Source organism: Dama dama, chromosome 23, assembly GCF_033118175.1.
Source record: "Dama dama isolate Ldn47 chromosome 23, ASM3311817v1, whole genome shotgun sequence".
Lineage (NCBI taxonomy): Eukaryota > Metazoa > Chordata > Mammalia > Artiodactyla > Cervidae > Dama > Dama dama.
Genome location: NC_083703.1, coordinates 38537704 through 38609079, shown reverse-complemented (window position 1 = coordinate 38609079; position 71376 = coordinate 38537704). Strand labels below are relative to the sequence as shown.

Here is a 71376-nt window from a genome sequence, read left to right as displayed (position 1 = left end):
TTGTTTGGGAGGTGATCCCAGGACAGAGCCGGTAGAGGTGTGGGGAGGGAGACAGAGAGGGGAGAGAGGTGACAAAGGGGGGTGCTGTTGGTCAGCTGACCGCGGTGGGCAACTGAGGCCCAGCTGTGCTGGGGCCTCTGGGACAGGTCCACGGAGTTAACCCCACCCACCCCTCTGGCCCAAGGGGCGAGGTCTTTGCACTATTTTACACTGTGCAACAACATTTCTACACTTCTGACGATCACACCCGAGTGTGGTTGAAGCAAGCGTAGCCTGCGACTTCGCTTAGCACAGCAGGGCTTGGCTGCAGCTCCCAGAGGGGTCAGAGCCCGCGGACTCCGACTGCTGCTCCACGTCCTGAGGGAGGGACAGAGCACATCTGAGGTCGTAATTAGAAGCAAAGATTCCCCAGGGCCCTGAGGAGAAGTTTGGGGAAGCAGAGCTGGGTCCATCCTGCCATCCAGCATGTCTGGGTGCCGCTGAGAACCTGGGGCATCTGGGAGAATCTGGGGCGTCCAGGGACCGCCTTGGCCCTTGAGCTGTCTGGCGGCTCAGCATCCTTACTGCTTGAAGCCGCCCTTTCTCCTTCCATACTGTGAATATCACCTAGCCATTCTAAATTCAGATTCTTTAAAGTATTCTTGTTAAAAAAGAAAATAAAAGCACCACCTTTTTTTAAATAATTAAATTTATTTATTTTTAATTGAAGAATAATTGCTTCACAGTATTTTGTTGGTTTCTGCTGAGCATCAACATGAACCAGACATAGGCATATATATGTCCCTTCCCTCTTGAACCACTCTCCCACCTCCCTCCCCATCACCCCTCTAGGCTGTTACAGAGCCCCAGTTTGAGTTCCCTGAGTCACAGCAAGTTCCCATTGGCTATCTATTTTGCATATGGTAATGTACTCTCTCTCCATATATCCCACCCTTTCCTTCCTCCCCACTCCCTATGTCCACAAGTCTGTTCTCTATGTCTGTGTCTTTACTGCTGTCCCGCAAAGAGGTTCATCAGTACTATCTTTCTAGATTCCATGTATATGTATTAATATATGATATTTGTTTTTCTCTTTCTGACTTACTTCACTCTGTATAGTAGCCTCCAGGTTCATCCACCTCATTAGAACTGACTCAAATGCATCCCTTTTTATGACTGAGTAATATTCCATGTGCATATGTACCACAGCTTTTTTATCCATTCATCTGTTGATGGGCATCTAGGTTGCTTCCAAATCCTAGCTATTGTAAATAGTGCAGCAATGAACATTGGGGGTACATTTGTCTTTTTCAATTTTGGTTTCCTCAGGGTACATACCTAGGAGTGGGATTGCTGGGTCCTTTGGTGGTTTTATTCCTAGTCTTTAAAGGAATCTCCATGCTGTCTTCCATAGTGACTATATAAAAGCACCATCTCTTTATTGGTTGTTTTTTTTAAGGGCAGTCAACCAGTGAGCAAAAGCTTCTTTTGGCTTTGGGACGTGAGGCTTGCAGGGGCCACCAGACCTCACCTATCCAGGGGTCTGCTTGCTCATCCCTTAAATATGCCAGACCCAAGATGGCACCTTAGTAGATTCTTGTTTTCAAATAGAGAAGGAGTTATTGCAGAAATGAGGGGCCAAGAGGCCACCCGAATCCATCGCTGTCTAGGCAGTCCTCTGGGGTCCCGCTGAGCCTCCAGGATAGCTCTGTATGATGGAACCTTCTGGGACAGTGGCAGGGTGGTGTCTGCCCCATCCACAACGGCAGCCACATGTGGCTACTGAGCATCTGACATGTGGTCAGTGCAACTGAGGAACTGAATTTTTAAATTTCACTTAAATTGAATTAATTTACATTTAAATGGGCCCCATGTGGTTACTAAATTGGACTGGGAAGATCTTGAGCAAAGAGAATCCTAAGCTAGTTTCCCCAGCTGGGACTCAGTTTGGGGTCTGGGGAGAGTCAAACGTGCGTACTCAGGTGCAGGACTGGAACCCAGAAAGAAAGCGTCTGCTTCCCAGCTCATATCTTCTGGAAGAGCCCATCCAAATCAAAGAAGTTAATATGTTCTGCCCTTTGCCTGGGATACTGAACTTGACCTCTGCCATCAGAGCAAATGGGAAAAACTGGCATCTCAGAGACCACGTGGGTCAGGTGTGCTTGTGCTTGCTGTCTCCCTTGGTCTCCGTGTCACCTGGCTGGGGAGCTGGGGTCATACTATGTACTCTCACTGTCCTGGAGGGGAAAGCTGAGACTCCGGGAGCCGCGCTGCTCAGCCTGAGATTCACAGTGAACATGTGGCCACATCAGGGTTTGAATGCTCGTGATCCCTGCACACTTGGGGTTTTCCCTGGAAGGAGGTGTTTTGCTCTGAACTGTCTCCCACACTCTTTCTCGGAGCTCATGACTGACACTCACCGGGAAGGGTCCAGCGGATGCCCCAGTGCAGAAAGAACTCCGCTCCCTCGGGCCTAGCGGTGGTAAGACTCCCGACCGCTGGCAGCATCTCGGCCCTGACCCACCCCCGCCCCCCACCCATGAGCCTCCTGTTAAAAATAACAAAGAATAACAAGAAACAGAACTCCGCAGTCATGGGGACAGCACGTGTTTTCCATTTTCTTCATTCTCTTCCCCGATTCTCTAGATGTGGATTAAATTATAACAAAGAACTTCCTCTTCTCAATGCTCTGGAATAACCTAGATGGTAAAAGGATCTCAGAAAGAGTGGATATGTGTATTTGTATAACTGACTCACTTCTCTCTACACCTGAAACTAACACAACTCTGTAGATCAGCTATACTCCAATAAAAATGAAAAAAAAAAAAAAAGATTGACTGTAAGGCTGGGAGACACCAGGAAGGGTTGTCTGAAGGAATTTATCTCCAGAGAATTTTTGTAAAACCATTCCTTATTTAAAAAAAAACCCAGTCCCACATGCTGAAGCTGAAGTTCCAATACTTTGGCCACTTGATGTGAAGAGCTGACTCATTTGAAAAGACCCTGATGCTGGGAAAGATTGAAGGCAGGAGGAGAAGAGGACGGCAGAGGATGAGATGGTTGGATCGCATCACCGACTCAATGGACATGAGTTTGAGCAAACTCCAGGAGATAGTGAAGGACATGGAAGCCTGGCATGCTGCAGTCCATGGGGTCATAAAGAGTCGGACTCAGCTGAGCAACTGAACAACAACACCAAGTCCCCCAAACTTTTGATTATAAAATTCACACATGTTCCTTACAGAAAATTTGGAAAACAGGCAAATACAATGAAATGATATGTATGGTCACTCTCCTCCAAAAATCTTCACTAACTGTTTGTCATATTTCTTTCCAGCTCTTTCTCTCCTTGCATGATTTGTTTTGTTTGTTGTAGCTGTGACTGCAGATTTTAGGGGAGAATTAGAGATTGTGGTTGGGTAAAGATTAGGAGGATTTGGATCCCATGTGAAGTCAAAGGAATACCATAAATCACTGCTTTTCAAAACTCTGGGACGGAGGCCCAGTTGTTAAACATTCTGACCCATCACCCACCTTCAACCATATGTGGTCCTCCATCTCAGGACAGAAGCAGCTCAAGTCACAAGGGGCTTACCAGCTCATTCACCATCACCCCATCAGCCAAGTGGAACCTCCACACCCATGTCTGGATGCTGTAGCAAAACTCTCAACATCTGCTCTTGATTCCTCACAGTAGCTCTGGTCTAGAGCCGGGATCTGCGAACTAGACCCTCGGGCCAAGTCCTGTACCCGCTGCATTTGAACTCAGGGTGATTTTGACTTTTTAAGTGGTTGGGAAATTTTTTTTTTTTAATTTCATGACATCTAAAAATTCTGTGATTTCAGGGGCCATAAATAAAGTTTCACAGAAACATAGCTTGTGCCCTCCATTTCTCCATGGCTACTTTCGTGCGACCACCCTGCAGAACTGAGTGGTTAAATCAGAGACCCACTGGCCTGCAGGACCTAAAATATTCACAACTTGGCTTTTTACAGAAGAAGTTTGGTGATCCTTGCTCTAGATCACTGATTCCTGAGTTTGCTCCCTCTCAGATTATCCAGGGATTTTTTTTTTTTTTTAAGTCCACAGCTTGCCAGGCCGCCCCCTACTCTTTGGACTTGGGATCCCTGGGGAGGGGCGGGGCCTTGAGACTCTGCTTTTCAAATATGCCCGAAACCCACCCCTGCCCCCAGAGGGTTCTGATGACTCAGGGACCTGGACATCAGGCCAAGTGTGCCCGGGAGACGTGCTTGTCGAGCCCCCAGGCTGAGTAGCCAGGCTGTCCCGGAGCTTGACTCAGAGTCTCTTTAACGTAAAAACCTCTCCTGTCCTGAACTGTCTGCTACGTGGGCTCTGCAACCGCACTCCTGGCGGGTCCAGCCCTTCCCAGGACACAGCTCAATTCATGGGTCCTGGTGGGGCCCGGGCCCAGAGCCCCTCCTGCCACAGTGCAGCCTCTGCTCTGAGACCCTTGGATGCCCCTATGTCCCCTTGGGCTCTCGTGGCCTCGGGAGGCTAGAATTCTTGGCCTGCCTTGGGGGCAGCAGGAGAGGAATGCCAGGGCTCAGGGTTCTGTGTGCTGGGCACCCTCTCTGGACCCCCACCCCCATCCCCTCCCTCCCTCCCTCTCTGGTTTATGTTTCTGGCACCAGAACTGGAGGTCTGAGCCAACTGCACACATGGCTGGAGTCAGTTCTATGGGGCAGCTGAGAGGCAAGAGCCGGGAGGGAGATGACCGTGAAACAGGCTTGTTTCCTGCTGGTCTCTCTCCATGAGGGTCCTCATCAACATCTTTATACAGTTGTTCCTTGATGTGGGAGCATCCCTCGTGGCTTAGTGGTATAGAATCTGCCTACAATACAGGAGATGCCGGTTCGATCCCTGGGTCAGGAATATCCCCTGGAGAAGGGACTTGCAACCCACTCCAGTATTCTGGCCTGGGACGGAGAAGCCTGGCAGGCCACAGTCTAGTCTGTAGGGTTGCAAAGAGTCCAGCATGTCTTAGCAACTAAACCACCACCATCACCACCCTGCTTGATATCTAAGGAAGATTGGTTATAGGACCTCCGCGGATATCTAAATCCATGGATGCTCGAGTGCGTTATATAAGATGGTACAGGACAGCCAGCCTCCACACCGTGGGTTCCAGATCTGCAAACTCGGATTCCGCTGTTGGGTGAACCACAGCTGCAGAACCCGGGGATGCGGAGACCCAACTGTATCTGCAGCTCCTTTCTGGTTCCCTGATAGCTCAGTTGGTAAAGAATCTGCCTGCAATGTGGGAGACCCCAGTTCAATTCCTGGGTTGGGAAGATCCCCTGGAGAAGGGATAGGCTACCCACTCCAGTATTCTTGGGTTTCCTTTGTGGCTCAGCTGGTAAAGAATCTGCCTGCGTTGCGAAAGACCTGGGTTTGATCTCTGGTTTGGGAAGATCCCTTGGAGAAGGGAAAGGCTACCCACTCTAGTATTCTGGCCTGGAGAATTCCATGGGCTGTATAGTTCATGGGATCGCAAAGAGTTGGACACGACTGAGCAACTTTCACTTTCACTTTTCTGGTTATAATCTCAGCTCTGCCCGCTCACCCTCTCCTTTTCACCTCTCCCCTTCTCTATATGTCTTTCCCCCTTTCCCCTAACTGCATTTTCTCACTCTCTGGTTCTTCTTCTCCTGCTTTAGTTTTTTGGCCAGATCCACTGCTTCCAGGCAGAGCTGAGCCACCACCTCGGAGGGCTGGCCCCTCCTCCAGGACCAGATCACGTGGAGCATTCCTTTGGGGGCAGTGGCTTAGGTCTTTGGGCTGGACCTGTTCACAGAGTATATCATGGGGAAATGTATTCAGGCCCTGCCCTCAGAAAACTCACAGTTTTGGGAAAGCAGGACAGACACAGGCAATTTTAACAGTGCCTTAAAAGGTGATCTTGGGTTCCCAAGAGGCTCAGTGGTAAAGAATCTATTTGCCATTGAAGGAAATGTGGGTTCACTCTCTGGGTTGGGAAGATCCACTGGAGAAAGGAATGGCAACCCACTCCAGTATTCTTGCCTGGAAAATCCCATGAACAGAGGAGGCTGGCAGGTTACAGTCCATGGGTTTGCAAAGAGTTGGACAAGACTTGGTGACTAAACAGCAGCAGCAGTAACAGAAGTCTAAAAAATAGTGACCTAAATCCCCAAGCACTTGTTCTTTTACTAAATAAGAAGTTTAGAAGTAGACAACCCAGGGCAGAACCCCAAGCTTGTTGTATATTTATGCTCCCTTGTCTGTAGTAAGTAACTTCTGCCTTCAGAGTATCCTCATGATCTAATATGGCTGCTGGAGCTCCAGCCATTGTATGAACTGCAGGATGGAAGAAGGAGAAAAGGCACAAAAGGCATTTCTCTCAGTTGAGACAGATGCCTTTGAAGGAGGCTTCCTGGAAGCCCCACCAACACCCAGGCTTAAGTCTAATGTAGTTATGTGTTCACACCTAGCTACAACAGAGACAGGGGAATGTGTTTTGTAGGGTACATTCCTTCCTAAATACAATCATGATTTTGTTGTTGACCCAGAAAGGGAGAACAGATATTGAATGGCAACCAGCACTTTCTATCACACCCTCAAGATGTTTTTTATGTTTGTTTTTTCCAAAACAGAGAAGCAGTGTAGCATAGCAGAAAAAAGCCCTGGCTTGGACTCAAGGCCAATCCCTCTACCAATCCCAGCTGTGCCATCTGGGCAAAGTCACATGCCCTCTCTGAGCCTTTGGCTCCCTCCTCTGCATAAGGGACTGCTGATGGTATTTTCCTTCCAGAAGGATCAGGAAGGACCCAGTGGAAATCTATGAATTATGAGCTGTGCTATCCTGTGCTTAGTCACTCAGTCCTGTCCGACTCTTTGCCATGGACTGAAGCCCACCAGGCTCCCCTGTCCATGGGATTCTTCAGGCAAGAATACTGAGGTGTTGCCTTGCACTCCTCCAGGGCATCTTCCCAGCCCAGGGATCAAACCCAGGTCTCCCACATTGTGGGAAGACTCTTTATTGTCTGAGCCACCAGGGAAGCCCAAGAATACTGGAGTGGGTAGCCTATCCCTTCTCCAGGGGATCTTCCCAACCCAGGAATCAAACTGGAGTCTCCTGCATTACAGGCATATTCTTTACCAGCTGAACTACCAGGGAAGCCTCTATGAATTATAGCACACTATATAAAAATTAATAATATTTCATAGTAAAATTAAAAACAGGCTGAATACTTCTTTGGACCAGAAGGGAACAACTGGTGGTTAACTTCTCCCTGGACAGAAGTGGTGCCCCTCTGTTCTCTTTGCTGCCCCCGTCCCAGCAGGCTGTGGGCGAGACTCAAAGTGTGGATAGGGTTGGGGCCCTGCAGGTACAGACAGTGTCCTCATGCCCTGGGCACAGTGGGTATCTTAGGAGTGGATGACATGGTTCCCGGTGGTTTCAGCTGATCATTGCTGTATGGTGGATGATAACCCCAAACCTATTGGCTTCAAATGGCAATTCATTCCTTCTCCAGTATTTGTAGATGGACTAGGCTCAGCAGGGCACGTTCACTTTCATGTTGTCCTTCTGGGGGTTTCAGTCAATGTCAATAGGGACTGCAGGCATCTGAAGGTTTGACTGGGCTGGTCCCCCCCAGAGAGGAGGGGGGGATGTTTGTTGCTGTTCAGTCACTCAGTTGTGTCCGACTCTTTGTGACTCCATGGACTGCAGCACGCCAGGTTTCCCCTGTCCTTCACCAACTCCTGGAGCTTGCTCAAACTCATGTCCATCGAGTCAGTGATGCCATCTAACCATCTCATCCTCTGTCGTCCCCTTCTCCTCCTGTCTTCCATCTTTCCCAGCATTAGGGTCTTTTCCAATAAGTCATCTCTTTGCATCAGGTGGTCAAAGTATTGGAGCTTCAGCTTAAGCATCAGTCTTTCCAATGAATATTCAGGGTTGATTTCCTTTAGGATGGACTGGTTGGATCTCCTTGCAGTCCAAGGGACTCTCAAGAGTCTTCTCCAACACCACAGTTCAAAAGCATCAATTCTTCAGTGCTCAGCCTTCTTTACAGTCCAACTCTCACATCCATACATGACTACTGGAGAAACCATAGCTTTGACTAGATGGACCTTTGTCGGCAAAGAAATGTTTCTGCTTTTTAATACTCTGTCTAGGTGCTCTACATGATTGGCAGCTAATCATTAGCTATCTCCTTGACCCACCCACCCCTACTCATCTGCCACATGGTTTCTCCATGTGGCTCAGGCATCTCACAGCATGGCACCTGGTTCTGAGTGGGAACCGTCCAAGAGCAAATGTTTCAGGAGGAAGAAAGCAGAGACTGCCACTTCCCTGGAGGCTAGACCAGAAGTGGCATGCATCGCTCTGGCCAGGTCCAGGTGCTGGAGGAACACATTGCCTCTCCCCGCAGGGCAGTCACGTGTATCTCAGGAAGGGTGGGGACTGGGGGTAGCGTCTCAGAGACCAGCCACCATGGCAACCTGGGCTGTTGTCAAGGTGAAATTGCACAGGTGGTAAAGTGCTATGCCCCGAGTGCACCCCCAGAGACTCCTGGGGCAGGGAGTTCGCGGTGTGGGTATGGTGATATTGAAAATTCCCGAGATGATTTTAATGTGCATTTGAGTTTGAGAACCCTTGGCTTAATCCAACCCTGGAGAAAACCCAAAAGACCCAGAGAGGAAAAGACCCCAAGGCTTGATCCTGGAGGTCTGGCAGTTTCCTAATTAGACTTTAGGAGGCTCTGCTCCCTGCACTGGTTTGGTTCCCGCAAGACATTCTAAGCAAGTAGCACACAGTTAGCTCATATGGCAGGGGAGAGAGGAGCAGCACGGAAGCCAGGGTGAGAAGAGTTGTTATTAAGTGGGGAGGGACGTGAAGTGGGCCTAGAGCTTATAAAACTACCTGCAAGTCTCTTTGATCCAGACTTTTGATCTGAAATCAGTCATTTGGCCAAATTTTTCCCATTGCCTTCACCAGGAATTAACTTGTGTCAGAAAGCAGTGCAACTTCTAAAGAAATTGTCCGAAATCCTGTTTTAAGAGCATTTTTGGTCCATCAGCCTACCAACACCTAATATACCTTTCCTCTAAATGGGCGGTACCTAAATGATGGTTTCCAACACCTTCATTGCAGGATGGAGGGGCAGGGAGATGGTTCATGAATATTCTAAGTTTTGCCCACTGGTCACACACATTAGAACATACTGTTTATTCCTGAGGCTCATGAGCTGTTAAATGTCTTTTGAGGGAGAAAGAGGTTTTATTTTTCTGCATAGTTTATTTTGGTTCCTGTCCAGGTTTTGAAGGGATCTTTCCTTTAAGACCCTGGGCATATTTCAAGAGCAGAGTGGAGTTTTAAAAATGCCCTGCACACAGAGAGGCTGTATGCCTATCGGTAACATTGGTGAAGTGAGGGCTGGGAGGCAAGGAGGCAGTCGGATGAGGAGCTGACTGTGAGCCCAGTCACCAGGGAGATGGCTGTCTAACAGAGGCCACATAATCAACTTCTCCCCTCAAAATGCATAAAACCATGCAGCGAAGACAGCCATGGAAATGTGAATGTGGACAATACATAACTGGAATTCTTTTGAATTCTTTTGCAATTGGACATCTTATCCAATGACCTGTGGGATGTTGGAACCCCCATTACTCTACTGCTGAAGCCACGCCAAAGTAGGATGGGGGATTGTCCTTTCTCTCTCTCTCTGGCCAGTTCTGCTGCTACATAGACCTCCCTGACACCCACCCACCCATCCTCTCTACACCTTCCACCCTGCTCTGTGAATCACCTAACACTTCACATCAAAGGGGCTGGAATTCCGCAAGTGGCATTTGCCAAGCTGTCTTGCCAGCAGGCTTCTGCTGAGGTTCCTCCAATGGGAGGCACCAGAGAGATACTGAAAACAGCAGAAGAGGAAACTCATCCTGTTCTTTCTGCTGCAGATGGAGCCTCCAGCAGAAGCAGCAATAAGTGGAAAATTCCATGGACAGATGAGTTCCATGGGGTTGCAGAGTCAGACATGACTGAGTGACTGAGCACCTGAGCCCATACACACACACACACACGAAAGGGCTAAGGTGGAAGGAGACTGGAGGAACTTGAATACTGTCGGCTGCGATGTCCCTCCCATGCTTATGTGTGGTTATGATGTCTGGAGCTACAGCAGCCATCTTGTGACCATAAGGTGATAATGAACTCTCTGAGGTTGGTGATGCAGGAATGCTGGGAAAATTTATGATCTTCCTTGATGTCAGTTGGCTGCTATACCAAAACTATCATATCCACAGGTGTCTTTTTTATTAAATAATTGTGTCTGTATTTCTTAAGCCACTATTACTTGTGTGTTCTGTTATTTGCAATAAAAAAAATTCCACTTGAGACAACACCATGAAATGCATGTATTTCATTTCATTTCAGAGAGGTTTAACAGCAGAGCTGGCTGGTGGGAGTCACCAAAAACCACACCCTTGCATCCAAATCCTTGTCTCAGGGTTTGTTTTGAGAGGACACAAAATAAACCACACTCCAAATAAGACCATTAAATGTTTGTTAATAAACAGATGAATGGGTGACTGAATTGACATGTGAATGGGTATAACCTCAGTCTCTGCATGTTAAGTAATTGATGACATTCCTACAGTTTTTGGCTAATGGATATCTATTTTGGGTTTTCTTAGATTCTCTCTTTTTTGACCTCTGACTGCACATTAGAAAGTCACTTGACACTAGTTATTGACTTCTCAGATCTTCTGTCTGCAGTTCTGCAATTGTTTAAACATCACTAATAAAGTATTGGCCAATTTATTTACTAGATAGTTTTAAATAATAATCTATTATTAATAAAGATTCTATTGTTTATTAATCTATAATAGATTATATAATCTATTATCTATAAATAATCTATTATTTATTAAATAATCTATTTATTAGATTTATTAGTTTTTAATAAACAATATATTTATTAACTAGATAGTTAATAAATTCCAACTTAGCTCTGTGCAATGCTGGAAATTAAAGGATGCTATTTTCCTCCAGTGCCCATTAGTAGAAAGCTGGGGCAAGGGGCTATAGGCGTCATGAAGAACATCTTGGCCTTTTGTCAGGAAAAGAAATCCTTCCCAGTGAGTCTGTGGGTAGTGTGTAAATCCACATCACCTGCCTTCACTATTCAAGGTCGTTTTAAAACCTACACATCCTCCAAACAGCACGCAGCCTAAGCAACACCCAAGTTGTTTTTCTTAGAAACTTGGGGTCAGCTGTGTCTAATTCTAGTTGAACCGGTTAGGACTGGAGAGGATCACTGCCCTCCAACCGTGCATGCACGAGTGTCCAGTTCAGTGAACCTTTGGCATTGGAGGGCCGAAAACTCCGCCCTAGGAACGTACAGAGGCCTGTCACCTAGTTAATGCCTGCTAAGAAGGAGGAAATGACAACCCACTCTAGTGTTCTTGTCAGGAGAATCCCATGGACAGAGGAGCCTGGCTGGCTACAGTCAAGGGGGTTGCAACAAGTTGGACATGACTGAAGAAACTGAGCATGCATTCCCAATAGACTCTATGACCCGGGAAGCCTAAAATGTTTCCCATCAGGTCCTTTGCAAAAATATTTCACCCCTTCTGATTTAAAACCTCCTTCCTTTCAGTCTTCTAGATCATGAGTGAAATTCCTTTTTGTCCCTGAGGGTCCCGTGTGACTGAGTGATGCTCCGAGTGTCTGTGGCTTTGACATCCCCGAGTCAGAAGGAGAGAAGCAGTGGGAAGATGCAGGAGGCGGGGGGTGGATGGACGTGGGTGGGCAACTGGGATTAGTGAAAGAAGATAAAAGGGTATCCAGACAAGTCTGTGTTTAGGTGCTCAGTCATGTCCAACTCTTTGCAACTCCATGGACTGTAGCCCACCAGGTCCTCTGTCCATGGGGATTCTCCAGGCAAAAATAATGGAGTGGGTTGCTATGCCCTTCTCCAGGAGATCTTCCCAACCCAGGGATTGAACCCAGGTTTCCCGCATTGCAGGCAGATTCTTTACCATCTGATCCACCAGGGAAGCCCAAAAGCCTCCCCTTTGTGCTATCACTGAAGGGCCACCCTTGTCAGGCTGCCAGGCATCCAGGCAGAGCCACCTTCTATGGCTCTGGGCTCTGGGAACCCTGGGGTGGCTGGCCGCCCACTGGCTTCCATAAGTCGTCTGGCACCAGAAGTGTAGCTTGGGCCTGTGTGTTGTTTTCTGGAGGAAGCAGCCACCTTTCCTGGTCTGTGGACACCGTGTTGCCTGCCTGGCCATTGGCAGCAGTGTTAATGGCACTCCTGATGGCTGCTCAGGAGCAGGGACCTTGGTGGAGTTCCTACAGCTCCACCAGGACAGGCTGGTCCATAGGACAGGCTACCAGGGCCATTTTCAGTCCTTGGAGTCCAAGTCCACGGCCACGGCAATAAGTCTTATGTGATCTGTGGGGATGAAACAGTTTCTTCTCTTTTCCCCCTCCCTGACCATTGGGGTCACTTTCCCAGCATCTGTGTGCTTTGCAGACACCCGCGGCTTCAGGCACCTGCCCTCGGTGCTACAGCCACCCCCGACCCCTTAGAGCCTGGAGCGCCTGGGGGTCTGGGGCTCTGTCTCCCTGCAGGGCAGCCAGTGACTGACCAACGCCCAGCTCCCCCTGCCTCCGGGTGGAATTCCTGCCCCAGCTCCCTGCGGGTCTGCTGAGGCTGGGCCTTGGTCAGGTTCCTGTGCAAACAGGAGGGGCCAGCACCTAGTCTTCAGTGGAGCCCGCAGGGGTTTTAGACTGTGGCTGCTCACATCTCTGGATGGTCAGGAGGTGGAGTTCAGGGTAGTCCTTTGGTCTGAGTCTGAGTAAACAGGATTCTGGAGCAGGCAGAGTGCAGGCCCGGGGACAAGTGTCTTCTGGCCCCTTTTCAGAGGCAAGAATTAACTCACTGTATCAATAACACCTAATATGCCCAGTGCAGAGTCATCACCCAAACTTTGCATCTATCAGTGCTGCCCAGATCAGGGAGGGCACCAGCAGCAGGGCGTGAGAGGGTGGGATCAGCTCCATCGCCATTTCTCAGCCCTGGGCTTCCCACCCTCCTCACCTCTCATCCGGCTGCCCCCGGTTCTTTCGGGTGGAAAGAAGTCCAGAGAGGAGAGCTGAGGGCCAGGGAAGGGCCGCACCCCGACAGGACCTGAGACGGCTCTGGTCCCGGCCTCTCTCACCCTCGTCCGGTGCCCGACAGGTGTGCAAGCATCCTGGCCCTGCCATCGCCACCCCTGGGGGTCTGGCTGGTTCCAGCGCAGCCCCCACACCCCACCTGCTCCTCAGGCCACAGGCCATGGCCTCCTGCCTTCAGATTCCTAGGGTGAGGTGAGGTGGCCACCTCCCCACTGGTTCCCAGGAAGGTGGGCCTCCCACCCTCCAGCCACTTTCCTCAGCAGACTCTCTGCCCCTCTGGCCTCTCAGATTCAGCCCTGCCTAACCCTGAGGCAGTCAGGAGACAGGATCATCACCTGGTTTCTGTGTGTCTGAGCCAAGCGTCTTGATGTATAGGCCTCTTACCACCTATTTGGTTGGCTTTGGCCTCTGTCAGAATGAGATGGAAAGAATCCCTTTCTTAAGATCCTCTTACATTGTCCTGTCTCAGTGACTATCGGTTCTCTGGGGCTGCTGTGACAAATGACCACAAACCAGTACTTCAAACATTGGAAGTTTAAAAACAGAGTTGCCATTTGACCCAGAAATCCCATTCCTGGGCACATATCCAGAGAAAACTCATTTGAAAAGATATATGCATCCAATGTTCATAGCAGCCCTCTTCGCAATAGCCAAGACATGGAAGCAACATAAGTGTCTACTGACAGATGAATGGATAAAGAAGATGTGGTATATATAGATAGTGGAATATTACTCAGCCATAAAAAAAGAATGAAACAATGCCATTTGCAGCAAGCAATATGGGTGGATTCAGAGATGATCATACTAAGTGAAGTAAATCAGACAGAAAAAGACAAGTATCATATGATACCACTTATACATGGAATCTAAAAGTGACACAAATGAACTTATTTACAAAACAGACCCACAGACATAGGGTCTGTGAGAACAGACTTGTGATTGCCCGGGGGAGGGGGAGTGCAGAAGGGATTGAGTGGGAGTGTGGGGTCAGCAGATGCAAACTAGTGTATAGAAGATGGATAAACAGCAATGTCCTACTGTATAGCACAGCAAACTATATTCAGTATCCTGTAATAAACCATAATGGAAAAGAATATGCCAAAGAATGTATATATATGTATGACAGACTCTTTTTACTGTATAGCAGAAATGAACACAATTATAAATCCACTATACCTCCATAAAATAAAAAAAATTTTTTTAATCAGAAATTTATCATCCCATAGATCCTCAGACTAGAAGTCCAAAACCGAGGTGTTGCTGGGCCCCACTCCTTCTGTAGGCTCTAGGTGAGGATCCTGCCTGCTTTGTCCTGCTTTGGGCAGCTCCGGGGGCCCCTTGGCTGGTGGCTACATGATCCCATCCTTGTCCTGTTTCCTCTTCTGTCTGATCACCCTCTGCCTCACTCTTATGGGCTCACCTGCTATTGGATTTAGGGCCCACCAGTTAATCCCAGATGATCTCATCTTAGGATCCTTAAGTTAATTTCTTCTGCAAAGATTTTATTTTTTTCGCCAAATAATGTCACATTCACAGGTTCCTGGAGTTAGTCATGTTGATGGAGCCACCATTCAACATAGAATTTCTTATTTATTTTATTTTATCCCCTCTCATCTCTTCCTATATTCCTCCCCCACCAGAGGCCATGGGAGACCACAAACTCTTGAGCACTCCTCCCTTGGAGGGGTGGAGTCCCTGAATCTGGGTGAGCTCACGTCCACTTCCACCAGCGGGGCGTGAGGGGAGGGTTGCTCTGTGACTTCCGGCGGCCTCCTCCTGGCTGGCAGGACTTCTGAGCCTCCGTGTCCCCCTGTCTGAGACCACCATGCTGGAGAGGCACCCTGTGGACGCTCTGGTTGGCGGCCCCAGCTGAACCCCATCAAAGTGCCAAACGTGTCAGCCAGCACCACGAGCGCAGACCAGCCCAGCTCCCCGCAGATGCCGTCCAGTGACCTCTCTGGGTCCCAAGTGGAGGTGCTCCAGCCATGTGCCTGTGGTAGGTGACAGGCCACCCATCTCTGCTTTTAAGAAGCTTCTTGGGGAGGAAGAAGCGCAAACAGAAGAGCGTTCGCACAATGGGCTTAGTGCAGTGCAGGAGACAAGCCGAGGGCTTCAGGTGGAAGGGCAGGGGTGAGGGGTCCGCAGGGAGCAGACTGGGTGAGGAGCTTTGCGAGGGGCGGGGCTCAGAGGCCCTGGAAACAGGTGGAGAGATGTGTCCCGGGGAAGGAGGAGGACCACGGGGGAGCTGTCGGGGAAGTCAAGTCCAGGGGACATCCTGGCATCCCCCACCTCATCCCTCCATCCACCGCTGACCATGGCTGCAGCGTAAATGTTTCCTGTGCACACAGGTGTGTTCCCAGCACAAGCACCCACCACTCTCTGCCTCGGGGGATTCATGCTCCTGGGAAGTAACCGTGGGGCACAGCTCAAGCCCCAGCTTTTGTCCTCTGCAGAGATAACCTAAGGGCACATCCTGTATATTCCTAGTGGGGGGCGCCAAGGAGGGAGCAAACCCCAGGTGCCCAAGAACATGAGCTCTGTCCCGGCTTCCCTCCTCTGACCTTACTCCTGCCTCCTGGGCCTCCTCCCGAGTGAACTCTCTGCACCCAAGTCCTGGGCTCTGCCCTACTGAACCCCAGCTAAGATCCCCATAGAGAAGAATGTTTAAGTGAAGGAGGTCAAAGGTTGTCAAAATATCACAATATGGGTGGTGAGCTGCATTCTGGGGGGTGGCCATTGGATCCGCAATGAAGAGGTGGCACCCTTGGGGGCCAGTTTGGTGGAGTGATGGGGGAGGCAGTCCAGAGGGCAGGAGGTGGAAACAGCAGGAAGCTTAGAGGAGGGGGGAGGACAGGGCCCCTTTACTGTATAATAGTTCCCAGCTCCCCCGCCCCCATCGAATTCTGCTCCCTTCCACAGAGGTCTCAGGTCCCCTTTGGGGCATGACATTGCTTTGGAACGTTCTGGAATTTTCCCTGATGGACATTCTCGCACCCTAGGGGCTGGTATCCACACAGGGGGTCTCGGCCCCTCTCTCAGTGATACGGACCCTCAGCCCACACGCTCAGCTCTGTGTGTGGAACTATTGTCTGTTTTTCGAGGCTGTCTTGGAGAATCCTGCCCCCTCTGCCCCAGCCACCCCCCAACAGTGAGGTTAGAGGCAGCCAGTGGTGGAAAAAGAGGCACAGACAAAACACAAGTGTCTGTCCAAGGTCAGCCAGGAAGCCTGCGGCATCCGCAGGTCTGGGCCAGAGAATAGATCTCCTGGCCCAGCCGCGGCGTGAAGGGCTAAGCCCACATGCTTCCAGAGGGGCAGGGGGAGGAAAGGGAAGTCCTGTTCTTTTCTGTCTACGGAGACACACCCTGTGGGTGCTGGCAACGTTTGTGGGGCTCCCTGCAGGGAGCGGGGCAGCTGCTCGATCCCAAGAGGTTTTGGGCAGTCTACTGGCCGGGCCTGGGTGCCACTGTCATGGGCAGATTCTGCCTGCTTCTGTCCTGAACCGTGGGGCACCCATGCATTCATCAGTGGGCCAATGGGGCTGGCTTCCTCCCTTGCCCCCAAGGCCCAAGTCCAAGTCCAGGGCCTGGGGTTTGGAAGGAACAGAGATAAGCGAGGGAGAGAGGATGGAGGGGGAGGCCTTACACCTGGAGGGACTGAATGATGCTGGCCTTGAGCACAGAGGACACTCAGGCAGGAAGAACAGGTGTGTGTGTGTGTGATGTTAACAAACCCACAGCACTAACAACAGGCATGTCCCTGAAGTCAGGAAAGTAAAATTTTTTTATTTTGCAATGTGTGAGGAAGCAAGATGCAGAGCTCCCTTAAGGCACAGAATGTAAAACTATGAATTTAAAAATGACAGTGAAAGTGAAAGTCGATCAGTCGTGTACAACTCTGTGCAACCCCATGGACTATACAGTACACGGAACTCCTCAGGCCAGATTACTGGAGTGGGTAGCCTTTCCCTTCTCCAGGAGATCTTCCCAACCCAGGGATCGAACTCAGGTCTCGGGCATTGCAGGTGGATTCTTTACCAGCTGCAAGGGAAGCAGCAAGGGAAGCCCAGAAATAACAGTAGGAGGCTTTAAAGAGAGTTCTCCTGAGATGCTGAGTTCCCAGGCCTCTGGGATAGGAACAAGCTCTCGTCTACACTTAAGAGACTTTAGCAAGAGCTGGGGTGTAATCTCTAGGCCAGTGTGCTGGTAAATATTTAGCAACTAGCTCTCAAAAAAAAAAAAAAATCTGACTTGCAGCATTTGCAATGTCCATGGTATAAACAGTCCCTTGATGGCCCATCTCATCCCACCTGTGTGATGTCACTGACCGTGGAGCTGGAAAGAGATGCACACAGTCTGTTCTCAGAGGTGGTGTGTGTGGTGCTAGCAACACCTCCCCCTTACCTCCAGATGCTAGCCACCTCCCTCATTTTGCAGCAAGAAGGAAGGAAGCCCAGAGAGAATGACCCTCAGGGCCACACAGGGAGTTAGCAGCAAAGCTGAACCCCTAACCACATGCCTTACCCTTTATTCCATGACATCACTTATTATTTGCTTTACTCTGCATAAGCAAGGCCTGTTCTAACCTCAGCTTTCTTTCTCTAGTTTTAAATTGTGTGAGTGTGTGTGTTGGCCACGCCCTCTGTCAGGGACATAGCTCCTCACCTGCCCAAAGCTCGCACCTTCACATCCTTTGGGTCTCAGCTCTGAGCAGCTCCCCAAGCCCCATATCACATCCACTCCCCACCATCAGGGTACAGCCCTGTCCATTTGCTTCAAAGCACTTAATATTGAACATCACCTTATGGCAATCTCCTCCCTAAAGAGCAGACTCCGTGTGTTCACTGCTAGGTCAGTTCCTAGGCTGGGCCTGGGATCTCTTCCTCTATTTGCCATATACTCATTGAGCAGCTACTATGTGCCAGACGTGGCGCTGGCATCTGGTTTTCAGAGAGGAGCCAGGTCCCTCTGCTGCAGCAGGTGGCACGTGTAGAGGTCCCTTCCTGACTGTGTCTGGAGTCACCCACCTGCCTGACCCCAGAACCAGAGGGAACAGAGACAGCAGATCTGGGCTGCAGGGAGGGTCCGCACTGTCCAGACTCCTGGCCGCCCTTCCCGGTGGCCCCCCCTTCACGCATGGAGTCTGTGTCTGTCCTTGTCAGCCTTGTGTGCTATCCCCATACCCAAGGCCAGAAGCCATCTTTAATTCGGGATCCCAGACGTGCAAGTTCAAGACCCCCAAGAGAGCTTAGTCCTCCCTATCAAATCTGGGCCCTGGCCCCCAGGCTGTTAGAGGTATGGATTCTTCAGTAGGAAACTGGGAATGTTCATTCAGGGTCCACTTTACCCCTCAGGTGGCCCTGCAGGTAGACCCAAGCTCCGGCCTCACCCAGTCTGCAGCGTGTCGCTTTATGCTTGATCATGGGCTGCCTGGGCCTCCCTCCCAGGGCTGGACAGGACGTGGTCATGGGCTTCAGCCTCCCTCCCTGAGCACCACGGCCCTGCCTATGGCAGGACTGGGGGAGCCCACCCCCCTCCCTCCACTCCAGGCATCCCGTGCTGCCCTGGTGGAAGGCCTTTCACCTCCATCCAGCTCTCTGCCCCGGGGGCCTTATGTTTGCCTCTGCACCTGAAATCCTGGCTGCTTCTATCAGCTTTGCAGTTGTAGCCCCCTCTTCTGAATGCTCGCCAGCCTCTGTCCTTTCTTGTGCCCACCCGTGTACGCTCTGTGGAGGAGCCAGCGAAGGTCCAGGGCCTGGCCTTGGCGGCCCCAGTTTAGCTTCATGCACCATCAGACGGTGTACGTGTTAAGAAGTCCTGCCGCTGGACCTTGAGGCAAGGATTCACGGGCAAGTCGTTTATTTGGGAGGGGGCCAGGAGATGTTGATAAGGGTTGGGGGGTGGGTCAGAAGGGAAGGGGAGGAGCTGGTACTGGTGTGTCATGGAGCCAGTTACCTGTGCGGGGATGCAGTGCACACTCCTCAGGATGACGCCCCACTTCCTGAGAGAGGAGAATGGGTTTGTGCCCATGGGCCATTGGCTGAGGTGCTGGGGCTAATTCCCAGGGCCCTTCCAGCCTGACCTGTTCACGGGCATCACCTTTGAGTGAAGAAAGGCAGATACTACAAAGGGAGGTGGTAACAGCAAGTGAGTCTGGGTGGGTCAGACTCAGCCCCTTCCAAATAGATCCATCCACCTATCCATTCATCTACTCATCTGTTCATTCACCAATCTGGTCATCCATCCACCCATCCGTTCATCCACCCACCTGTTCATCCATCCACCCATCCATTCATTCACCCACCTGTTCATCCATCCACCCATCTCTCCACCCACCCACCTGTTCATCCATCCACCCATCTGTTCATCCATCCACCCATCTGTTTATCCACCCACCTGCTCATCCATCCATCATGTGTTGTCAGGTGTATGCTTGAGCTGGACCAGGTGTTGGTGGTCAGGGCTGCCTCTTGGGCTTTGTGTGGCAGGAGATGGAGACACTTCAACCCCAGGAGAGTCCGAAGGGAGAATGTGAGAACTTGGGGATGGGGGCTAGGGTGAGGGGGCAGTCACAGAGTGTGGAAGGTACCCTGGGAGGCACTGTTCCCAGGGATGAGAGGGAGCCAGGAGCCCTGCTTGGGGAATCCCAGGTGGGCTTTGTTGGGGAGAGAGAGGTGGGGGAGGGGGAGAGGGCCATGGCGAGAGGCGAGGCCATGTGGTCAGGCCTGGAAGGCCCTGGAAACCATGGCAAGGAGATGAAGCCAAGACACTGAAGAGATTCACCCCCAGGAATGGCTGCCCAGATTCCTGTTCAGGAAAGACAACCCATCACCCTTGTACCCCACCCCCTCCCCTGCAGAACCCATTTCAGGTCTCTAAGTAGGTCATAAACGCGTGTGTGTGTGCGTGCGTGTGTGTGTGTGTGCGCGCGTGTGTGTATTTTTTATAGTGCATACGTTATAAAATATACAAAGTGAAGTTTCTTGCTCACCTGGACCCTCCACGTCCAACCTCTCCCACCAGCAGCCTCTGACTTTATCTTCCAGAGGTGTTTCACACAGCTATGAGCAATATTTCCTTTTCTCACAAGCAGTCTTTGGCCTGCTCCTCTTCCACTTAACAATACAGCATCGTGGAGGTACTTCCAGCTCAGAGCGTGGCACTCACCCTATGAGAGGCCTCGAATATTCCATGAGATGAGAGAGCACAAGAATTAACCCTCTGATGCCCCCGACACGAGGTCAGCTCCAGCTATTGCTGGCTACCAGCAACAGCACCCTATGTGTGTGGACTCTGTTCTGAAGGAGAGGGAGAGAAAACCACCCAGATGGCTTCAGAATTCTTGTCTAACAAATATTTATTGGTGCATATTTTAAGTGCCAGGCCTGTTGTCAAGCTCTACGAAGCCCCTGCCCTTGGAGCCAGCCTCACGATGAATCTCACCGCCCTGCTGTTTCTCTCAGAGAGGGTGGGTGTCCACAGAGCAGGCAAAGCGCTTTGAACCACAGCCTTGGCGCTTGGCTGGATCCTACCAGGCTGCTTGACCACAGGCTCAAGAGCAACTGACAAACATGCATCTGGGCAGTGGAGACCTATGAGTGTGTTGAGATATTTTTAGAAGGAGCCCCTCAGTGCTCCAGGCTGGAAAGCAAATAACCACTTGCACGGCCTTTACAGTAAGCATAGAAAAGACTGGAACTGCAGAACTCTGTGAAGGCTGTGCTGGAGGTTTCTCTGAAATGACAGGCTCTTTCTCCAAAATGCAGAGGCCTCTGGGAGGTCCGTGGCTCTTGCATCAGGACTGAGTCCCAGCCAGCTCCAGAGGAATCCACCCAGCAGGGCAGAGGGCTTCACTGGGAGGAGTGGGCTGAGGGTTGGATTGAAATGCAGGAGCAGACAGGGCTGTTGCCAGCAGAGGATTGGGAGGTGACTCCTGGAAGCACGAATGGGGAGTGGGGGTGGTGGGGGAGAATGGGAAGATGCTGATCAGAGTGTAAACCAGGCTGCTGAGGCCCAGGGAGCTGACGAGTGTGGAGCATCCTTTAGAGTCACCACTGAGGGCAAGGATTCTGGGGCTTTATTCCTCCAGCATCCTTGTCACTGGTCGACGTCTCCTGGGGAGGGAGTGGGGTTGAGTTCCAGCCTGTGATGCCGGAGGCTGCAGAGAGAAGCTGCTGGATTGGCCTCCAGGGGATTTTTATTCAAAACCTCCTAATTGATAAGTGTTGGCAAATGACCCCCACATTTTCTAAATGAAACAAGAGCCAAACAAAACAAGCTGAGCCCCTGGGATGCAGAGTTCAGACCTCCAGATTGCTGGATGGCGGGCAAGACGCTACTGCCCTCCTTCCAGGTGGTGAGACCTCCCAGCGCCTGGGATCTGTAGAACCAGAGAGCCCTGAGCAGTGAGTGGTTCCTTTGGCTCCATCCACACTTAAAAATTCTGAACGGATCCATCTGACCTGGATCAATATACTTAAAACTTAGGGGACTGGAATAAAACTGGAGCACCAGGAGCCTGCTAATCCTGAAGCCAGCTCCCAAGACTTCTCAGGTACATAAACAAATGAATTTGTTGTACTGCTGTTCAACCCAATTGGAATTGGATTTCTGTCCCTATCTCAAATAGTCCTGGGGATACCCTGCCTTGACACCCCCAGAGAACCCAACCGATACGTAGACAGTCTTTACCCCCACTCGGTGAGTAATAAAAGTGACTCATTTCCAATTAGCCTGCTGAACAGATGATCGGCTGATTTTGACGGGTCTCTATGGGGAGCACACATGTGGCTGGGTTTTCAGATATTTTTAGGGGTGGTGGAGGCTTGCCGTGCCCCATGCTGGGAGGCATGAATCCAATGACCATCAATGGTTGCCCAAAAGTGCCAGGTAGCTGAACCCAGGTTGCCTATGCCTCTAGGCTGGTGGCTTTCATGCGAGCTCTTGTCTGGAGCTGGTAGATATTAGGGGTGGGTCTGCTGTCCACTGTCCTGTTGAATTGATTGCCTTGTTTATTTTCACGTTTGATTTTCATCTGTCAATGAGCCAGAGACAGGGGTGGACTGCCAGCACCCAGCAGAGCGTCTGGCCAATAAGAGGTTCTCAAGACACACGTGACCTGTGTCACGGGAGCTGCTCCGACCCGCTGGCTTCTGGAGGGGCTGTGTATTCATGGGGGGCTGAGCTGACCTGGCTGAAGAGTACCATTGTCCTTGTCACAGCCCTGCAGGCAGGTGACAGCAATCCTGTCTCAGCTCTGCTTCAGAGGGCTCAGGTTCTCCGTGGAGAAGTGGGCCCACCTCCCTGCCCCTGGCATCCACTGGACTGGACTGGGATCCTGGGGGCAAGAAGGGAGTCACGATCCAGGTGACTGGCCCGGCTGAGCCACTCTGGGATGGGACAGGTGGGAGCAGCTTTGGGGTCTCTCCCCTCTCCTGGGGGGCGTTCAGGAGCCTAGGTGTACCTCTCTGCTCCCACACCACCTCACTCACTGCTCATCAGATCCAAGAGGACAGTTGGGAGGGGAGACGGCTGCCTGCTGCTCCTGACTCATTTAAATGTAACAGACACATAGATATGTGCACAGGTGTTTAAAAGTACAATTTGATGCATTTTCACAAACAGGGCAGCCCAGCTCAAGAGCCACGACCACACCTGCTCCAGAGCCCTGCACCGCCTGCAGCCCGTCCCCGCGAGGCAGCCCCTGTTGGTGGATGGCAGTGCCCCATGGGCACGGAATCACCCAGCACACGCTCTGTGCCTGGCCTCTTTTGTTCAGCATGACGGTCTGTGTATATAGTCACAGTTATTCATTCTCATTGCTGTAGGATATTCCATTGGATGGCATTTATTCATCCATTTATTTACTTGGCTGGAGAATCCCACGGACAGAGGAGCCTGACCAGCTACAGTCTGCGGAGTTGAAAAGAGTTGGACACGACTGACCTGTTACTTCTTTTTATTTGTTACGGTTATTATTGATGATTATTTATTTTTGCCTTTTTTTTTTTTTTTTTTTAAAAACATTTTACCATTTTACCTGGAGAAGGAAATGGCAACCCACTCCAGTATTCTTGCCTGGAGAATCCCATGGACGAGGAGCCTGGTGGGCTACAGTCCATGGGGTTGCAAAGAGCTGGACACGACGAGCAACAAAACACACCGTTTTACCACTGATGGACATCTGGGTGGTTTCCAGTGTGGGGGTTGTGATTCATGCTTTTCCCTTCAACGTGCATCTGGGAGGGGACTGTGGGGCCTTGGGGTGAGGGGTAAAGGAGTAGGTCAGCCTCCATGAATTCAAAGAACAGGGCTTGTTTACTTGGCGGAGCGGCAGTATACAGTTTTCTGAGGCATTAAACCTCAGTAGGGTGCAAGGTGCCCTACTTGGCTGGGAAATAGTCTCATTTTCATTTTAAAGAAAGCTGTTGCCTCCCTTGACGCCTTGACCTCCACAGAAACTGCCAGAGCCCCTTCCAACTGAGCCCTGGGCAGCAGCACCTGCAGGGCTTGGGTGGGGAGAGACAGAGAAAAGCAGCTGTAGAGCAAAAAGGAATGAAACCTGGAACCTGGGGACAGTGAAGTGAAACCGAACAGCTCTGGGGGAAAATCTATAGCTTCAAATGGGTGACGATTGTGTTTTTCTACCAAACTGTTGTGAAACGTGCCTTCAATTTGAAAGATTCACAGGACTCAAGTCAGAATGACTCCAGGGAAGTGAAATGAATGCTGTCCCTGGGTGGATTTCAAAGGTGGCAGGAGGCTTGGCGGGAGGAGGGCAGTCTCAGGAGGTGTGGGGTGGTGAACTGGGAACTTCTAGCCACCTGTCCAGGGCCATGCTTCTTCAACAGCCGGCCTCCCAGCCTGGCAGGCCTCATGGAGTGGGGGAGAGGGAAGGGACTGTGGAGTTCTTCTCTGGGCCACAATGATTGGACCCCTCCTCTCCTCTCACTCAGCCTCACTTGGTGGGGAACATTACCCCAAGGCCAGGCTCTTTGCTGAGAGGGACCTTGACAAGAAGGCAAGGCCAGGGCTGCAGCCGCTGAGAAGCAAGGAGCACTTGCCTTGAGCTCCACTTTGAAGGGGCACCTAGAACCTCAGGAGTCTGGATAAACAACATTTTAACATGATTTTTTAAAAATTCAAAAGTAACACAAAAAATCCACGATGAACAAAAAGCTGTAACTTTAAATGAAGATTTCCCTGGATGGGTGCTCTGGAATCTTGGGGTTTAGAGAGAGATAGGGAGTTTGAAATTATTTGTGGGGATCCTGAAATGCCAGCACGAGAGGTACATTATGCCTGTCCCAAGGTCCCAGCCTCTCAAGAAATGTTTACGTTACTGTGTCTCACAATGAAATGTTTTACAGTGTCTGGGAAAGCTAAATACACATATACCCTGTGAGTCAGTAATTCCACTCTGGGCATAAGCCCAAGACAAATGAAAACAAAAGACAGGTACAAGAGTATTCTCTGCAGCACTATTTGTCAATAAACAAGCTAGTCCAGTTGAGTAACGGAATAGTACATAGTCAAGAAAAGGAAAGAATTGTGCCTTCACTAGCATGCATGAATCCTGCAAACAAACATGGGAAGAGCCAGGCACAGAAGTGTACACACTGCAGGCTCCCATTGCGTCAAGTTCAAGAGCAAGCTAAACAGTCTCTACTGCTAGATGTCAGGATAGCCTGTGGAAGATGGACCTGTCTGAAGGGGCTTGAAGGGCCTCCTGGCTGCCAGTAGAAACCTGTTCTCCACCTGGGCTGTATTCCATTCCCTAAAACTCACCAAGCTGCCTATTTATAATTTGTGTGTCTTTCTGTGTATATATTACACACTTCAATGGGGAATACTAAACAATCATGTTCCACAACTCAATCACTCATCCTATTTACTAGACTTTGCTCTAAATAACTTTCTTTTCCCCAAAATTCAAATGGACCTTCAGAAGATGCAGATTTGATCCACTGGGAATATTTAAGAGTATATCTTGAGGGTTAGTCATTCTGAAGGCCGAATTCCAGAAATGTTTCCAGCAAGGACCAAGTGGCCCCCTCCACAGTGGCTGGGTCCTGGAGCTGGGCTGGGGGGGTCTGGGTGGGCAGTGGATTTATGGGGCAGATCAGGAGGGAAGCCCTTTGGCCCACCTGGTGGGCCAGCCTGCTGGCGGGGGTGACCTGGGGGCAACTTGTGGGGTTGGGGCCATTTCTGAATGTGCTTCCTTGGCTCAGGACCAACCCTGAGACCATAAATGATGGAGCGTCAGGCATCCACTGACTCATGGGTCCTTTAAAAACATCGCCATGTGGATTTGGGGATTTTGATCCGCTGGCTGCCCTGGAAGCCCCTGGGAGCCTGGCCGGAAGTGGCCCACAATGGGAGGCCTTTGAGGAATTCCCTGCTGCTTTGCCAATCTGGCTGAGGGGGAGTCCCAGCTTACTGTGGGTGCTTCCTCTCCCCCCCTTAACAAGCTGTGTGTACCAGGAAGCCGCCTGCTCTGCAGAGACTGGGGGCTCCCATCTGTGTCTGGGCTGGAGCTGCTCTCTGGAGGCTGGTGAGGACACCAGGCCCTGACAAGTGGCTCCAAGGCCAGGGGGCTGTGTGGTCACTGGTGCGCTCTGTTCTGTGTGGGCCCCGGGAAGGTTTGGGCTCCTTCCAGTAACATGCCTTAGTGCTCTCTAGTCACCAGGGCGTATCTGTCAGGGGCCGCCTCCTCCAGGTTTCACTACAGGGCAGAATCCACAGTCCTCAAGGCAGCGGCCAGGCCAGTTGGCTCCAGAGCTGAGTCAAGAAAGAACATTGACTAGGACTTGATGGAAGACAGAGCCTCTAGAGGAGGAGGCCCCTGATTTAATAGGGAGGGCCCTCCTTGCTGGCCGCCAACTCAACTCCACACTTATTTATTGAACCCCTCCCCATGCCAGACACTGAGCCAGGCCCAAATTGTTCATTTTAGGGGGCTGAAACAATAAACAAGATAAGCACATTATGCAGTATATTAGATGGTGGTAAGTGCTATGGAGAAAAAGAAAATTAAGCTGGGGGAGGAGACAGGGCTGCTGGGGGTGACGTTTTAAACAGGAGGAACTTGCACAGAAGTGTCTCTTAAGCAGAGCCTTGAAGGGTACCAGTGAGCCTTGAGGGGCTGGGGAAGGGCTCTGGGCACAGGGGACAGATGTGCAGAGGCCACCAGCCCCACTCCCAGCAAGTGGGTGTGACCAACAGGGAGGCCAGGCTGGCTGGGGCGGGGGTGGGGGGCAGACACAGAAGGGATTAGGCAGGGGACAGACCAGACTGCAGGGCTTCCTGGGCCACGATAAGGAATTCAGTTTTACTCATGGAGTGAGATGTGGTCAGACCAACTCAAAGCCTCATTCAGCAGATTGGGTCGAACTTTCTAGAAAAGCATTTGCAGTAAGAATGAAAAATTTTAAAAATGTCCATTTTTCTACAGTAGATTCTTTTCTCTGCATCTTCCTAAAGGAGAAATAGGAAATGCTGCAAAGATTCATGTTTAAGCCTCCATTCATTCATCCATCCATTCATGCGTTTATTCATTAATCCAATAAATCATTCACCCATTCAATAAAACATGATTACCTGCTCATAGAAACCCTAGAAGTCCAAAACTAGGAACAATTCAATACATTATTGCATATAGATCTGATGAATTGTTATATAACTGCTAAAGACTGTTTTTCAAAGATTAATAATGGGCGAAAAATTTTTTTAATGTATAAATGAAGGAAGCAAGATGTTTCCTGAGGTTTGATGAGATCTCCATTTATTGTTTAAATGGACACACTCACTTGCTGTACCATGATGAGCCTTGAATACCTTATGTTCACTGAAAGAAGCCAGTCAGAAAAGCCTGCAGAGTGTATGATACTATTTTTATGAAATGTCCAGAATAGGCAAATCTATAGAGACAGAAAGTAGATTAGTGGTTACCTAGGGCTGGCTGGGGGGCAGGGAGGGGTGATGGCTAATGGGACTGCTAATGGGAGATCCTTTTGGGGGTGATGAATATATTCTGAAATTGAATACCAGTGGTGGCTGCACAACTCTGGGAATACACCAAAGGCCACTGAATTGTACACTTTGAAAGAGTGAATTTTATGACGTGAGAAATATATTTCAATAAACCTGTTATTAACATAATGGACACCTATTCAAGTGAAGAAAGAGTGGAAAGAAATACAACAAAACACTGGATGGTAGTTTTGGGGGGAGAGTTACAAATTTGGGGAGAATAACTCCCAAGGGGGCTGGGAGTTACTCTTCCTCTAACAGGGAGGCTGCAAGATCACATAATGGGGGTAGAGAAGTACCAGGAGAAGTGAAGAACTGAAGCCAGTAATTTTACCTACAAGGAAGACAAAACTGAATGGAAGGAATTGAATGGCTGATGCAGAGCATCCCTGGTGTTTATGGGGAAGATTTGGGGGGACAGGGTTCATCCAGATGTCCCACGAATGATATCACACAGGGAACATCTACTCAAGTCTACTGGGCTAGGTCCTTCTGTAGAGGCTCCTCCGGCCTGGGGCTCATCTCCTCTAGGCTTCTCAGCTCCCAACCTTCCTACAGGATCCTGGACACCAACCTGGTGAAAGGGATGAATTTCCTCAGTGTCGGAGGAGAGTGGGAGGGAGTGAGGGGTTAACTATTTCCTTCTTCCTTCCCTGGAGCCAACCAGCTCCCATTCCGGGCAGGGAGGTGACTTCTAAACACTGACTATTTCAGCAGAGGCTTGATCTCAGGGTTGGCTGTGCAGGTGGCAACAGGGACAGACTCTGGGCGGTCAGAACCTGGGCTCCCAGGAGATGTAGCTGTTTAAGTGTTTGGGCCAACCCGTTGGCTTTCTTGGAATCCTCCTCAACCTCTCCTTGAGGTGAACTAGAGAAGCAGAGTTAGAAGGAGTTACCCAGACCCCAATAGAAAGATCCCAACCATGTTATGAATTTAGGAAACATAACACTCGGGAGGCATCCAGAGAAACAATAATGAGTTTCACTGAATGAGGGTGGTCTTGGTTGTTACTGTCACCAAATAGTTCTGCTTCTTCTGAATGCAGAAGAATTCCTGCCCCTTGGAGTTAGGGATGATGTGACTTGCTTTGACCAACAAAATGTGAGCATCCATGGAATGTACCACTTTGGGCAGAGACTTTGAAATACAGGTAGTGATTCACCAGATCTCCATTCCATGGCCATGGTCCTCACAGGAGCAGGAGTTCCTATGTACCTGAGTCTCAGAGCGGCTACCGTGTTCAGAGCTCTCCTGACGCTAGTCCTGTCTGACTCTTTGTGACGCTATGGACTGTAGCCCGCCAGGCTCCTCTGTCCATGGAATTCTCCAGGCAAGAATACTGGAGTGGGTTGCCCTGCCCTCCTCCAGGGGATCTTCCCAACCCAGGGATTGAACCCTTGTCTCTTATGTCTCTTGCATTGACAAATGAGTTCTTTACCACTAGCACCACCTGCAAAGCCCACAGCATACTGTGACCCTTTCCAGTTAAGGTGGATTAATTCTGTCCACCTCAACCAACAAAGAAATGTATCAAAATAAAGAATTTGAGAATGACAAGGCTATGCTTTTTTAAATGATGATACTAACAAAGATTGATGATAAGCTCTTAAATATAAAACTAAGACTAAATAATTATAGGGGTTATGCTTATAGGGAAGAACGTATATGCATTCTAAACCTTGAGAAATTAAAAGGACCTGGAGACTGTCATAAAGAGTGAAGTCAGAAAGAGAAAAACAAATATCTAAACACATAAATGTGAAACCTAGAAAATGGTACAGATGAACCTATTTGCCAAGCAGAAATAGATGTAGACATAGAGAACAAACCCAGACACCAAGGGGAGAAAGGGAGGTGCAATGAGTTGGGAGACTAGGATTGACACAAATATACATCAATGTATAAAATAGAACCAGAGCCTACTGTGTAACACAGGGAAGTCTGCTCAGTGCTCTCTGGTGACCTGATGGAAAGGAAATTCAACAAAGGGAGGATATTTGTAAACATATAGCTGATTTACTTCGGTATACAATAGAAACTAACACATTGTATTGTAAAGTAACTATACCACAATTAAAAAAATTTTTTTTAAAGCAAGAATAAAACCAATTTAAAAATGAGAGAGAAGAAGTGAGAGTGTTGATTTCCTTTTTCCTTTTCCCCCCAACCCAGTGGGAATTTATACTGTCTAATATTGAAAAACAGAGTTTAAAATAAACCTAAGGATGCTAACCTCTCTCTTACTGTTTGCCTCACATTATTCTTTAAACTCAGAAGAAATGAACTTAGAAATGACTATATCTAGTGATAAAGAAGAAATTCAGTGAAGTTCAGCAATTTTTTCAGCTCTGTTCCACCTTTTTTCTTCTGTTAAAATTAAGTCTTAACACGGTTGTCTTAGTTTGGGTTCTTCTGGAAGCAGACTCAAATAAATCTGAGTATTTCAGTGTGTGTGTGTATGTGTGTGTGTGTGTCGGGGTGGAGGGGGAGTTTCAGGAAACCCTGGCAGAGGATTGGAAAAGCAGGATATGGGCATGGGGGAGGAAGTGGGGCTAGGTGTTAAAGAGAGGGGGCTGCTCTTTGTGGGGAAACTGGCTCCCCCACTGGGGAAATGGGGGAACCACCTCAGCGCTGCCCCACCCACGGGGAGAGGACCTGGGGCGTTCAACTGTCAACTTCCATCAGGACCAAGGGCTCCCCTGGTGTTACCTTCCCAGCATCTCTTCTCTCCCTTGTGCGTGGGCTGACCCACTCCTGCAGCCAGAGACCCCCTCAGGCCAAGAACATTTGGGTGCTTTTAAGGGAAGTTCGGGACTCTACCAGGACAGTGAATGTCCACGGGATATAGCTGGACACCAACAGCAGCTGCCAAGTTTCTTAAGTTGAAGAAACCTGTATCATGGATCCACCCCCACTGAATTATGCCAAGTGAAGGAATCTCAGAAAGCTACGTATTGTGCGATTCCATTTATATGGTTTTCTGGAAAGGTCAAAACTCTGAGGACAGAAAACAGATCCTTGGTTGCCAAGGGCTGGGGAAGGGTGAGGGGTGATTAAAGGGAACTCTCTGGGGGTGGATGAAGATGTGGTGGTCCAGGACAGCACATTTGTCAACGTTCATAGGACTACACACCTGACAAGGACGAGTTAAACCGTATGTAAATTGTATCTCGAAAACCTGTTTGTGATGCTCTTAAAAATGTTTGCATACTAGACATCTGGTCCCATCACTTCATGGCAAATAGATGTGGAAACAGTGGAAACAGTGGCTGACTTTATTTTTGGGGGGGGCTCCAAAATCACTGCAGATGGTGATTGCAGCCATGAAATTAAAAGACGCTTACTCCTTGGAAGGAAAGTTATGACCAACCTAGATAGCATATTAAAAAGCAGAGACATTACTTTGCCAACAAAGGTCCATCTAGTCAAAGCTATGGTTTTTCCAGTAGTCAAGTATGGATGTGAGAGTTGGACTGTGAAGAAAGCTGAGCGCCAAAGAATTGATGCTTTTGAACTGTGGTGTTGGAGAAGACTCTTGAGAGTCCCTTGGACTGCAAGGAGATCCAAACAGTTCATCCTAAAGGAGATCAGTCCTGGGTGTTCATTGGATGGACTGATGTTGAAGCTAAAACTCTAATACTTTGGCCACTTGATGCGAAGAGCTGACTCATTTGAAAAGACCCTGATGCTGGGAAAGATTGAGGGCAGGAGGATAAGGGGATGACAGAGGATGAGATGGTTGGATGGCATCACCGACTCAATGGACACGGGTTTGGATATGCTCCGGGAGTTGGTGATGGACTGGGAGGCCTGGCGTGCTGCGGTTCATGGGGTCACAGAGAGTCAGACATGAATGAGTGACTGAACTGAACTATTTACTATTTCAAGAAAAGTTTAATTCTCCCTTGAGGACGTAGGGACTTGGTTCTAAAAACAAATCAAGGCAGAAGTGAGGTTGTGTGAGTGAGAGTTGAGGTCATGAAAGACGGTGGCTTCCTGCCCTCTTATTCCTTCCTGGGTCACCTGCTCTGGGTGACCCTAGAAGCCAGGTCATCAAAGCCTGAGAGAGGCCCCCCTTGGAGAGCAGCCGAGGTCTCAGGCCACCAGCTACATGAGAAGCCATATGGGTTCTCCAGCCCAGGTTAACCTGCTCCCTGGCCTACAGTCTATAATCTCACAGGGGGCCCTGAGATAGACCCACCCAGCCAAGCAACTCTCAGTTCCCCACCCTCAGAACCTGAGTGAGATAAAATGATTGTTCCTGTTAAGTGGCTACATTTTGGGTTCCTTTGATCTGCAGCAGTTGATAACTACTACACTGAGTTAAAATTGAATTCCCATTTTAAAATAAAATTATCCATTCCTGGAGATAAACGTATGCTAAGAGACAGCTGGCATGATATCGGTGTAAGGTGAATGGTTCTGGGTGGAATCTGGAGGTCACTGTGCTTGTGTTTGTCCTCTTTTATTTTCTTGAGCTGCTTTTTATAACAAACCTGTGTCAATAAAGGGGAAAAGAAAAATAACGACTTGGAGTCTAGGGTCGATGCAGAGGCATTGTTTAACAGGAGGCGGCTCATGGCCAGACTGGGTCTACAGGAAGCAGGCGCACCATTCCTTCAGGCAGTTGGAACACTCCCGGGCCTCAAACTCGGTGGCTCCGCAGCAACAGATGAGCCACTTCTGAAACTCGGCTTCCCTCTTGTGCATCAGGAGGAACTGTCCCAACAGGACGTAAGCCTGTGGGGAGGACATAGGAAAGTACTCAGCTATGCTCTCCCTCCCCAAGTGTGAGGACACCCGAGGAAACCAAGTAGCGGACACGGGTCAGATCCAAGGGGCAGTGGCCGTCCCTGAAATCCTGACCTAGGCCATGGGGACTCTATCCTGACCAGAGCCTGGCCCTGGGTGAGAGGTGCCTGCATGCGTACTCAGTCACCTCCGACTCTGTGCGACCCTCTGGACTGTAGCCCGCCAGGCTCCTCTGTCCAAGGGACTCTCCAGGCAAGAATACTGGAGTAGGTTGCCATTTCCTCCTCCAGAGGATCTTTCCGACCCAGGGATCGACCCACGTCTCTTATGTCTCCTGCATTGGCAGGTGGGTTCTTTACCGCTAGAGCCACCTGGGAAGCCCCAGTGAGACCAATGGGGAAATGCAAACTCTTTTTCGTCAATGGGAGGAACATACAAGGTATGGAGCACGCTGAGCCTTGCCCCTCTTCCCCGCTGAAGAGTCTCTGTAAATGGATGAAAAACACACTAGTCAAAGTGCTAGGGTGTTCTCTGTTTTTCTGAGTCCTGGTCCCACATCTTCTCATTCCTCTCACACTGTTTCATCATTGTTCCTACTGAGGGAAAAGGACCACGTGGAGAAAGAGGCAACTGAGATCCACAGCCTGGCCGAGCCACTGAACAGGGAAGGCCGGAGATTTAAGGCCACATCCAGTGCCCAGCTTTCCAGCCTGGAGTGAATGGGAACCAGTGTCCAGGCCTTAAGTCCTGGGCCCTCTCCAGGAAAACCTGCTGGCATCTGGGTATTTCACTTACATAAAACCAAGCAAACTTCATCTGAACTATTAAAGGGATGAATTTTTTTAAAGACATTAAATAAAAGCTGAATTCCAGTTGTAAAATATACCCGAGCACTGGTGTTTGGTTTTTGTTTTGTTTTTTTTTTAGCCTAGATCCAGTTTTTGAAAAGAGACAAAGGCCAGGATTTCATGGTCATTTTATCTGGTACTTTAATCATCTTTTGTAAAAAGTAGTGTAATTGCTTAGAATCATCTCATTTTATTTTATCAGTATCCTCATCTTTTCAAGGGTGATTTTACTGAGTTTGTTTTTTAATTCAATTTTTTAAAAAAAATGAACGTGTACTGAATATTGAGCCTGTTGCTTCAGTAAATGTGGGCAGTGCAAGGTTGGGAAATACTGAGCTTTGTCCCGGAAAAGAGCACTCGATGATAATAGTAAGAGGCCCTTTTGAACTTCATCATCACGCTCCAGACCCCTGACATGGTTTCCTGCATCCCATCCATTCTCCAAATGGACTCACTGAGAACCCAGGAGGTTAGGACTCCTGTCCTCAGCCCCATTTCAGCACAACCCGACTGTCTGCCGCCTGGCCTGGTGCCTCTGCCATCTGCTGGCATCCATCGCTGCTCTGGTCATCAGAGTCTCCAGGTCCCTCTGTGTTCGGCAGCTAGGATGCCAGGTAGTGTGTGGCTCTCAGGGCCAGAGGCAAACTTTGCAGAAAGCCTGCAGGCAGGAGGGCCTCTGGAGCTGGGGAAGTCAGCCTGCTTCTCTCTGCTCCCAAGGGAAGCTGGAGTCATGGGCCCTCATCTTGGCCCTAATAGAAACCAAGCCCTCTTGGTTTTTCTCTGGGCTCCAGAGGGTGAATTCCTATCCAGGGAGCCGCCCTCTCCCTCCTTGGGAGCACAGGAACCTGACCGTGGGGAAAGGGACACGGGCACCCTGACGTACTTTCCCACCATCTCTCCCACGCCAGCCTTTGCCCACGTGGCGGGATGGTGGCTCCAGGGAAGATGTCCCCTCAATGCCACATCCCACCTGTGAGCAGGTCTGGACCAGGCTCTAGCTTGCGTGCCGATTCCTTGCTCAACAGCAGTGATATTTGAGTCTGGGGTCTCTGTAGGGACCCACGTGGGCACACAGGCCCTGTACTCCGAGGCCCCACTTGGTTTCCTGTTGTGCTGGCGCCACCTTGAAATTCCTGATGAACTTGCACCAGGGGCCTCCCATCCTCACCCTGCACTGGGCCTGGCAAATTAGCAGCTGGTCCTGGTCAACGTTCATTCAATATTTCGGTCTCCACAAGAACACCCAGACTTCTCATATACAGACACGCAGTCTCAGCCCCTCACTGTCTGCCTGACTCCCCTGCCAGCTCCCAGCTGGTCAGTGCTCTGGTGAATGCACTTCACAGCACCAGGCATTGTGTGTGATCAACAAATTTTTCTCTAACTAAATGTTACATTTACGCTGTTGCTGTTCAGTCACTGTCATGTCTGACTCTGTGGCCGCATGGACTGCAGCACGCCAGGCTCCCCTGTCCTTCACCATCTCCCAGAGTTAGCTCAAATTCACGTCCATTGAGTCAGTGATGTTATCTAACCATCTCCTCTTCTGTCTCCCCCTTCTCCCCCTGCCTTCAATCTTTCCATCATCAGGGTCTTTTCCAATAAGTCAGCTCTTTGCATCAAGTGCCCAAAGTATTGGAGCTTCTGCTTCAGCATCAGTCTTTCCAGCAAAAATTCAGGGTTGATTTCCTTTAGGATTCACTGGTTTGATCTCCTTGCAGTCCAAGGGACTTAAGAGTTTTCTCCAACACCACAGTTTGAAAGCATAAATTTTTCGGTGCTCAGCCTCCTTTATGGCCCACCTCTCACACGGGACATGGCCAAGGAAGCTGCCATGAGCATAGGTGGAAACTGAGAGGGTCTCTGCTCACAGCCAAGGAACCCCGGGGATCCCCTGCTTGGGGAAGGGGCTGCCATGCCCAGGCCTCCTGTGGGCAGGACACAGAAACCCAGGAGCTCAGAGGATTGTGGGGCAGAAGAATGACTCTGTAGGACATCACCACGGTGGATACTAGCCTTCCCCGATGGCTCAGATGGTAAAGAATCCACCGGCAATGCAGGTGACCTGGGTTTGACTCCTGGGTCAGGAAAATCCCCTGGAGAAGGGACTGGCAACACTCTTCAGTATTCCTGTCTGGATAATTCCATGGACGGAGGAGCCTGGCAGACTACAGTCCCTAGGTTCACAAAGAGTCGGACACGACTGAGCAACTCTTTCATTTCATGGTGGATACAGGTCATCACATATGTGTCCAAACCCATAGAATGCACGACACAGAGTGAGCCCTGATGTGAACTGTGTACCTGGGAGAATTCATGTCCATGTAGGTTTTCCTGTAACAAAGCTGCCACTCCGAAGGGGATGCTGATGATGGGGGAGGCTGGATGGGCACAGGGGTATTTGAACTTTCTGCTCTATTTTGCTATGAACCTAAAACTGCTCTAAAATGATAAAGCCTGTGGAAAACACTGCAGGAGTCTGACTTTCTGCTGCTGCATCTGAGCTGGCTGCCCACAGCCCGCTCCTCTCTACAGACATGTGGCCCCACCCATAGGTCTGGCCTCCCCCCTGAAGCTCCTGCTCATCTTGTAGATGCTACATGGGGATTGCCTCCTGGATTCTCTTAGAGGCTCAGCCAGGCTCAAGGAGGTGATACAGGGTCTCACCACCAAATCTCAGCATAAGCCCCCTCCCTGCTGGGTTAACTTCCTCGCAGTGATCTTCATGAGTGGTTTGTGATGAAACAACCCATGCTGTTCTGTCCTCACTCAGGACCTTGATCAAGGCACTCAGTCTCCAGGGGCTCTGTCTCCTCCTTTGTAAAGTGAAGATCGCAACCCCTCATTCATGGCTGGATGAGGGGCTCAAAGCTAAGGCAGAAGGTGAAACGCCTGGTGTCAGTACCTGGAATCAGTGGTCCTTGCAATGAGTATACGTGGAGAGCTGGTCACAGCCAGCCAGGAGGTCGGGGACACAGAGGAGCAGGTCTCCAGAGACCTAGCCAGTTCCATCTTCCCTGTAGCCATAACTCTGTGTATCAAGTTCTCAGACACCTGGAAATTTCCCATTATTCATTCATTCCTTTGTCTTTAATATGCCTGTCATCTTATCTATTTCAGTTGAAACAAGTTGGAAAAGACAAAACGATAGGGACGGAAAACAAATCTGTAGTTACCAGGGGCTGAAGGTAAGAAATGCGAAGTGTAAGGGGAAATATTTTAATGTGATGGGATTGCTCCAGATCTTGATTGTGGTCATGGCTACACAACTACAAGCATTTGTCAAAAGTTGCAGAACTAGGTACTAAAAAGGGTGAAATTTACTACATGTAAATTTAAATATTTTTTGAACAGAGTATGGTTGAACAAAAACAAAACCTCACAATTACAGAGACATTAAACCAATGGTGGTAGAAGCCGGAATAGCAATTATTTGTGGGTGTGGGGAGGTGGCGTTGACCTGGAAGACACACGGAGGAACTGTCTGGAATTGTGGAGGAGCCTGATCACTGGATGAGGGTGGTGGAGCTGTGCATGTGTGTCATTGTGAAAACTCACTGAGCTGAACCATCACATCAGTGTGGATGTGATACACCACAATAGAAAAGTCAAAGGGATAATAATTTCTTCTAAAAAATAACTTTTAATTTCAAATGTCTCCCCTAGTCAGACTTGCCAGCTTTTATTCCTGCTCCCAAATGCCCTTCCCACCTTTATCTGGAAGGAAAGAAGCTTCACCTCTCTCCACCTTCCTGACAATCCCACCTACCGGACATTAAACTGTGGCAGACTGGGGTGATGTTCAGAGTGTTTAACGAATGGCTCAGGGCCGTGTGTCAATCAGAAAACTACAGAACCAGCCATCCAGCTGTCCCTGGACACAGCCATGCACTGGGCCGGTGCAAACCAGACTGTTAAATCACACATGCAGTGGCACCAGGGGCCCTGGGTGTCTCTGCAGCCCCTTCCTGCCCCGGCCGTGGACCGACTTTCAGAGCTAAAGGAAATGACCAGCCGCGGCCCTGCTAGCGGGGCCTCTGTCAACTGAAAGCCTGTGGGTTCCCGCCTGCCTACTTTCTCTGGGAAGAGCTCCCAGTCCTTCCTAACGCTCACACAGCCTTGTAACAGCATTATAGAAACATTTCTTCATACATAGACCTTTCTGATTCCATTGGCCATCCTCGAGGCTGTACCTGGATGGCTAGTGACATCTTGCAACAACTCACTTCCTCTTACTCGGGTGTAGATGCCAGGCTGCTATTACTCCACCTGCCGAGGCCTAATAGGAGGAGAGGGACCCTCCCCATCCAAATTTCTTCATGGGGGGCAGGGAGGTCACCCAGGTCACCCATCCTGACATCTCAGCCCCAGACTTTCTGGCCGGCTTGCCTCTGTCCACCCCTGGATGTGTGAACACCACATGAACCTTGCACAGCCCAGCTGCTCTGAGCCACAGTGATCCAGTTTATGCATCTTCTGTGGACCCTGGCAGCTGCCCAAGCACGCAGGTCAGTGACGCTGAAGCCTGTGGCACCCAGCCAAGTGGCAGCTCTGCTCTCTGATGGCCACTGGCAGGGACACTTGGCAGCCACTGCCATCTGGCAGGACTGGGGGAGATGGGTCGGGAGGAGAAGGTAGAGAAACAGGAAAAGAGGGATTACCTTGTTGAAACCTTTGGTGACCAAGTTGATCGCCAGCTCATGGCTGATCCCGTCCACCCAGGCAACATCCTTTTCTCCGATGGGTTCAGAGAGGAAAGCTCTCAGCCTGCGAGACACGTGGTCCATGTCCTGTAAGAGAAGTGGGGGCAGGGGCGTTAGGAGGCTGGGGAACGCCCTCAGACTTCCGAGGGCAGGGGGCTGGGGCCAGTGATGGTGGGCGTCCTCCCATCATCCAGCGTTTACTGGAAATTTTTAGATGCCAGGGCAATGTCCTGCTCACAAGCCTTTCCATACCGATCACTACCTGCATGGACTAAGAGAGGGGTATCAATGGCCTCAGATGAGCCTAGTAACTCCCCATGAAAAGGGTGGGCTGGATGCTAAGCAGGGGTCCCCAATCTGTTTGGCACCAGGGACCAGTCTCATGGAAGACAATTTTTCCATGGACTGGGGGAGGAAGGGGGGTGTTTTCAGGATGATTCAAGGGCATTACATTCATTGTGTACTTTATTTCTATTATTATTACATCAGCTCCACCTCAGATCATCAGGCGTTAGATCTTGGAGGTCAGGGACCCCTGATGCTAAGAACTCTGCTGGGTTCCTTTCCAACCTTCCCACCCTAAATGCTTGAAGAAACAGCTTGCTTCTCTGAGCTAATTAATCTATGTTCTCCAACATTTTTTCATATTTTTATTTTAGCCTTTACCACACTCTATAATAGCTGGTTGTTTGGTTGCAAGGAACAGAAAACTCTAACTGGCTCAAATATTAAAAGAGACATTACATAAGTCAGAAGCTCAAGAGTGAGATTGGGTCTGGTACAATCAGGATTGTGGATCCATTTCTCTCAGCTTTCCAACTTGGTTTCAGTTGGGGTTGGTTCCCCTTGTGGTGGTGAAATGGCTGCACTGGCACTCAGATTCTCACCTTCCCCACCAACATCTCTGCTCCAAAAGAAGAAGTTTCAAAAGAGAGGGGACGTGTTTTTTAGGAGTTCTGAGAGAGCTTCATCCAGCTGTACTCCCCATCCTATATCTGGGGGTGGAGTCAGCTTTCCCTAAGCTGGATGAGCTGTGAGTTCAAGTATAGCTCCCTGCACAAAATCAGGATTATTATGGATAGAGGGGCAGGTGGTGTGAAGTCTGTAACCATAATGTCCCATATGATCCACCCCTTTGACAAACTAATGTTGGTACCCTCACTTTCCCTTACATAAGCATCAGAAATAACCACACTTGGGTATTAAATAGACTTACTCCCTCCCCCAAAGGGTGAAACCCCCTGATTCACTCAGTTACGGGATTCAGATTCGAGTTCATATTTTCTGGGAGATGCATCAGACTCCCCATCATGTCTGCAAGTATCTACTCACAGGATGGTAACCTATGAACTAAGTTCTGAAGTTCATGGTCATCAACCTAGTCAGCAATGTTGGGGAAAACCATGCTATCTGCACCAAAGATTTCTTGGGGAGAATTCCCCGTTTGGAGAAGGAGAAGACAGGAAACACACTCCATTGCCACTGGTCAATAGCACCTACTGGAGGTTGCTTGCCCTGACAGTGAAGGCAGGTCCTCCATCGGACAAGATGGCAGCCCCCAGATTTGGATGTTGGTGGACCTCCCGTGTCCACTGCCTGGTTAACGTCCTAGTGGGCTTGGGGTCGATGCCTCCCAAGGAGAGCCACTGCTATAGCACTCTGCTTCTGTGGGCGCGAGCTCAGAGTTTGGCCTGAGGAACAGGCCATCTGAGGCCATGAGTTGGCCACTTCCTTTGGCACTTCAGCCCCCTTCATTAAGTGGGTTTCTTCTATCCAAAGCCATGGCTGGTGGTTGAGGTGGAGGTCTTGACAGGTCTGTATCCTCGCTCTGTGCCTTGCCTGCTATCCTGCTCCTCAGACTCATGGCATCTGACCACATCTCTGAGGTAGGGAGGCACCCCATGTTTCCTCCTCACCCCACTGCATCCCAGGGGGCATCTTCACAGGAAGGTAAGTGCCCCATTTATCAAGCGTGACCTCCTTCAGACAAGATTGCTCAGGAGAGACTTGGGAATGGGTGGCAATGTTCTTCTGGGCCCCATATTCTTTCTCTTGCTGAGTCACCTGACTTGTGTCTCATGTTCTAACTTTAGTTGGTCTCATCACCTTTCCCAACCCAGCAGGATGTGCTAGGTCACAGGTAGAAAGCCCCTCTCCCAGCAAAACTGCATTTTCATCCCTCTGCATTTTCCAGTGGGCCACCTTCCCCTGAATGTGAGCCTCCTGGGGTCTCAGTGAGGATGCAGAGGTAGCCAGCATCCTGAGTACCCCATCAGATCTCCAGGGGTCAGGTCTCCATACAGGGTGAAGCGGGCCCACCAGAACCTGTTGCTCTGCTCCACGAGGGTCACTGTCCTTCTCATTTGAGGGCAGAGAGACACAAGATTTCTGAGCGGGAGGAGGAGCCGGAGAGTGCAGGCAGGGTCAGCCACTTTGCCCAGGGAAAATTCCACTCGCTGTCTGCACTGGCCATCTGTTAAGTTAAACATCTCTGCCTATTTAAAGAATACATGGAAAGTGCAACATTGTTATCAGAGCTCCTTGGCATCAAAGAGCCAGTGAGGAGCAACACCTGCCTGTTTGCTTTTCTCGCACACCTGATTCCACTTTGATCCTCAAGACACTGGCGCATAGGTGGCGATTTTTACCCTCCCCAGGCTCACTGAGAAAACGTCCTTGCATTTGTTAGGGAGCCTTTGTCTGCTACAGGGGTTCTCAACTGGGGGTGAATTGTCTCCTCGCCCAACACTTGGCAGTGTGTCTAGAGACACACTGTCACAGCTGAGGAGGGAATCGCCACTGGAGTCTGACGGTAGAGGTCAAGGTTGCTGCCACATATGCTGTAACGCTTGCAGTAGCCTGTCCACAACAAAGGATCATCCAACCCCAAACGTCCACAGCATCGAGGCTGAGGAACCCTGAGCTACAAGGAGCAGAGAACCCTGACTCGAAAGGTCTTAAACAATAAGTGCATTTCTCATAACCAAGAAACCCACGGTGAGGTGGACCCAGGCTTTGTTTCTCAAGAACTAGGCTAGCTTGCCCCGAAGATCCCAGGATGCCCACAAAACTTGCTTGGGCTCCATCCTGACATGAGAGAATCCAAAGAAAGGAGGGGCCATGTCTGCTTGGACGTCCGTAGCACCTCTGCAGTGGAACTTCCCTTCCTGTTGTTGGCCAGAACCAGACCACATGTCAGCCCTGAACCAGTCACTGACCAAGGGAGGAGGACCGCAAGAGGGGGATGAGGTCAGCCTCCCGAGCATGAGGCCCCTTGGAGAATACTGGGTTCTCCAGGAAGTAGAGAGGGAGGAAGTGGGACCCAGGTAGACGAATGACCTTGTCAGCTCCATATTCTAAAGCCTGGACTAATAGTCACACCAACTAAGGTACACACCAACCACATGGGGGGTCTTGTTGAGAATTGCAGGTTCGGATGCAGCAGGTCTGGGGTGGATATGAGATGCTCTATCTCTAACTGGTTCCGGGAAGATGTTGATACAGGGGCCCACACATCACACTGAGCAGCAAGGCATGACGTGATGCCACTTATTCTTTTCATGTTATTTTATGTTTAATTGTGGCAAAACACACAAAGCATAAAATTTACGATCTCAACTATTTTTAAGGGTACAGTTCAGTAGGGTTAAGTACGTTTATGTTGTTGTGTGGCTAAGTCTCTTATCTTGCAAAATGGAAATTCTTTTTTGGGGGGGCTCTTTTCAAGTTTTATTTCATGTGCCCATTGATGGGCACTTGGGATGTTTCTGCCTTTTGGCTATTGTGAATAATGCTGCTATGAATAGGGGTATACAAGAATCTCCTCAAGACCCTGCTTTAGTTCTTTTGGGTATGTCCCCAGAAGTGGGATTTTTGGATCCCAAGGTAATTTTATGTCTAATATTTTGAAGAACCATCATACTGTCTCCCATATTGGCTATACCAATAGCATTTATTCTTAAACTTGACAGCACATTAGATCGGATTGGGAAATTGACACATTACTGATGCTTGGGTCCCTCCTTCCGTGTTTGATTTAATTAGCATGAAGAGTATCCTGAATGGTGGAATTTTTAAAAACTCCCCAGGTGATTTCAGATGCTGCAAAGTTTGAGAACCACTGCTGCCTTGTCATTGGCTTCTTTCTCTTAAAATTATAAGCAGGTTTTCCAGGAGGATGGGGTTCCAGCTAAGAGGCTTTGCCAAGGTCTCCGAATATCTGTATCGATAGATGGCCTAAGAGCGATGACATGAAGGCAGTATCTACACCCTGCTCCAACCACCAGACGTCATATCCTCATTAGCCATCAACAGGAAGATTTAACTGTGATCCTGACAGCTTTGAAGGGCTTCCCCAGTGGCTCAAATGGTAAAGAATCACATGCAGTGTAGGAGACCTGGGTTTGATCCCTGGGTCAGGACAATCCCCTAGAGACAGGGGATGGCTACCCACTCTGGCATTCTTGCCTAGAGAATTCCATGGACAGAGGAGTCTGGCGGCTACAGTCCATGGGATCACAAAGAGTCAGATATGACTGAGTGACTTTCACTGACAGCTTTGAAGTCAGAGAATTCCAGAGCAAGCAGATCTCAATAATGGTCTGTCCCATCTTTTTCAACCTTAAAAAAAAAGAAGGGATCTTTACTTCAAAGGAAATTTTTCCTGGAATCCTTTTCATATAAAATAGATCAAGGCAGAATTACTCTGTTGACTCAGGAACGAACCGGGAACACCAACACCTGCCCCAAACACGGAGCCACGGCCTAGTCCCCTGGGGCTGCCCACCCTGGTCCCTCTCTTGTCCAGCCTAAACCCCTCATCTCATTCATGAGAACACAGAGGCCCCAGAATGCATGCAGCCAGCTGAGACCACGCACCCAGCAGAGCGCGGCCAGCTCTGGTCCCCAGAAGAGCATCCCCTTCTAGTCAGTGGTATTTCTGGGTGGTGGGGAAGGGTGGGGGGGGGCGGTCGGGAGCGGAGGCTGCAGTAGGGTCTGATTAAGAGCTAGACGGTCATGTGACAAAACCACTGCAAATGCCTTAACAAAGCCCCATCCCATCAAAGACTCCTGTGTTACAGGGTGTTCTTTCCAGTGACTTCATTTTAAATCTCAAAGTATTTGGGAAGGACACATGGCAGGCACAGGCTTCCCTGGTGGCTCAGTGGTAAGGAACCTGTGTGCCAAGAAGGAGACTCGAGTTCAATCCCTGGATTGGGAATTTTCCCTGGAGAAGGAAATGGCAACCCTCTCCAGTATTCTGCCTAGGAAATCCCATCAACAGAGGAGCCTGGTGGGCTACAGTCCATAGGGTCGCACAAGAGTCAGACATACTTAGCAACTAAACAAAACAACAACTAGAGAAGCTAGCATGGAATAAAACCTCCTCTCTTCATACTTATCTTGTTTGCTTCTTTTACTCAATGCCTCCATTTTCTCTTTCTGTGTTTATTTATTTATTTATTTTGGCCATGTGTCTTGCAGGATCTTAGTTCCCTAACCAGGGAGTGAATCTGTGCCCCCTGCAGTGGAAACACGGAGTCTTAATCCCTGGACCACCAGGGAGTTACCTCTACCTTCATTTAAAAACTCAAATCCAAAGCTCTAACATTCTATGAAAAAGCTATGCAATGCCTGAAAGCTATGGAGAACATAAATAGTTCCTAAATTAAGCAGATTTATGGATAAATTCAGGATCCATCCTTAAATCCTCAAAACACAGCAGCCAATGAAACTAGTGATCACTTTGGCCACAGGGACTGGTTTATAGATGAGTGCATTCCCTAGCCTGAGCCAAGTCCAGGACTTCTTTTTGAATTGCTGGTAAAGAGGCTTCCTCTCTCTGCAAGGGCTACTCAGCTGGTAGAATGTCACACCAGAACTGCTGTAACCATCTCTGCCATCACCTGCTCCCAAGAACCTTCCCTTGACAGAGGATGACATATAGGAAAGTCAGATCTGAGATAAGGAGAGAGATTCCCCAGTAATCATTTGCAGGCCTGCATCTAGCCATGCCTAAAGGCAGGAGCCCCTCTACTTTTTAACTACATCAGGCAATATTTTCCACTTTTGTTTAATTAGTTTAAGTTGAAATTGTGCTTTGTTAGCAAAGAGTCCTAACTAAATTCACCCTCTGGTGTTCATTCCTTCACTCACTCATTCAACAAGCATTTGTGGTGCACTGGGCCTTCCCTCGTGGCTCAGATGGTAAGGAATCCGCCTGCAATGTATTAGACCTGGGTTCCATCCCTGGGTCAGGAAGATCCCCTGGAGACAGGAATGGCTACCCATTCCAGTATTCTTGTCTGGAGAATTCCACGGACAGGGGAGCCTGGCGGGCTATAGTCTATGGGATTGCAAAAGAGTTGGATACGACTGAGTGACTAGCACTCTCACATTTTCACTTTACTATGTGCTATGTACTACTATAGGCATGAAAGCATCTTCATTCTGCCCAGTCTTAGGGCAGGATCAGTCCCATGACTTGGGCATCAGGGATGGAAAGATCATTTTCAATGACCATTAATGCTCATCATTCAAAAATAATAGTGAGGAACTTTTCTGGTGGTCCAGTGGTTAAGACTTCACCTTCCAATGCAGGGGGTGCGGGTTCGATCCCTGGGTGGGGAGCTAAGATCCCACATGCTTTGGAGCCCAAAAAGACAAAACAAACAACAGAAGCAATATTATAACAGAAGCAATGTTGTAACAGATTCAATAAGGACTTTAAAAAGGGTCCACGGTCAAAAACAAATCTTTTAAAAAAAAAAAAGTAAAAAATGAAGGTAATATTTACCTTCCTTGCCCTTAGCTCCAATTCTACAAGAGCAAATATCTTTGGTGGCTGTCTTACACATGAGTTTTTAATTACAGCTCTTTCTCTGGATGGGTCTACCCCTGATGCATACCCAAATAACCTCAATGATTTCGCAGGTCTTTACTGAGCACCATCTGCATGCAAGGCTCTGTGAGTTGTCTATGAACCCGTAGGACAAGTCCTTCTGTAGGTGCCTTGCCCAGAGGAAACTTGACTGGCCTGTCAGGAGGTGTAACAAGGTGAACTCAGCGATAAGGGAGGCTGTTCCCTGAGGCAAGAGGGCCCCTCTTAAAGGAACTAGAAAGGAGGAGGAGGTTTGGCTCCATGGATTGCAGACCCCACTCCAAAGGCAATCTGAGTCTGAAGGCCATGGCTAGCCCCCTGCTGGGCACGCTGGTTGGGTGTCAGAGACTTACTTGAGTCTCTCTGCCCATGACCAGCAGTGTGACCCTGGGCAAGAAACTTTCATTTCATATTTGTAAAATCAGAATGTTGGGTTTGCTGGAACTCACCATTCTGGTCCCTTCCAACATGGTGTGTCTTTGTTTTACAGTCTGTGGATGGTACAGAATTCACACAGGTTTCCAATCCCTATTCTGCCATTTTCAAATCCCAAATCCAAAAAGCTCTGGAAACCAGATTTTTTTTTTTGTTTGTTTTTTTGAAACTTCTTGGCAGCAAAACCTAGTCTGAACTGACATGAGGCTATTTATAGTCTTTATTATGCCACTTAGTGTGAATATTTATACATTTTGCCACAGGCATATTAATGGCTTTGTTTACAGGGTACTGAGCCAGACTACACTGAGAATGGTCTCAGATGCACAGAATAGGCACTGTATTGCTTTTCTAAAATCCAAAAAATAATCTGTACCCCCCCCAAAATTCCACCCCCAGCAGTTCTAAGAAAGGCTTTACAGACCGTGAGCTAAGATCACTGCCTGCAGCCCAGACCACCTGCGATGGTCTATCTCCCCGGCTCACCGAGATATCACCTCTCTTGTCCACGACTCTCAGCCTCCTAACCCTCTTTCCCTAAAAATACTTGCTCCTTTGTCTGAAATCCTGTCTGCCACATAGCCTTTGTCTGGGGGTGGTTCTAGCTGGGACTGTTCCTGGCTACACTTTTCTTTCATGAAACTATTTCCTCTTCTTTGGGAGCCTGTTCTCTGCAAAGGATCCAGGGGTGATCTTAAAAAAAAAAAAAAAATCACCTAAGGAATAGATGAGTATATTAGCTACCCTCCATGGACAAGACATCTGCCTTGTTACAGGTGCCTTTTTTCCTTTGCTTTTAATTTTCAATTATGGTAAAAATATACATAAAGTAAAATTTACCATCCTAGCCAATTTTCACAGAGAAGGCAATGGCAAGCCACTCCAGTACTCTTGCCTGGAAAATCCCGTGGACGGAGGAGCCCAGTAGGCTGTAGTCCATGGGGTCGCTAAGAGTCGGACACGACTGAGAGACTTCACTTTCACTTTTCACTTTCATGCATTGGAGAAGGAAATGGCAACCCACTCCAGTGTTCTTGCCTGGAGAATCCCAGGGATGGGGGAGCCTGGTGGGCTGCTGTCTATGGGATCACACAGAGTCAGACACGACTGAAGTGACTTAGCAGCGGCAGCAGCAGCCAATTTTCAAGTGTACAATTCTGCGGTGTTAAGTCTATTCACACTGTTGTGTGACCCATTTTCAAATCTTTTTCATATCCATTAAACAACAGCTCCTGGGCCCTGGCAACCACCATGTTAGTTTCTGTCTCTAAGAATGTGACTAGGGACCTCACAGAAGTGGAATCGAACAGTATTTGTGGCTGCCTTAATTCACTTAGCATAGTGTCCTTACTGCCCACAAATCTCGGTCTAGTCAAAGCTATGGCTTTTCCAGTAGTCATGTATGGATGTGAGAGCTGGACTATAAAGAAAGTTGAGGGCCAAAGAATCGATGCTTTTGAGCTGTGGTGTTGGAGAAGACTCTTGCGAGTCCCTTGGACAGCAAGGAGATCAAACCAGTCAATCCTAAAGGAAATCAGTCCTGAATATTCGTTGGAAGGACTGATGCTGAAGCTCAAACTCCAATACTTTGGCCACCTGATGTGAAGAGCTTCCTCATTTGAAAAGACCCTGATGCTGGGAAAGATTGAAGGCAGGAGGAGAAGGGGACAACAGAGGATGAGATGGTTGGCATCACGGACTTGATGGACACGCGTTTGAGCAAGTTCTAGGAATTGGTAATAGACAGGGAGGCCTGGCATGCTGCAGTCCATGGGGTCAAAAAGAGTCAGACACAACTGAGTGACTGAACTCAACTCAACTAATGTCCTTAAGTTCATCTATTTGGGTTTCCCAGGTGGCTCTAGTGGCAAAGAACCCACCTGCCAATGGAGACATAAGAGACTCGATACCTAGGTCAGAAAGATCCCCTGGAAGAGGGCCTGGCAACCCACTCCAGTATTCTTGCCTGGAGAATCCCACGGACAGAGGAGCCTGGTGGCCTACAGTCCATGGGGTCGCAAAGAGTCGGACACGACTAAAGTGACTTAGCAAGCATGCACACATGCTGTATCATGTGTAAGAATTTAATGCTGAATCATAATATTTCATTGTGTCCATGAACCACATTTTAGAATCATTTACCCGTTGACGGACTTCTGGCTTTGTTTCCACCTTCAAGCCTTTGTGGATAATTCTGCTATGAACATGGGTATCCTATAACAGACACATGGTTTTAACTTCTTAATTTACACCCCCTTATGGATAGAGCTTTCAGATTCCTCCCCTCATTGCCACTATAACCCCAGAGAGGAGGGGGCAGCAATGCTGTCTTGGGAGGAGCTTCCCCAGATGGAAGAAAATTCTAGAAAGAGGAAAAAGAGAGCTCACCCCATTACTCACCAAAAGAAACAGGATGTTTGAGAAGCAGGTAATAAGGGACAAAATTCTCAAAGTGGGCAGACACATTGGATTCCAGAGGGAAAGTTCTGACTCACTGGCCGGGCCCTGGTGATACTGCACGAGACCCAGTGTCCTGCTTCCCTGGGCTTCCCAGGAGATGATGAGAACAGGCCACTCCCAGGGGTCAGGGCAGGGGTACAGCAGCCAAGAGCAAGGGTTGGGTAGGTGAGCCTGAGCACCAGGCAGATCTCATAGGGCTGATGGGCGAGCCAAAGCCTGGCATCAGGATGAAGCAGTCCCAGGATCGGGGACCTAACAACTAGAGCAAATGGCCGAGCCATAGACTACAGCACTGGGTGTCACTATCCCTAGAAGACCAGAAGGGGCTGGTCATCCCTGCAGACCTCAGGGGTCAGGCCATCATCCTGCAGATACCACAAGATATCAAACCCGCAAGTGTTGTCCCAGCCCCACAGCCCAGAACTCCTTAGGGAGGCTGGAGAGGTGGAGAGCAGTTGTAAGAAGACTGTCTCCAAAAAGAGACCCTTTAAATCGGCCTGGACAGTGGACTGCTCACACTGAAGGGACACAGCCTGAACTTGAACAGAGAATATGCCTTAGGTGCAGTTGGCGCCAGGCCCAGATCCCCTGGACCAGCCCAACTGCTAAAAGTGCTGCCTCCAACACTCAGCGGAGGCTCTCCCGGGGTTATCTGCCAGCAGAGGATGTACCACACCCGGAGACGCCTGGGAGGCTGAGAGCAGCAGCGACCCTGACACTGAGTACAAAGCCCGGTGCCCTCGTCCTGGGGCGGGACCAGCTTGTTGGCATGACTCCCACTCCCGGGCTCTTGCGAGAGCCTCTTGCCTCCCAGTCCTGCTCACTCCTCCCCCTCTTGCTTCCCTCCTCCTCCTCCCTCCTCCCTCGTCCCCTGGGCCAGGTGCACCTGCATCCTGGTCTTAGGTCGGCTTCCCGGAACTGTCCTCTAGCCTATGTTTGCCTGGATCCCAGTGTGGAAGAACAAAGTGCATTTTCTTTGAACATCTAGGTGCAGTGGAGCGCGTTTGTGACCACAGTTCAGTTCAATCGCTCAGTCGTGTCCGACTCTTTGTGACCCCATGGACTGCAGCATGCCAGGCACACGACAATACGGTCACGGTGACCTGGTTGAGGGGTTCACAGGCCCTGGGGTGAGGCTTCTGGAGACAGAGACGCTGTCAGGCGGCCAATGACCCTTCTCCACTACAGGGCTGACTGGTGGTTGCTGGGCTGATCTCAAACTCAAAACATCGGTGAGGGTTTGTGCTCCCATGATGATGGTGGCCAGGTTTAGGAAACAAAGACACAAGGTGCCCAGTTTAAATTTCAAATAAACAAGTAACTTCTTAGTATAAGCCTCACCCAAGAATTTCACAAGGTATACTTATTCTAAAGAACTTATTTGTAGTTTATCTGAAAGTCAGATTCTACCGGGGCCTCCCACATGTCTCCAAGCCACCCTCTCCCCACCTCTGACTCCACCAAAACCCCTCCATCCACCCACACTCTGGCCCCTGAGCTGCCCAGTGAGCTGCAGAGTCAGGAATTCTACCCGTTAGGATTTCGCTCTGGTTTGGCCTCCGTCAGGCCAGCATTCTGCCTCCCTCTCTGCATCTGAAAGCCACAGACCATGGAGCTGGAGGGGAAACCAGCTGATAATACATGGCTGGGGAGATAATTGCGGTTGAGCACACAGATGACCCATCACTTAGAAGTCGCCTCGGAGGCAAACACGAGTCTGGATTTAGCGGGTCCTTCTCATCTGGAGAGACGGTTAGTGCCAGCCGGGATCCCCCTGGGGCGGGAATAGAATGTCCGCGGTGGGCAAGTGAGGAACACGGAACCCAGGGACTCACGTTTGCTGGGCACCTGCTGCCTCTTCACCGTCATGGTCACACTTAAGCCTCAGAATTAACCTGGCAGCACTAGAGAACTGTTCCCCTTCTGAGCAATGGGGAAACTATGGCTCGGAGAGGCAAAGAGGGTCATGGAGCCAGGGAAGGGCCAGGATAGGATGTGGGCTGAGGTCTGCTGCTCCAGGATCGGAATTCAAGGAATCAGAACCATGAAGGCAATTTTCTCAGAGGGAGTCCCTGCCCCACCCACATCCCCTGGGGCCTCGAAGCTTCCACCGCAGGGACCTGCAGGTAGATAAACACCCAATTCTTTCCCCACCAACCCCGAACCCCCAAACCCCTGCAGGTGGACAGCCCCAGGCAGCCACCTGCTCTGAACGCAGCTCCACCTTCCATGGGCTTCCGAGGTGGCACTAGCTGTAAAGAATCCATCTGTTATTGCAGGAGACGCAAGAGACGCGGGTTCAATCCTTAGGTCGAGAAGATCCCCTAGAGTAGGAAAAGGCCGCGCTCACTCCAGTATTCTTGCCTGAAAACTTCTATGGACAGAGGAGCCTGGCGGGCTACAGTCCATGGGGCCACAGAGAGTCGGACACGACTGAGCAAGCATACAAGCCTCCCACCCTCCCTTCCCCGGCGCCTCTGCCCCCATCCCCCACCCCCGTATCCCTTCCCGAATGGCTTCTTGCATTTAAGTGAGATTCAGTGACTGCTAACTAACAGCTGGCTTCCTGTGTTTGAAACTCCTCTCCTATATCATCTCATTTAATCTCCTCATCGGGGTGCAAAGGTAGGGTCTACAATGATCCCCTTTTGTAGATAAGAATGCATGAACTGGCCCTGGGCACCGAGAGGCCTCAAAGCCGCATATGCTCAAGCTAACACCTGGTTCCCAAACACTGAGTCATCAAGAAAGGCTTCTGCTGCATTCCTGGACAGTCACTCTCTCCCCTTCAGCTCTGGACTGAATTCCTCTGCTTGGGTGCAGATAGATACCAGTGAGGTCTGCAGCTGTCCGCCATGGTACAGGAGGGAAGCAGTGATGCGCTGCGTTGGGAGTGTTATATTCAGTCCATTCTAAGACACGCAAAGCCCATATGTATGCATCTTCCACTTGCCATTTGGCAAGATTCCTAGATTCTAGTCCAGGTTCTGGTCCAAGACTCTTTATCCCTTGGCTCACATGTGTGCTCCTGCCTATGTCTGGTCCTCAGCACTGCAGGTCCAGCGCTTTCCAAGGGCTGTGAGCCTGGGGGTCTATGCTCCTGTGAGTCTCAATGTGAAATTAGCTGTGAGTGACTCGCTCCATCTTCCCAAATGCAAAGCCCTGCTTAAGACTCAGGGCTTCCCAGGTGGCATTAGTGATAAAGAACTTGCAGGAGACTTACGAGACTCAGGTTCAATCCCTGGGTTGGGAAGATCCACTGGAGAAGGGCATGGCAACCCACTTCAGTATTCTTGCCTGGAGAATCCCATGGACAGAGGAGCCTGGTGGGCTATAAGTCCATAGGGTTGCAAAGAGTCAGACACAACTGAAGAAGTGACTTAGCATGCATGCTTAAGACAGAGTCTTGTTAACTCTGGCTGCAGAAAGGTGCTCTCAGCCAGAGAGTTCTGTTCACTTTCTGATCTGTCCCCTTTCAAAAGTCATAAAGAAAGGATTGCCCAAAGGTTACCATTGGTTTCACTTACTGCTTGATTATCTGAGTAGAACATGAACTACGTGTCTTGTAAATAGGACCCTTGCAGAGACTAGTTTCAGGAGTTTCTGGACACCTTTGGGTGTTTCATAGCCATCCCGAGATAAGCCTCCCCATTTGTAAACACACATCCCTTAAAGGGAAGAGATTCTGAATGCCCTGGCAGGGCTGTAATCTGCCCCTACTAAGTGTCGGTCTCCATCCTGGATCATCAGGGAAGAGTTTAGGCTGGAAGCGATCTCAGTTGAAACTGAAATCTTTTTGAAAACAGACACTCCTTTTTGAAAACAGACACCATGTTGAGCCTCTATTCCAAGTTCCCATTAAAAGGTTACAAACGCAAAAAGCCAGAGGATCCAAGCAAGTGAACATAATAAACCCGCGAGGAAAAACAAGGTGAGGGTGATGGTAAGTGTGGGGTGACGTTTGGGGTTGATCGGGGAGGCCACAGAAGTTGCAGATGTAGCCACCAGGTGCCCCACCCCCCACTTCAACCAGGGAGCCCCTCTCAGGGGTGTGGGTCCCAGGTGGCCAGAGCTTGTGAGTTGTTTGAGAGACACCAAAATTTTTATTTTTATGTACAGGTTCCTAATTTTTAAATGTTGGACCTGAATTCACATAATTGAAACACAGTGTGGACCCAATACAGCCAAGCCATGCCACCAGCTTGCCTCTCCTGCTATAGACTTTCCTTCTGGAAAAATGCCCCACTCGCACATAGAAAGAAAACTTGATGTCCATTTTTAGGGTTTGGGAACCAGTGCCCCAGACTGGGCAACTCTGCCGCCGTGTCTCAGGCCTTACGAGAATGGCACTCATCTTCAATTGTGGACATGGCTTCCTGGGGACAGGTCTGACCTTCCCCACGCAGCATATCCTCAAGCAGGTAAACACCGTGCCTGACTCTACTCCCTTCCCCACTCAATGGCTAGATGCTCCCAGGACCTCCCCTTCAATCCCACTGGGACCTGAAAGCATCCACCAGTGAAGCCTTGACTTCCTGGGCTTGCAAACCAGGCCTGAAATGCTAAGGCATGGTCCCCAGTCCCTTCCCTCTGGGCGGCCTTGAACGCTGACGGCCAAAGCCCATTAAGCCATGCTTGGCGCTTGACTCTGCTCTAAAGGGTCAGATACGAACACCCCACTCTGCTCATGGCATCTGCTTCTCTGCCTGGCCTTTGGACCAGGTCACCTCGAAGTGACCAGAGACACATATTCCACCCCCCACACCCTGCCCCATATACAGAAGAAGACTCAGACCAGCCCTTTCTCCTCTCTGGGCTCCGAGCCATTGCTGTCTGCTTGTGAATGCTGCTCCTCTCTGAGTAGCCGTGCCAGGGCAGGAGGGAGCCACGCCAAGGCTTTGGCTGGACGTGGTCTGATCTTGGCTTTGCCCCTTAGCACCTGGGAAGCTGGCCCTGATCCCACCTCTCTGTTCCTGCCATCCCTTTAGGAGCCCTTGCTGTGGATGGACCAGGAGCGTTCCTGTTTCACAGGTGTAATCTCACTGAGGGCTTCCCCGTGGTAGCGGTAAAGAATCCGCCTGCAATGCAGGAGCCTCAGGAAATGTAGGTTCTGTCCCTAGGTCAGGAAGATCCGCCTGGAGGAGGGCATGGCAACCCATTCCAGTATTCTTGCCTGGAGAATCTCATGGACAAAGGATCTCGATGGGCTACAATCCAAACGGTTATAAAAAGTGTGGCTACAACTGAAGTGGCTTAGCATGCCTGAAATCTTATTGAATCCTCCCAACAAAGCTGGGAGGCAGGAATGCATTTCAGCTCCATTTAACAGATGAAGAAACTGAGGCTTAGAGAGTCTAATAACACAGTCAAGATGGTACACTCAGCAAGGAGAAAAGCGTGGCTCCTTCTTGTGTGGCTAACATTTGTAAGCCCCACCGACTAACCAATGGCTGTGTTCTCTTCTTGATAAACGTGAGTCTTGGAGTGGCTGAGAAGTGCTGGGACCAGGTCCTCAACAGCAACATTGTTGTAGCTGTCACGCACATCAGCCTTCCACGGATGTGATGCACAGCCACTTCTGGATTTAGAGTGCATGCTTGTTTCCGGAGCGTGACCTTCCCTCGGGGCCCTCCTTCTTGGAGTACTTGGCGCCGCTGGTGGTGGTCAACTCTTCTACATCTGCCCAGGCATCAAGCCTCTTCAGCCTCACAATGCGGGCATCTTGCCCGTCAGGTGGCCACAGGCTTCTTGCACTTTCTGCAGTCGTCCAGGTCTGCACTGCTAGGGCCGGTCCCAGGCACAGGAGGTCCTCTGGGCACCTACCACCCCTCACAGCACCTTTGTGCAGGGATGTCTGGGAGAAAAAAGAACACTCTCCAGTGGAAGGAAAAACCCCCAGGACTGGGGACAGGGCCCCCCAAGGTACAAGGTGATGCTTCTATGCAGCGTCACTTAGGTCACTGAGACAGCAGCTGGGACTCAGCCTGAAACTAAACAGTGACTTGACCTTGTCCAAGTCACTTCCCTTCCTCACGTGCTTCGTCCATCAGGTGAGAGGGGTGGAGTTAGGTTAATTTTCCACAGTGCACTTAACAGGACTATAGTATCTAATCTTCCTCCAACTCTTGGAGATTCGCAGTGTCCGCCAGCTTATTCAAGGCCCTGACAAGTCCTGCACAGAGAGGGAACAGCAATAAACAGGAGAACACACAAACCCAATGTAGGGCATCTGGATGTTTGTGTCACCTCCAAATTCACTGGTTGAAATCCTAACCCCATGTGATGGTGTTAGGATGTGGGGCCTCTGGGAGGTGATTAGGGTGTTCAGTTCAGTTCAGTCACTCAGCGGTGTCCAACTCTTTGCAATCCCAGGAACCACAGCACACCAGGCTTCCCTGTCTTTCACCATCTCCTGGAGTTTGTTCAAGCTCATACCCATTGAGTCAGTGATGCCATTCAGCCATCTCATCTTCTGTCATCCCCTTCTCCTCCTGCCTTCAATCTTTTCCCAGCGTCGGGGTGTTTTCCAATGAGTTGGCTCTTCGAATCAGGTGGCCAAAGTATTGGAGCTTCAGTGTCAATCCTTTCAATGAATATTCAGGGTTGATTTCCCTTAGGATTAATTGGTTTGATCTCCTTGCAGTCCAAGGGACTCTCAAGTGTCTTCTCCAGCACCACAATTCGAAAGCATCAGTTCTTCAGCACTCAGCCTAACTTATGGCCCAACTCTCACACCTGTATATGACTACTGGAAAAACCATCACTTTGACTATATGGACCTTTGTCGGCAAAGTAATGTTTTTGGAGCTCTTGTAAACAGGATCAGTGCCCTTATCAAGGGAACTCCAGAGAGCTCTCTCCTTCTCTTTCCACTGTGTGAGGGTCAGAGAGAAAGTGGGCACCTGCAACTTGACAACAGATCGTCACCAGAACCTTACCCGGCCAGCACTGCCAGACTTCCAGCCTCGGGAACTGGGAAACATTAATTTCTATTGTTCAGAAGTCACCCAGTCGATGGGATTGTGCTACAACAGCCTGAACTAAGACACATGATAATTTCAGCGGGATAAGGAGTGATTTGGAGAGGAGGGTGGGTGTGACTTTGGACAACGTAAGGAAGGGCCTTTCAAAGGGACACACTTGACCTGAGGTCCCAATGTTGAGCCAGAGGAAAGGAGTGTCGCCAAGGGATGGGGGAAATGCTTAGGCCTGTTTGGGGCAGGGGTGGCTGGTCTGGCAGGTGAGTGCGAAGGGAGAGAGGAAGCTGGGGGAGGGGGCTAGGTCAAGAGATGAAGTCACAGGAGCTGGCAGGGCTACAGGGCACTTTACAGTTTAGCGGCCAATGGTCACACTAGGCTCTTTTACTAAAACTTAAACTTACATGAAGGTGAAATTTAATAAAAAATGTGGTTCCTCAGCCCCACGAGCGACGTTTCAAAAGCTCAGCAGTCATGTGTGGCTCGTGGCTACCGTACAGGGTGGCGTGGATGGGAATGTTTCTGTCAACACACGAAGTCCTACTGGCCGCCACTGGGTATGGAGCAAATCAGTAGTGAGCCAGGGTTCAAGGTCAGACCAGGTGTTCTGGGGCTTGGCACCTCGTTATCTCCTGTGAGGTTCTGGGTTTCCCTGGGTTTCAATGAGGTTCCTCCAGCCCTATGACCCCCAGCAAGAGCCAAACCCATGGATAACGGAGCCGGGGTGTCACCTGGAGAGCACGTTCTAGAGCTTAACCCAGGTAACTGGCAGCAAAGAGGCTGTTTAGTAGCCTTCTTTGCAAGCTCATTTAAGCTGCCAGTTTAGGGCTCCCTGATGTAAAAAAAGGAACAGAGTGTGGCTACTATTTCAGGGCAACTAGCAGAAGGGAAATTGCTACGATTAGTTGGAGCTGTTTTTGATTAGCCATATTTTCTTCCTCAGCACAAAACATCTGCTGGGGTCCCATCAGAGCCAGACACACGGGCAGTGAACCAGGCGGGTCCATGGGGGGCCCAATGTCAGCCAGCTCAGAGTTGGGGGCGGGGGCTAAGACAGCCCCTGAGGGACCGAGTGAGTTCGGGTCAGTTTGTTATTTGGAAGGGTAGGAAGAACCGTGCTTCCTTGCCCAACCTGGGAGGCAGCAGGTGGAGATGCAGGCAGAGATGCAGGCGGAGACGCAGGCCTTCCCTCGAGTTAGAGGACTTCATGGTCCTTACTGTCTGTGACATCTCCACACGTTCACCCCACTCTGGACCAGCACCCAACCATCCTCATCTGAGAAACAAGGTGGGGACACCCACCTGATGGGCTACGGGAGGGCTGCATGAAATAATCTCTGCGCACACACTTGATACCCAGGAGGTGCTCAGTGAGTGTCGGCCGAATCATGATTTGATAGTCAAAAGTCTTAGGAGAAGAGGATAGTCAGGCTGAGAGATGTTCAAATCATGTGCAGGCTGGTTCCAACCTGGCGCTGTCACTCCTTCATTCATTCAACAAGCATTCATTCTGCAGACTGGCTGCGGCCTCTCCCCTTAACCAGCCTGGGGCCCCGGTTTCCTACCTGGGGCCCAGCGGAGCTGATCCCTCGGGTTCCTTCAAGCTCTCCCCTCTAACCATGTTTGTAGCCACCTTGGGAGGCCTGACCCAGTTGGACTGAAACATGGAAGGTTAGCCAGGTGCTGAGACCCAGATCCTACATCCAAGATACAGATCGGCCTTTCAATATCTTTTTGGTCCAGCTCCCAATTGATCACAAGGGTCCCACCCCAGCGCTGCTGGCAGAAGGCACCCAGCTCGTCTAGACGCTTCCAATGGCTGCCTCACAAAGCAGCTCATTCTATTTTCAGGGCTCTCTCATGCTGGACAGCTTGCCTGTACATGAAGTATATATAAATTCTAGTTTAAAACCCCTCTTAAAACATAGTTCCTGGTTTCTGTGTCTATAAGCTTTACCTTCCTGGTGGCAGAATTTAAAGCAAGGACATGAAAAATAAAATAAAAATAATAAAAAAATTAAAAAGATAAAGCAAGGACATGCGGCGGCAGGTCTGATACACCATGGATGCCTCATACGTGTTCCTGCCCTCCTCTCCAACTGGGGGCTGGTGCAGAGAAGGTGGGAGGTAGGGATACAGGTGGCCCCTGGGGCCTTCTGGCCCCTAGACTATACTTCCCATTCTGTGGGCCTGGGGTGGAGACAGTGTTCTCAGCAGACTTGGTGACAACTGATACCTGGGACTCAAGTGTGAGACGTCAATGTCAAGGTCTGGGTCAGCCATCCCAGGAAGAGGAAGGCGGGATGGCAAAGCCTCAGGGTCAAAGGTCTCTCCATGAACCCTCCTTGCTTACTGCCTGATGCACTCAGGTAAAGCCAGAAGCTGCTGAAAACCACGGGCCCCAGAACAACTGGCCTGCGGGCGCCCGTCAAGAAGACGAGTGGCCGTCTGGATGCCTGAAACGGATGGATGGGCGGGCGAAGGGAAAGCGTAGGGGGCGGCACGGCGAGGCTCGCCCTGCGCCCTGGTGTCCCTGCACAGAGTCCAGCTCTTGGCTGCAAGCCATCCTCGGCCAAGGGCTGGTGGCCCAGCTGGAAGAGCCAGGATCCTCTTAGAGAGGTGGCTCCATTCCCCACCACCTTCCTCCGATTTGCCTGCTCTCCTGGTGTTCTGAGTCATCCACCCTCTTTCCACCACCAGCTCACATCTCCCTCATTGTCCTGGAAGGGCAGGAGGAGTCCTGACATACCCGAGGGCTGTGGCGAGTTGGAGTTAAAGCCTGCAGAGGGCTTCCCTGGTGGTCCAGTGGTTAAGAATCCGCCTGCCAATGCAGCGGACACGGGATCCATCCCTGGTCCGGGAGGAATCCACGTGCTGTGGGGCCACGGAGCCTGTGCACCACAGCTATTAAGCCTGTGTCTAGAGCCCATACTCTGAAACAGGAGAACAAGAGAAGCCTCCACCGTGAGAAGTCTGTGCATCACAGCTCTCCTCAACTACAGAAAGGTCCTTGAGCAGCAAGAAAGACCCAGTGCAGCCAAGAATAATAAATAAAGTAATTAATTAAAAAAAAATCAGAGACAGAGAGTGTGCAGAGAGGAGGGGCCTTGGTGCACGTTTCTGAAAAGGTGGTGGTTTTGGCATCCAGTGCACACCCAAGGCTCCATCTGCTCAGCGCCCATGAGGTGTGTCCTCGACCGAAGATGGCCTATGACCTCCGTTCACCAGGACCGGGAGGTCAGGGGGTGCCGTGGTGGACCTGCCATCTGACAGCCTGCCTCCCTGCCCCTGGCGTCTATCAGGACACTGTTGGCCTTTGCCCAGGGAGCTGGGGCAGATGGCAGAGCGGCCTGGAGGTGATTAGAATATCACTTCCTGCAGCTGGTAAACCCGCAGGCAGAGGCTGGAAAAGGGGTGAGGGGTCAGGCAAGCAGCTTCCCAGGAAGGGTCCCCAGGCTGGATGATGCTGTCGTGACCCTGTGAGACCCCCTCAGTGCTTGGCCAGTACTCACCAAGGGTGCCTGAAAGTCGGCGCTGAAGGTCAGCGTATCTGGGTTACCTGGCCTGTAAGTGTGGGCCAGCCCTGGGCAGGGGGGTCAGCTTATACCCCAGTCCAGGGGCAAGTCAACCCCCAGACCCTGAATGGACTACATTGTGATGTCACACCCTGGGGCAGCCTCCACCCGACCTGCTGTCCCCACTGGTGTCAGAGGATTCCCCCCAACCCCACCTAGAACTGAACCCCATCTGGGTGCCGTCCCGGGCCAGCTCTGCTGGAGAAGCAGCGAGGTGTCTGCCCCCCAAGGCTGGGAGCAGCTTTAAACCCTCCAATGCCAGGTATTCTCCGGGCCAGCATCAACACAGTTAGACCAATTTCCCAACACAGTTAGACCAAGTTCATCCTTTATACATAACGTTTCCCACATAAACTGACTGCGGGGGTACCTCCCACCTTTACCTATTCCCTTTTCATATCCTGTCTGATTGATTTAAATATGCAGAGCCAACTCCTGGTTTTTTCCCCGACTGCCCACCTGGTGTGTTCAGAGGGCAAGCAGAGGAATTTAAATATTAGCTCAGGAAAACAAAGAGGGGCAGAGGCATCCCCCACCCTCTCTGTCTCTCGTCAAATCCAGCACAGACATCTGTCCCATTAGCTTCCATAGTACATACGCCTTCACCGCTTTCCTTTCGAGGTCACTGGTAATCAGGTAAAACTTCTGTCTGATAAGCCCAAAGAGAAAAGGAAAACACACAAAAATAGGGCCAAAGTCTCCAAGTTTTCTAGTGGTTCCATCTCCTTCTGCCTCTGCTGCTGGAGGCTGGGAGTGAGGAACAGTCTAACCAAAGGGCAAATGGCCTTGCCTTAGAGACTGTCCTAGATGTTAGAGTCTCAAATGGTGGATTTCAAACTGGGGGCGGGGAGTGGAATCAAATCAGCTGGAGGGCTTGTTAAATACAGATTCCCGGGCCCCACCCCTGAGAATCCTGATGCAGCAGGGCTGGGGTAGGACCGAAGAATCTGCATTTTTAACAAGTTCCCGGGTGTTGCTGGTGGTCCAGGAACTACACTTTGAGAATCAATTGCTCAAAAACGTAAAGGGTACTGATCTCCGGGGTCTGGTCCTAAAATAGTGCTGCTGGCTGACGGCCATACTGAGGGGCTGCTGGAGAATGGACAGGAGCTATAGCTTTGAGGGGCTTCCCTGGTGGCTCAGCTGGTAAAGAATCCGCCTGCCATGCAGGAGACCCCGGTTTGATTCCTGGGTTGGGAAGATCACCTGGAGGAAGGGATAGACTACCCACTCCAGTATTCATGGGCTTCTTGGGCTTCCCTGGTGGCTCAGACAATAAAAAGTCTGCCTGTAATGCAGGAGACCTGGGTTCCATCCCTGTGTTGGGAAGATCCCCTGGAGAAGGGAATGGCTACCCACTCCAGTGTTCTGGCCTGGAGAATTCCATGGACAGAGGAGCCTGGTGGTCTACAGTCCATGGGGTTGCAAAGAGTTGGACACGACGGGGAGACTTAAGCACAGCACAGCACATAAAGCTTTGAGACCTCTGGACTCAGCCACCCTGGCCCGATGAGGACCTGTTCCTCGCCGGTGCTGAGCTGCACTAGGGAACCTCCTGGTTCTACCCCTTCAGTGCCCGAGGGAGCCTGACCTCCAGCTGCTAGCACCTGTGCCTCTTTGCTGGGTGGCTTTCTCCAGCTGCTGGAGCCTACCCTGCCTGCAGGTGGTGCAGCTGCAAGGCCAGCGATTAAAGTCTCCCCGGGGACATCCTCAACCAGTGACTGTTGGCAGTTGGTACCCTTCTGCTCAGGTGTGGTCATTTGGAGGACTGCTGTGTACCATCCCCCACAGGTCCCCCAGGTGCCTACAGAAGCCCCTGGTGCCTACAGCCCACAGGGAACCGTTTTGACTATTCACCCTGTCTTTTTGCCCCCTCTCTGGCTCACTTCCACCCTCCCCCATCAGGACCAGCTCCCTAAATAAATGACTTGCCCTTGAATCCTCATTTCAGGGTCTGCTTGAGGGGAACCCAGACTAGGACATCATGAACAAGGAATGGTTTTTGTCCTTGATAAGGTCACATTTAGAGGAGGAAAGACAAAGTGGCTGAGTAGCCCCGGGAGTTTCTGGGAATTGCTGGCGGGTGTCGGGACTCAGGGCAGAGCCAGGTGGTCTGCTGGTGGCCCTTTGGGGCATCATGAAGGGTGCCCAGAGGAAGCACAGGAGCTCAGCTGAGACTCTTGGGAGGAGGCCAGTGGGGAAAAGGGGCCTCGGCAACCTGGCCCGAGGCTTTTTTTTTTCCACCAGGAGGCCTGAATGTGGTACCCACAGGACTAGTTGCTAAATTCCTTCTGCTTTTCACCTTCCTGGACAATTCTTCCTGAAAGAAGAATCTGGAGGGCGACCTGGAACCACATAAAATATGGCTCTTGTTAGGTTTGGACAGTTTTCGGATGCTTGGAGAGGAGTTGATAAGAGTCTCTGCTGACCTGTTGGGATGAATGTGCTTTCCTGGGTGCCCACCTCATGCCTACACTGAGGCAGGATCAACCTGCTGTCTTTGCAGGGGGCTGTGCCCCACCCCGTTCCTTTCTCTCACCCCTCCGCATCATCATCAGTCCTCCCAGGGTCCCCCAAACAAACATGTGCCCCTCAAACAAACATGTAGCCTGAATGAAAACGCTGTGCCTGGCATCAAAATACCCTTCGAGGCAAGTTCTCACCCCCTCAGTCAAACGCTTCACATATGGAGATTCTGAAACTGCCACTGAGGGATCCAAAGGCCGTTTGGCTGGGCGGCTGCACAGATGGTTCTTAGGGGACGAGGCACCCAGAATTCTTCTTGTCTCACATTTCCTTGTGGCTGGAGGGAGAACGAAGCCCATTTTACCACCACGTGGTGTCAATGAGTCTTCACCTCCTCAGCATCACTTTCTCTTTCTGATAATAGGCTCTGTATAATAGGCTCTAGGTTCATCTACCTCATTGGACTGACTCGCGTTCTTTTTCTATAGCTGAGTAATATTCCATTGTGTATACGTACCATAAATTCAGTATGCATTCATCTGTCAATGGATGTCTAGGTTCCTCCCATATCCTAGCTATTGTAAAAAGTGCTGTAATGACATTGGGATACATGCGTCTCTTTCGATTATGGCTTTCTCGGGCTATATGCCCAGTAGTGGGATTGTTGGGTCATATAGTATTTTTATTCTTAGTTTTTTAAGGAATCGTCACACTGTTCTCCGTAGCTGGTGGGAATTTGCAGTGTGACACAGGGAGCTCCGTCCAGTGCTCTGGGACAACCTAGAAGGCTGGGATGGGGTGGGAGATGGGAGGGAGGGACAAGAGGGAGGGGACATGTGTCTACCTGTGGCTGACTCATGTTAATGTATGGCAGGAACCAGCCCAGTATTGTAAAGCAATTATCCTCCAATAAAAATTTTTTTAAAAAATTGGCTACAAAGCTGCCATCAGCTCTGCCTTTCGACAGAAGGATTGCATTCATGAAAGGGGCCCCCTTCTGAGACCCAAGTCCAGAGCTGATATGGGAAGGGAGCTTAGCTTGTGCCTTTGAAGACACTGGTCTTGATGTTCAGTTCATATTTTATGCTCCCGAAGCCACAAAAAATGCCGTGGATCTGGTCATTTTATTTTGCTATTAATATAAAATAAATAATCTATAATATGGGGGAAATCTATGTACCCATACATCAATTTCAGTGTTATTCAGAAATGTGGGGAGCTGGAAGTCCTATAAATGTCTAGTAGAAAGTGAAAGTTGCTCAGTCGTGTCCTACTCTTTGTGACCCTATGGACTGTATAGTCCATGGAATTCTCCAGGCCAGAATACTGGAGTGGGTAGCCTTTTCCTTCTCCAGGGGATCTTCCCAACCCAGGGATCAAACCCAGGTCTCCCACATTGTAGGTGGATTCTTTACCAGCTGAGCCACAAGGGAAGCCCAAGAATACTGGAGTGGGTAGCCTATCCCTTCTCCAGTGGATCTTCCCGACCCAGGAACTGAACTGGGGTCTCCTGCATTGCAGGAAGATTCTTTACCAACTGAGCTACTAAGAAAGTCCTTAAATGTCTAATAGAGGAATATTTAAATCAGTTGTATAGAATTCCCTTGTTGAAATATTAGAAGCCATTAATATAGTGATCGTGAACGCTATAATATAGCAGAAAAGAATGGTAATATTAAGTGTAAATTTAAAAAGCAGCGAACACAAAGAATTACAGCTAATGAAAACACATGTCTGTGAAACAACGCTCAACATCACTAGTGACCAGGGAAATGCAAATTAAAACTACCACATACTCCAAGGGGGCTTCCCTTGTAGCTCATTGGTAAAGAATCCGTCTGCAGTGCAGGAGACCTGGGTTCGATCCCTGGGTCAGGCAGATCCCCTAGAGAAGGAAATGGCAACCCACTCCAGTATTCTTGTCTGGAGAATCCCACAGACAGAGGAGCCCGGCGGGCTACAGTCCATGGGGTCGCAAGAGTTGGACACGACTTAACAACTAAACCAGCATCACCACACACTCCAAGAAAGAGCTAAAATCAAAAAGCAGCCATACTAAGTGCTGGTGAGGATGTGGAGAACTTAGACTCCATCCATTGTAGACGCTGCACCAGTTGGAAAATTGTTGGGTAGTTTTCCACAAAGCAATACATACAGACCTACCCTATGTCCCAGCAATTCCACTCCCAGATGTTTCCCCGAGAGAAAGGAAAGCATCATAAAGAGACTGGCACAAGAAGTTCATAGCTGTTAGATTCAAAATATCTCTAGACCAGAAACCAGAAACAACCCACATGTCCATTAACAGGTGAATGAATAAACAAATTCTTGTGTATTCTTTAAACGGAATGCTAACCAGCAATAAAAAGGAATAAATTGCTGGTGCATACATGCTAACATGATAATCCTCAAGAACACCCTGAGTGACAGAAGCCAGAGACAGAAGAGCACACACTTGACTGCATTTATGTGGAGTTCTGGAACAGGCCAAACTAGTTCAAGGCTATAGATGTGAGTCAGTGATTACCTGAAGGAGGGAGGGAGCCCAGGGGGAATGGGCTAAAGGGTAAAGGGAACTTTGGGGGAAAGGAAAGCGCTCCAGTCTTTAGCACAGCAGTGGTTACTCAGGTGCATACCTGAAAAAGTCAAAACTTATCAACCTGCACACTTAAAATATGTGAATTTTAAAGTACTTAAATTATACATCAATAAAGGTGAGGCTATGTGTGTATTTGTACTTGTAGTATGTGTATATACACACATATTATATATAATGTGCTTAGTTGCTCAGTTGCGTCCGACTCTTTGCGACCCCTGCCAGGCTCCTCTGTCCATGGGATTCCTCAGGCAAGAATATCAGAGTGGGTTGCCATGCCCTCCTCCAGGGGATCTTCCTAGCCCAGGGATTGAACTCAGGTCTCCTGCATTGCAGGTGGATTCTTTACCATCTGATGCACCAGGGAAGCCCATATCACACACACACTCACACACATATATATACACATTCATATATAGTAATTCTCTCTATATATGTATAAATACATAAACACACACACACAAATTACTTCCCTGGGCAAAAAAACCAGAAGGAACTACATTAAAATGTGAAAAGTAGTTGTTTCATGAATGAGATTATAGATGATTTTTTTTCCTCTTCTTAAGTTTGCCAAAATTTGGTTTGCCTGTATGGTTCATTTTTTACTTGATAGAATAATAAACGTTCATTAAAAAAAAATTGGCAGCTGCTGGAGGCTAGCTCTCGTGATGGTCCACAACAGACCAAGATTTCATTGCATATGCATGTGGTGATGTCCTGTGATTTTTTTTTTTTGCCTATATGTCCACCAATTGAAATCTTCAAACCAGGTACAAACCTCACAGCCCCTACCAAATCATCCATAATGTCTTTGCTGGAAAAAATACTGTCTATTACCCACTACCTTTTTTTATGTTCTTTCTCTTCAACTACATCCTGTGCTCATCAACAGCTAAAATATTATTTTTTATTCTTTGTATTTTCAATAGCATCAGCACAGAAAAAAAAAAAGAAGAAATTTGGAGAAAATAGACCTGAGCTGACACAGGGTCATAATGTACAGTGGCACAGGTCGTGCACTGCACAAGCTCCAAGCAGTAATACAAACGGCTCCCCTGGCTGTGTGGATATCGCCCTCTGGAGTTGTGCAGAGTCCTTGGTCAGAATTCTGTCCCACCACTTCCTAGTTTGTGACCTTGAGGAAGTTACCTCCTCAGCATCAGTTTCTTTATCTGTTTGGTAAGGAATATTAATAAGGGAAATGACTGAATGGAGGTAGTATATGTTTAAAGCCTTCTGCAAACTGTAACACACTCTACAATGTTAGACGTAGTGATTCCTCTAATAAACCTGGTCTCTGCCTGGTGCTCATCACCACCACTTCCTTGTCAGCTCTCACTTCGGTTCCCTGAAGTTGTCAAACATGTTGCTGCCTCAGGGCCTTTGCACATCCTGTTCCCTCTGCCTGGAAAACTGGTCTGCCTGCACCTTCCCTCAGCTGCTCCTCAGGTGATTCTGATTTTAGTGACAGTGTCACTGGAAGCTTCCCCTGAGAATCCTAAGACAAATCCCCCACACACACTCTCATTTTCTGTCTCACTGTCTTGCGCTATTAGTACCTGAAATTATTTTGATTGTTTAATGCCGATGGTCACCCCTGCCATCCCAAGCTTCCTTTCACAGAGGGTCTGTGTCTGTTCTGTTCACAGCTATGTCTCCAGCCCCTGGAGCATAGGTGGTGCTCAAAACCACATACTGAGAATGAACAAATACTTATTGATAGCTAGGCGACATGTCGTGTTTATTCAGTCAGTCTGCCAACTGTTTTCCAAAAACCAGAGACTGTGAGGCAAACATGGCTTTTTCCTCCTCTGCTGAGAGCGGGAACCACCCCAGTGACTGAAGGAATCTGCCCGAGACGTGCTGGCAGCCGCAGGTCTGAACATTTGCCGGGGAGGCTCCACGTCAGCTGTGGTGATGACCGGGAATAAGGAGGGCATTGTGCAGCCTGCAGAGACGGATGGTTCCAGAACAACTTGGGGAAGCACCTCTGTAGCCAGGTGCTTTGTTCCTCTCTCTTTTTTCTCTCCTGACTGTGAGCGAGGAAACCAGGCCAGCCAGCCTTACCTTTGTTCCTCCTGGCTCTCAACCTGGGCTCTCTTTAACGTCCTGGTGTTGGCGCTAGCCTTGCCAAGGCCACAGTGAAATTTTCTAACCCAGGCCAAAGGTGGAGCTCATTAACTTTCATGCCTGCAAGAAAACACTTCTTTAGGAATTGGCGGGTTTTGCTTTCTGCTAGAGAGTGAGACCTCTGCAAGGAAGATGAATCTAGGTTTGTAAGTGGGTTGTTCGAGGAAAAAACGCAGTGGACCCGCAGCGGTCACAGGCCAGCCAGAGCCGGGCATTGTCCACACCACAGGCTCCCCACTGCAGTGGCCTGATGGCCTTGAGCAAGCGCCCACCCAGTGCATTTCCAGAAAGTCCTCTGCCCTCTCTTCCTTCCTCCATTTTATGTGCACAGTTCCTGGAAGGCTCACACCTGAGGTCAGGTGAGCCATCTTCCCTGTCCGGACCTGACACCACTCTGTAAATTGCCAGGATCTTTTTACATAGCAGTAAATAATGTAAAACTTTATTTTATTTGTATATAGATGAAATATATATTATAATGTTAAATATTTAATATGTATTGAAACAAACTATGTGTATTCATTAATAGAAAATAGTATAGAAGGGGGCTTCCCTGATGGCTCAGTGGTAAAAAATCCCTCTGCCAATGCAGGGGACATGGGTTCAATCCCTGATCCAGGAAGATCCCCCACATGCCATGGAGTAAGTAAGCCCATGCATCATAACTACTGAAGCCCAAGTGCCCTAGAGCCTGTGCCCTGCAACAGAAGAAGCCACCACAGTGAGAAGGCAGTGCACTGCAATGAAGACCCAGCACTGCCAAAAATAAATAACATAAATAAAATTTAAAAAATAAAGGAAAATAGTATAGAAGGGAAAAAGTGGATGATGTCACATGGCAAGGGTTGGGACTTCAGGTGATTTTTTTTTTTTAATAGAAGATTCCATTCCTAAGTGCCTAGCTTTATTTTTAATTAATTAATTATTTTTATTTTTGGTTGCACTGCTTCTTCATTGCTGTGTACGGGCTTCTTGTAGTTGTGGAGAGCGAGGGCTACTCTCTAGTTGAGGTGTGTGGGCTTCTCACTGCAGTGGCTTCTTTTGTCATGGAGCACAGGCTCCAGGGCGCCTAGGTTCCTGTAGTGAGGGCACGTGGGCTCATTTGTCCCATGGCATGCAGCATCTTCCCAGATCTGGGATCAAACTTGTGTCCTCTGCATTGGCAGGCAGGTTCTTTACATTGGACCACTAGGGAAGTCCCTTCAGGTGATTTTTCACGCGTTCAGTGAAATGATATCCTTGTTTAGAAAATCTGCCTTTGTGTATATGTTGTGGAGAAGAAGAATGCAAAAATCACATGGATCTTTAATATAAACTTGAATGCTTTACTGATGCAGATGGGTTAGAGGCTGGTGCCCCATTCTCACTGCCTGCCTTCACTTTGCTCTGCCTTTACGGGCATTGCATAGTAAGTCAGTAATATTTTAGTGTGAATTACTCTGCGTTCATCTCCTTCTCTTTTTCTCTCTCTCACACACAGGCATACACACAGACACGCACATAACACAAGTGGCACCCAGAACTCTTGTGAGAGTCTGTGAACTTACAATGAAAGAAGGAATAAAAGTTGCCTAAATTAAACCGGCTAACGAAATTCTATCAAGGACTGGATTTTTCTGCCCGCAGTGGCCAGTGGCAGTCTAAAGAAGAGTGTCAATGGGGCCACAGGCTCTGTTCTCATCCCCCAGATCTAATTTGTCTGCTGCTCACATTCAGATTGGAGACTGGATGCTTGGGCTGATCTGAGACAGTCTGCTTGATCTATTAGCTGGTGGAAGGGCCTGCCAGGCCAGAGGCAGAGAGCTGAGCCCAGTCACCCTCGCAGGCCCTTTCTGGATTTTCTTTTCTTTTTTGCTTCTGGTTTAAAGATGTTCTTCAAAACTCTCACTAATGATTAAAAAAGGAGAAGAAGCTGATTAACAGAATTCAAGAAGAGCCACGTGGTGATTAAGAGATTCAGGAAAAGACACAGGGGAAAAAAGGCTACAGGAGCTGCAGTTTTTAGGTCTGGAGAAAAGAACCCAGAGGAGGGGATGGAATAATGATTACTAAGTGCCAGGAAGTCACTAATCAACCAATATGCACTCCGTGAACACTGAACAGACACCAGAGTCGCGTGGGCATGCTTCAGCTGTGCCCTAAAGCCAAGAGGAATAAGACTTTAGACAAAAGTACACAAGAAAGTGGGAGGGATTTAAGACAGACACAAGAAAGGACTTCCAAAAGCAAAAAGCAGATCCTTGGCAGAACCAGAAATCGCAGTGGATTCAGCAGGACCAATACAAGACTCGGGCCTTTTAGAAGTTATTAACAATAAAGATTCCTGTACACAGAATCTCCCAGCAAACTAACGCTCAGTTGTGTTGGGGCAGACTCTCCAGGGTGCCAGTGAGGGGGGAAAATGTATTCAGAAGTTTGGTGGAGGAGGCAGTCCTGCGAGCTTTTCAAAGGAAGAGAGAAACCAGAGTTGATTCAGCTCTGCACCCCCACCAAGAAGCAGGGTCTGGAGAATGCAGTGATGGTTCCAGGATGAAGGAGCAAAGACAGCTTTTGAAAGGGGGCAGGAGGGGAGGGTGTGAGACTGTGCAGAGGCACCACGTGGGCACAGGCGGCAGGGACAGAGCCTGCTGAATGTCCGGGGCACCAGGCTATGGGGAATCCACACCAGCCAGGCAGAGAAAGGAAGACCTGACATCATGGGAACCATCTGAGTCTCCAGAAGGCGAAGCAGGTGAGAGATGGACACAGTGGTTTCGGAAGGTTGCGTTTGCTCAAAGTGAGGGGATGGATTGGAAAGAGAGAGAGAGAGCAAGAAAGAACACAGTTGGGCCTTTCATGGCTCTGTACACACTTCATGTTGTTTACTTTGGAGCATCTACCTCAAGCTGGACGTTAGTCTGATGAATTACTGATTGCCTGCCCCACGCCTACCACAAGCTCACTGAGCATAGGGTCCTGTTTTTCTTGTTCTCCATTGAGTTCTCAGCCCTGAGCATAGGCTCTAGTGTGCAGCAGGATTCCATAAATGTTTATCAAAGGAACAAAACCAGGTGGCGGGGACAAAGTTCAGACATCCTGAGCTCTTCATCACTGGTAATTTTAGAAGAAAAGAGTCAAGGTGTCTAATGAGCTAGGCTAGTTAAGGAGGCCTTCTGCTCAGGGAGAGCCTTTTGACTTTACGGGCCTCAAATTGTGAATCTGCATATCCAGTGTGAGGCATCTAGTCAAGTCAGGTGACCTCACAGCCACGAGGTATTGCTTATGATTGGTGCATCCCACCTGAGACAGAGGGGTGTGATTCCAGGATTCCTAGGACAGCGGACCTGAGCAGCTTAATAGAGCAGTGTCTGCAGTTCACCAAATGCTTGCTGTTACCTGAGAAGCAAGTTGAACGGGGAATGCCTGGAATCCCAGAAGAATAGTTGAGAGGAGGAAGGTTTCATTAATTCCTGTAGGGTCTGTTATACCTGCTCATTTTCCGCCTGGCTTTTCCACAGCAATAACTTTGTCATTTATAAGTGTGATGTCTTGAGTGAGCTGCTTAACACATCTCTGAACACCAGCTGCTTTACCTGTAAGCAGGTAATAATAGTAATGCTTCCTTCTCATGGTTCTAGTGAGGATCACTTGCAAAGCACTCTGGAAATAGGAAAGTACCAGGGAAACATCACCCATCTATTTCCCCTCCATATTTTCTTTGGGGATTCAGCCGGCACCAGGACAGTCCTCGTTTTCACAAAAGCTTCTATATCTAAGCTCACTTCCAACATCAGCCACACAACAAACCAAACATTTTTGACTCAAGTTATCTTTTACTACCACTAGCCACCATAAAAATTAGTAATTTGGGATCTCTCTTGCCATCTATTTTCTTTGTCTAAGTTTTCTTTTTTCTTTTGGCAGTTACTATAATTTATCTATGGGCTTCCCTGGCGGCTCAGTGGTAAAGAGTCCACATGCAATGCAGGAGATGTAAGAGATGCAGATTCGATCCCTGGGTCAGGAAGATCCCCTGGAGGAAGAAATGGCAACCACTCCTGTATTCTTGCCCATGGATAGAGGAGCCTGGCGGGCTATAACCCATAGGGTCACAAAGAGTCAGACATAACTGAAGCAACAGAATATGCACACATAATCTATCTATTGAGTTTTTTCTTTAAGTGTATAACAACATTATTCTGATTTTGAGTAATGCTGCTGCAGAATTTAAATCATCTGGGATGTCGTAGGTCCCCTGCTCGAGATTTTGTAAAACTATGAGATAAATGGGCTGACTGTGGAGTGTTACTGTTTCAAAACCTTTAAATCCTAAATTCCTGTTTAAAGGAGCTCACAGGGCCCTACACTCATTCATTCATTATTTGTTCATTCAAGAAATATTTATCAGTTTTGGATCACCTCAGTTGGTATGCTGTTCGCATGTCCTCTGCCATTCCTTTGCATATTCACAGACTCTGACTGCAAACACCGGCAACCTTTCTTGATTTTTCTCTAGGGGCCTGGGCTGGAAATGCCAGGAGCAGTCTTCAACCAGTGATGGGTGGGAGCTGGTGAATAAGTATTCTGGCTTCCTCAGTTCTCAGTTTGGATACCTCTGAGGCATAAAGCTCCCTGTCTCCCAGGGCTCTGCAGCAGGATTCAGCTTCAGCTGCCCAGGGTGAAAATTTGCTGGTGATACACTGTTTACTGGCTGTCTTCCTCCCCCAGCTCACTTCCCCACACCCGTCCTAGTGATTCCTGGGATTACCTTCCACATAAAATGCTTTCACATCTTCTTCTTAAGGTCTTCTTTAGAGGAGAGCCAACCTAAGGTGGGGTTTTTTTGTTTTTTTTAACTAGAATCAAGCCATCGGGTTAGGGGTTCAGGGAACACAAGGATCCATCAGAACAAGCTATTGCCTCCAACGAGTCCACTGTTCAGAGAGGGTGTGAGATGTATGTTGAAATGTCACCATAAGCACGTGCAGTATTTTGTTTTCTGACATTTTCAAATCTTGTTGAGTCTGTCTTACACACACACACACACACACACACACACACACACACACACACCCTCCATTCCAGGTGACTCTTTTCCAGATTTTTTTTTCTTTCTTTTTTTTGATGTGGACCATTTTCCAAGTCTTTACTGAATTTGTTACAATTTTGCTTCTATTGTTTCTGTTCTGTTTCTTTGTGGGGTGGGGTGGGCAGGAGGCATGTGGGAATCTTAACTCCCTGACCAGGGATCAAACCAGCACCCCCTGCATTAGCAGGTGAAGGCTTAACCACTGGAACTTCCCAGGGAAGTCCCCAGGTTACTGTTACATTCAGTGGTGTGAAGGAGTCAGCTGCCTCATAAGAGCTGATTGTTGCATTTTCAGGAATTTTTTAAGCAGTCCATTAAATACAGTCATTATTAAACATCTTTATCATATAAACTTACAATGACATAGATTATATTAAAAACAAAAGTAATAGATACTCATCCTCATCACTTCCTAATTATCTGACTGCATTTTACTATTATATCTGCCTTTGAGATTATTTATGAGATTATCTGATTTATAACAGTACTTTACCTTGAATTTCTTTCCACTTTGTTGTTCGGTTACTCAGTAGCTTCAGATCAAATCCCATGGGAGTAGTCACACCCCAGAAACTGCCAAATGCTACAAATGAGGAATGCTCCCCTACCCCCTATCTCCCATAGCCAACTGTTAAATATTTACCAGCACATTAACTGTATCTTGCCTGGAATCTTACAAAAGCCTTCAAACTGGTCCTTGGATCCTCTATCACACATCCTAATGATTCTGCCCTCCACGGCTAAAGTAAATCTTTTTTTTTTTTAGAGTGCTTTTTTTTTTTTAAACGTGGACGTTTTAAAAAGTCTTTTTTGAATTTGTTATGGTATTGCTGCTTCTGTTTTATATTTTGGCTTTTGGTCAAGAGGCATGTGGAATCCTAGCTCCCCAACCAGGGATTGAACCAGCATCCCCTGCATTGGAAGTGCAAAGTCTTAACCTCCAGGACTTTGAGGAAAGTCCCTTTTAAAATGCAGATCAGATGACCTTACTCTTCTGCTCCAGGTTCCCACTCCCCCTGGCTGGGTGGATCTTGAGGCCCCTTATCCTATCTAGCACCCTTCTGCCTCCTGGCCTTTGCCTTCCTCTCCCTTCCTCCTTGAGCTTCAGTCACACAGCCTTAAATATATGTATGTATGTATTTATCTGGCTGCACTGGGTCTTAGTTGCAGCACATGGGATCTAGTTCCCTGACCAGGGGCTGACCCCGGGCCCCCTGCATTGGTGGCACAGAATCTCAGCCACTGGACCACCAGGGAAGTCCCCACATAACCTTCCTTTTGTCTCCTGAAACAGCTGCTAAGCT

General features: G+C 49.3%; 1 protein-coding gene across 2 annotated transcripts; it reads right to left on the bottom strand.

Moving 5' to 3' along the window:
* Positions 1-31775: 31775 nt before the first annotated feature.
* On the bottom strand, positions 31776-70640 carry BANF2 (BANF family member 2). 2 transcript variants are annotated; one of them, XM_061125852.1, is made up of 3 exons: positions 70566-70640; positions 37444-37572; positions 31776-31922 (listed from the first exon to the last, which is right to left on the bottom strand). In XM_061125852.1, the coding sequence occupies exons 2-3, from the start codon at positions 37567-37569 to the stop codon at positions 31776-31778; spliced, it is 273 nt and encodes a 90-aa protein (XP_060981835.1). In that variant the 5' UTR covers positions 37570-37572; positions 70566-70640. The 2 variants fall into 2 exon arrangements, with proteins under 2 accessions (XP_060981835.1, XP_060981834.1); XM_061125851.1 differs by lacking the exon at positions 70566-70640 and adding an exon at positions 47201-47278.
* Between the last annotated feature and the right edge of the window lie 736 nt (positions 70641-71376).

Coding starts and splice junctions, on each gene's coding strand:
- BANF2 (XM_061125851.1), bottom strand. CDS start 47,266: ATGTGTCTGCCCACTTTGAGAATTTTGTCCCTTATTACCTGCTTCTCA. Junction 37,573..47,200: donor CAAACATCCTGTTTCTTTTG/GTGAGTAATGGG, acceptor CTTCTCTTACAG/GACATGGACCACGTGTCTCG. Junction 31,923..37,443: donor TCACCAAAGGTTTCAACAAG/GTAATCCCTCTT, acceptor TCCTCCCCACAG/GCTTACGTCCTGTTGGGACA.